General features: G+C 41.6%; 2 protein-coding genes across 5 annotated transcripts in view; both read right to left on the bottom strand.

The window, feature by feature from the left end:
• Positions 1-3,653, bottom strand: part of LOC138833779 (steroid transmembrane transporter SLC22A24-like) — a 20,072-nt gene extending 16,419 nt beyond the window's left edge. For both annotated transcript variants that reach the window (XM_070032075.1, XM_070032076.1), the window contains exons 1-2: positions 3,111-3,653; positions 1,505-1,608 (exon numbers count right to left, since the gene is read on the bottom strand). In XM_070032075.1, the coding sequence (XP_069888176.1) occupies positions 1,505-1,608; positions 3,111-3,512 (506 nt within the window). In that variant the 5' untranslated portion in view covers positions 3,513-3,653. The remainder of the gene's footprint in view (positions 1-1,504; positions 1,609-3,110) is intronic.
• Positions 3,654-33,753: 30,100 nt separating this feature from the next.
• Positions 33,754-69,798, bottom strand: LOC138833778 (steroid transmembrane transporter SLC22A24-like). Of its 3 annotated transcripts, none has more exons than XM_070032071.1 (10): positions 69,245-69,794; positions 64,211-64,314; positions 52,984-53,138; positions 52,705-52,867; positions 50,793-50,916; positions 47,664-47,782; positions 43,127-43,341; positions 41,215-41,326; positions 37,896-38,099; positions 33,754-35,982 (listed from the first exon to the last, which is right to left on the bottom strand). In XM_070032071.1, exons 1-10 carry the CDS (start codon positions 69,644-69,646, stop codon positions 35,922-35,924), a joined length of 1,659 nt encoding a protein of 552 aa, XP_069888172.1. In that variant the 5' UTR covers positions 69,647-69,794; the 3' UTR covers positions 33,754-35,921. The 3 variants fall into 3 exon arrangements, with proteins under 3 accessions (XP_069888172.1, XP_069888173.1, XP_069888175.1); XM_070032072.1 differs by having other exon boundaries at positions 52,705-52,861; XM_070032074.1 differs by lacking the exon at positions 37,896-38,099 and having other exon boundaries at positions 69,245-69,798.
• Positions 69,799-71,574: the final 1,776 nt, after the last annotated feature.

Below are 71,574 nucleotides of genomic sequence, written 5' to 3'. Positions count from 1 at the left end.
CAATAAACTAAAACTAGAACTACCATGTAATCTAGTGATACCACTCTTGTACATTCATTCAAAAAGATGTAAGTCAGACTATTATAGAGGTCCCTGTATTCTCATATTCTTGGCAGCACTCTTCACAATGGTCAAGCCTTCAGTTCTACTCCAGGCCATGAATAGATCAAGAAAATGTGTGTGTATCATAAACGTTACTCAGCCATAAAGAAGAATGAAATTGCCGGGCGCTGGTGGCTCATGCCTGTAATCCTAGCTATTCAAGAAGTTGAGATCTGAGGATCATGGTTCAAAGCCAGCCTGGGCAGGAAAGTCTGTGAGACTCTTATCTCCAATAAACCATTCAGAAAATGGGAAATGGCGCAATGGCTCAAGTGGTAGAGCACTAGCCTTGAGCTGAAGAGCTGAGGGACATCATTCAGGCCCAGAGTTCAAGCTCCATGACCAAAAAAAAAAAAAAAAAAAGAAAGAAAAAATAAGAATGAAATTAGATCATTTCAGTGAAATTGATTGATGGGACTGGAGATCATCATATGAAATGAAGTTTTCTCTCCTATGTGTATTCTGGATCTAAAATTAGTATATGTGTATATATGTATATGTCTATTCACACACATATACAATAACACACACATATATATATGATAATTACATTTATATAATCATATAATTATGTATTATGAAATATAGCTCTTCAGCTCAAGGCAAGCACTGTACTGCTTGAGCCACAGTGCCACTTTCTGTTTTCTCATGGTTTGTTGGAGATAAGAGTCTCCCAGAGTTTCCTGCCCCAGCTGGCTTTAAATTGTGATCCTCAGATCTCAGCCTCCTGAGTAGCTAAGGCTACAGGTATGAGCCACTGGCACCCAGCCTCTCTTTTCTCTTTTTTCGCTTCCCTTTCCTTTCCTTCCATAACCTTTCTTTCTTTCTTTTTTTCTTTCTTTTTCTTCCTGGTACCTGGCTTGAACCAGAGTCTGGATGCTGTCCTTTAGCTGTTTTGCTCAAGGATGGCACTTTACCATTTCAGCCACAGCTTCACATCCAGCCTTTTACTGGTTCATCAGAGGTAAGTATCTATGGACTTTTCTTCCCAGGTTGGTTGACAACTTTGATCCTAAGATCTTAGTCTCTTGAGTAGCTAGGAGTGTGAGTCACCATACCTGGCTTTCAATGTCTTTCTTTTAGTTTTTATAGCTTTTATAACTTCCTTGGTCAAGTGAATGAAATTGTTCTCCTGGATTTTTCTTAGACTGTTTGTTGCTGATATATAGAAAAGATACTTATATTTTGTATGTTGATTGTGTATATATCAGTTTAGCACTGATCTCTGTAAGTTTGTACAATACAAATTAAAATAAAATTTCTTTTAAGTGTTTTCTAAACACTGCCAAGTGCTGGAGTATTTATGAAAAATGCAAAGTTAGAGCTCAGCTGAGATTTCTTAACTACAGAAAAGACTATACCATTTGATCAACATCCATAGAGAAAGTGAAATGACACCTACCTGTCTGAAAGATGGCCAAATATCAGACCTCCCAGCAGTGACCCAATCATAAATACTACTTGAGCTATAGATTTGGATGACTGGTACTCACATACTAGGTCCCACTGGAAGAGAAAGGAAGAGAGAACGGTGTCAGGAGAGTTGAAGCCTTCAGTGGAAACAGATAGTAAATGCCTCCCCCCACCCCCCATGGAAAATGTGCTGTGGTATGTGGATCCCGCTTCCTGTCCTGTTTCCTCTGCAGCCAGTCTCCTCTACCAGTCCACACACTACAAATACTCAGCTCCTTTCAACTCTTTACCTGCTGTTTCTGTCTTGTAACCTTTACAGCCTCATCTCTATATTCTTCCTTCAGATCACCAACTCTATCTATTGTATGCATTAGCTTCTACATACCTTCTCTGTCTGTCTGTCTGCCTGTCTGTCTCTATCTCTGTCTCTTTCTGTGTGTGTGTGTGTGTCTGTCTGCCTGTCTGTCTCTATCTCTGTCTCTTTGTGTGTGTGTGTGTGTGTGTGTGTGTGTGTGTGTGTGTGTGTGTGTGTGTGTGTGTGTGTGTGTGTGTGTGTGTGTGTGTGTGTGTGTGTATCCTAGAACGTGAACTCAGGGCCTTGAATGTTTTCCTGACTTTTTTGTTTGCATTTTTCTCCTCAAGACTAGCTCTTTACCACTTGAGCCACACATTGTCAGCTTTTTTCTGAGTAGTTTATTGGAGGTTAGAGTCTCATGGAATTTCCTGCCATGCTAGCTTTGAACCATGATCCTCAGAATCCAGCATAGATAGGATAGCCACCAGCCCCTGGCTCTACACATTCTTTTATAAAAATTTTATTTCTTGTATGTATACATGTATTTATCTTGGCTTGTGGGGCCTGGGCTCTACTTTGAGACACAGCACCAATTCCAGTCTTCTGGTGGTTAATTGGAGATCAGAGTCTCACAGGTTTTCCTGCCTTGGAATCTGGATCCTCAGATCTCAGTCTGCTGAGTAGCTAGGACTACAGGAGTAATCCACCAGCACACACATTCTTTAGTTACCATAATTTATAGCATAGAAAGGTATAATACCAAAATGGAGAGTATATAATAAACTTTTTTCTAGGAGGAAAGGTTTGCTTTCTAGGGTGACTAATATATAGTCTCTTACTTCTCTTAGCAGTTAATTATTCAACTGACACAATAAGTCTCATTTGGGCACACATTGATTCAATTAAAAAGTATCAAAATGCTGAGGCCTAAATTTATGGCCCAGAGGTTGTGACTGACTTGCTTTGGGCAATAATTTGTAATAAGTATTGAGAGCAACTGATCTAGTATAATATTTATCTTCATGGTATTTCAATTACTCTTTAAAATGACAACTTTCTTATTATATCAAATAATTTAATAACAGGTGTCTGTTTAGATTATTTTATTCATGACCTCAGCACTAGCTACTCATCATCATGATAGTATAGATGAGCAGTTGCTACTTGCTGAAGGAATAGGGGAAAAAATGGCTGACTATAATATACCCCTGGGAATTGAATATATAAGGCAAATCTATTCTCTGTGTTACTGCAAAAACCTTAGAGCAGACACACAGAAGGTTTAAATGGGGCCTCTTACCTCAGTGACAATAGTGGAGTGGAAGTAGCTTTTGTCATACACCCAGCCGTCCACACAGGGCTCTGTTTCTGCCTCACTCAGGTTCCAGAAGGTGCTGTTCAGGTGGAGGAGCTGCCATTGGGGATGGACAAAGCGCCGGCACTTCTCTGGCCTGAGGTTGGAGTCGAGTGGGATGGAGATTCTCAGGAGGTCCTCCTGGCTGAGGAGCCCAGTGCCATTGTCAGAGAGCGTGCCATTGTCGAGGATGCGCACCCAGCAGCGGTGCTCAGGCACCGCTGCTGTGAAGTTCTCTAATAGAACATGAGGATATGCTATAAGAATAATGATGTAAAAGCAAAGTAGCTGAAGGATCTGGAATCTTCCTAGGTCTCCAACATGCTCCAGTAGGACCTCAAAACCCATTAGGACTGAACAGGAAGTCTCCCCCAAGGGGAATATGAATCTGCTGCTATGCAGATATATTGAGAGGGGAACACGTTTCCCTCCACTAAGCCCAGCAGTGCTGCACTTGTCCAACTCACTGTCTTCTCATTGGGGACTGTCTCACCACTCTATGCCTGGGGAAGGAATTTCCTGGTCCTATGGGTTTGGGCAGCTAGATGGCTTTAATAGTTACTAGAAGAGATTTTCAGTTGTTAGTTTCAAGGAATGACTGTGATCTTTGCACTTCATGAGGAGCTGACTGGTTTCTTAACCTAAAGGCATGTGTAAAATTGCCTTTTTTGGTCTTCTTCAGAAGAGGAACATTGAACACTCAGAAATTAACTACTTTATTATGTTTTTGTGAAAAGAACAGAGCAGGGCTTTATCTGGGTAGAGTTGAATTTTCCCTCAAGTTAATGAGAGAAGTATTTAATTAAAAGTAAAGCAGAGTAGAATGCTGAATGTCAATGCTGACTTTTGGTAAGTGTTTAAATTGTACTGGTGATGGTGATTTTATGACTTTTCAAATAGGGAGGTAAGGATAGGGAAAGGGAGGAAGGAAGTGATGTATGTCTGTGTGCTGATGCTTGGCTTGAACTCAAGGCTGGGTTCTATCCCTGAGCTTCTTTTTTGCTCAAGGCTAACATTCTACCCCTTGAACCACAACTCCATTTTTGGCTTTTCAGTTGGTGATTGGAGATAAGAATATCACAGACTTTCCTGTTGGAATTGTATTGAGCTCTGATCCTCAGATCTCAGCCTCCTGAGTAGCTAGGATTATAGCACTGGTACGTGACCTCTCCCCCCCCCCCCACCTTTGGTCATTGGGCTTGAACTCAGGGCCTGGGCACTGTCCCTGAGTGTTTTTGCTCAAAGCTAGCACTTTACCACTTGGAGCCACAGTGCCACTTCTGCTTTTCTGGGGGTTAATTGTAGATAAAAGAGCCATAGACTTTCCTGCCAGGGATGGCTTTGAACTGTGATCCTAAGATCTCAGCCTCCTGAGTAGCTAGGTTTGTAGGTGTGAGCCACTGGCGCCCAGCTGAGTGACTTTTTTCTTTTCTTTCCTTTTTTTTTTTTTTGCGTTTCACTATATGCCTTAAGCTGGATTCAAACTTGTGACCCCTTCTGCCTCAGAAGTGCACATTTGTTGCAGTCTGTGGTGTTTCTATTGCATAGCTGCTTAGGGCCCAGCCAGTTACCAGGCAGTAACCATATACCACTATCTACAGTTCTCTGGGAGCAGGGCAGAGGAAAGAATGAAGTAGGTCCCTGTGGGGAGAACTGTTCTCTGAACTCTAGCCAAAGAAACATGAAGCAGGTAACTATTTAATCGCCCTGAGCCCTGAGGCTGCAGGCCTGACCAGAACAAAAAATGCAGTCTTCTTTGCAGCCTGACACTGTTTCTTAAAACCTTTGATGTTTATGCTAGGGATGAAGTTGACGTGCACCTAACACAGAGTTCCTCTTTAGATCTGATTTTCTTCTCTGGGTCTGGCATAACCACAGAGCTCTACCAAATAGTTGCTGGGAGGTGGCAAGGGACTTCATTGAGGGCAGCAGTCTTCTGATGGGTTGTAGGTAATCCCTAATGCACTCATTTTCTCATCAAGCTAGAGTCATTTGTGTCATTCTTTGACCTACAGTTGCCATTCCAATTTGTCTGTTGAGAAATTCACACCACAGTTAAATAAATGGAGAGAAAATGGATAGGAGAAAAGGGAAACAAATGTGAGGAGGAGTAGGAGGAGGAAGAGGAGAAGACGAAGATGAAGAAGAAGAAGAAGAAGAAGAAGAAGAAGAAGAAGAAGAACAAATATGAGATAAAAGTTCAGTTATGGAACAAATATAAACAAAAACAAAATTAGGTAAATCCAAGAGATGAGATTTAAAAAAAAAACCAGAGTGAGGTCGCTCACACCCATAATCCTAACTGCTCAGGAGGAGGAAATGGAGAGGATGATGGTTCAAGGCTGGTCTAGGCAAAAAGTTCATGAGATCTCACCTTCAGCAGTAAGAGTTGGGTGTGGTGGTCTGTGTGTGCCTGTCTTCCCAGACTTAAGACCTTTGAAGAGCGAGACTGAGACCGTCCCTCAACGCACAGTTAAAGGCCGACAAAAGAAGTTTATTTACACTAGTTATACCAGAAAGGAGTCCTGCGACTACCTTGTCCTGGGCTTGATACTCAGAACCAGGAGCAGCCTCAACCACCAAACCTCCAAGTCTCCAATAGGTAGCCCTGACCCCCTGACCTTTATTAGTTGGTCTGCAAACCACCAAATTAGTCTTGTCTGGAAATCCCTAAACCTCAGACCTCCAAAGATCCAAAGGGGAAGGCTTTCCTCTTTCTTCTCTTCCTCCGCCTCTGCAGGACTCTCCACTCTCCACAGGCCTGCTCTGCTCCCGGAGGTGCCTCTCCACAGGCCTTTCTAGAGGAAGGTCCCATATGGCCTCCGGAGGAGGCCCCAAATGGCCTCTCGAGGTTTGTCCTGCCTTCCTCATGCCCTCAGGATTCTAGTGTTTCAGGACTCCTGTTTTTCCCCTACTTCCCCCTGGGCCTGGGAACACGCAGCTTATATATACCCAGGTAGGCTGCAACCCCCACCTCCAGTAATGGTTTCAAATCACCATTCATGCTCTTCCCCCAAGCTGTCCCCTGTCCAATCCCAGTAGGCAGCTCAGCATATGGGGCCCAACGCCCCCCTCTCCAGCATGCCTCACCCCTTTTGGGGGCATGGCCCCTTTGGCTGCACGGCCCCGTGGCAGTGACATCAGCCTCAACGCCCCCCCCCCCCCAGTGGCCCTATCCTGGGAGTGGTGAAGCTCCCTCCTGATGCCCCGCCCCCTCCAGTGGCCCTATCCTGGGAGTGGTGAAGCTCCCTCCTGATGCCCCGCCCCCCCCAGTGGCCCTATCCTGGGAGTGGTGAAGCTCCCTCCTGATGTCCCGCCCCCCCCAGTGGCCCTATCCTGGGAGTGGTGAAGCTCCCTCCTGATGCCCCGCCCCCTCCAGTGGGCTGGGCCTTGGGGCCACGCTGATTATCAGCCCCACTAGTTATTACACAAACTAGGAGGGAGCGTCCATGTGAGGATGGTGGTCTCTATCACAAAAATAATGAAGGCAAACTGACCGGAGATGTGGCTCAAGTGGTAGAGCACCGGCCTAGCAGCATGTGTCACTCAGTTCAAACTCCAGTATCACCAAAAGGAAAGTAGAATAGCAATAAACACGAAGGGTGGGGGGAGATGGTGGCTTGGAGACAACGTACATTGTCCTGTGCCTTTAACAGTCTGAAACAGTGGAGGGACCTCAAGATGGTGTCAAAACCATAGGGAATCAATCACCCAGCCAAATAGTAGAGAATCCCAACATGCAACCCCCAAGAGACTGACAACACGAAAAACGGAACAGCAGAGAACCGCAGGCACCGGAGGAGAAAAGAGAAACAGTTCATAAACTGCTCTCACAAAGGGAAACCCATGCAGACCCCTCCCGGACCCCCGCTAGAGCCCGGCTTGGCCGCCACAAGCCGGGGCGGCTCCCCGGGCTGCAGGAAACCCCCGCAGCACCCCGGCCAGCCCCGCACCAGTCCCAGGATCAGTGAGCATCCTGCCGGGGACCTCCCCATGGGAGACCCACGCAGGCCGTGACCCACGGGGCTTGAACTGGACCCTTCCCCTGCGCAAGAAGGATCACCACACCTCAAAGGGACCCAGGAGGACAGCCCCCCCCCCAACATCCACAGGGACTCCTACTTGACGGGCGCTAGGAGCCAGGCCTGCCCCCAGTGCTGACTTCCTGAACTGCGCCCATGGGGCAGCAGCTGGAGGTGTGCGGGGTTGGGCAGGGGCTAACAGCCGGAGGACAGTCCCCTCCCCCCCATCCGCCCAGCTGGGGAACCGAGGTGTGCCCACATCTGCAGCGATCACTGGCTAGAGTACCATCCTACCACCGACCGAATCTGCCATGCTGGGGAACGGACAGCAACCAGCGGCCGGAGGACTGGCCCTCCCCGCAGAGGATCTGCCACAGGACACGTGACAACGCAGCCCGCACACCCCCATTGGGGGGCGCTGGCCCCTGGAAGGAGCCACTGAAATCCCTGCCCGGTCTAGAAACGTGATTTGTGTGATTGAGCTGACAGTGAGCGCAACAGGCACAGGTGCATAAGAGGAGGCAGCCCAAGCAGCGGACCAAGCACAGGCCAGTGGAGAGGAGAGCAACCAAAGTAACCTGAGGCTAAGGCGCGCATGCACACGGATGGACACACACACACAAACACAAACACAATCGAAAACAAACCCAGTGCACCCATCGGAAGCCCAACCCTCTGAAACCAACGACCGCCTCAGGAACCTGAACTCAACCTGCTCATTCCCTGCTGCAGACCAGACAGAATTCCTTTTCAGCCAGCCCCAGGCTGAGCACACACCCACTGCCAATCGACTGGGAATCAGCCCAGAACCAAGCAAAGGCTGCCACCTATCGACCAACACCAGTCAGAGCTCGGGATTTGATTGTGATAATCCCTGAACCCTGATGTGCAATCACAGCGAAGAATCACAAGATTCACTAACAGTCAAGACAGCAAAACAACCCCCAAATCCACAGCCACCCAGGATAGAACTCCAGTGAGGGCGAAGAAGAAATGGAGGACAAACCATCAATTAAAGAGTTGATGAAAGAATTGGCCAAAGGAATAAAGCGAGAGATAAATCAGCAATTTCAAGAATACATATCTTAAGGGAACTACAAGAAGGATATCTCCTGTATTTGCTGTTAGCTGACCATTCATCATTTTTCCTGAGTCTGTCCTGCTTCATTTGTATAATCTGGATATGGTATCTTCTTTTTCTATTAATAAGTTTTTTTTTTATTGTGAAAATACTGTACACAGGGGTGGCTAATGGTATCTTTATCCATTGCTTAGCTGGTCAAGATTTTCTCCCAATCTGCCTTGTCTCTTGTGTGTTGTAAACATAGTGTGTAAGGTGTCTGGTGTTTTGTTTTGTTTGTGATAATTGGATTTTGAAATCATTTCCTCATACTTGCCTTGCAAGCACCTTACCACATAAACCACACTCCTAGATATTTTTATTTATTTTTCAAATACGGTCTCACATTTATGCTGCAGCCAGCTAAAACCCCAGTTCTTTTATGTCTTCTCACTTTTCTTGGATGACACCGTGCACAACCATGCTTATCTTTTGGTAGTTATCATGAGGTCTCACCAACCTTTTGCTTGGGCTGACCTCACTCAGTCTTTGCACTGGTTACTATAGTGAGTGCACTAGTCTACAGTCCCACTAATAGTACAGGAGAGTTCCTCTCCCTCCCCGTCCTCATCAGCATTGGCTGTTTCAACCCTACTGGGAGTGAGACGGAATCTTTATTTTGGTCTATTTGGCTCAACTTTCTGGAATTCCTTAAAAATGTGTTATTTTCATGGAAGTATCTTCCTTTTTTACTTTTCTTGAACCAGTTGTGCCATGAAGAAAAAAACAAACAAACAAAAAGAAAATCAAAAGATAAAGATTTCACACAAGTCCTGCATGCCTGAGGAAAAGCAGATGCTCTGCCTGGTACTTTTGCCACCTAAGACTCTAGGGCTTGACACTGACTTTGGCACCTGAGCATGCTGGGAGAAATGGCACTGTTTCTTCTTGTACCACTGTCACTTTAGACATTAGTGTTTGGAAAAAATCAGAAAATTTAAGGAATTGAAAACTTTTCTTCATTTTAAACTGGGGGGGGGGGGGCGGGCACAAGCACGCCAGTTCTGGGGCTTGAACTCAGGGCCTTGGTTGGCACTGTCACTGAACTTCTGTGCTCAGATACTGCTCTACCACTTGTGCCACATGTCCACTTCTGTTTGTTGTGGAGTGAATAGTCTCATGGATTTTCCTGCCCAGGCTGGCTTCCAACCATGATGATCTCAGATTTCAGCCTCCTAAGTGACTAGGATTACAGGTATGAGCCATAACTGATCAGCTTATTTTCTAAATTCTTTTTCCTCAAAATTTCCATTGCCTGTGGCAGCAATTTTGGTTAAATCTTATATAATCCAATTATTAGTAACTTGTTCATCTTTACAAAGATGAGGTTTGTTTGTTTGTTTGACTGGTTTTAGTTCCACAATTCTTCTTTGCCTGAAGAAATAACCAGGACTGCATCTATGTGATAAACTCACACTTTTCCTCATAATATATTGAGCACTCACTGGGCTGATGGGTAATAAAACTAGGGATGTAACAAAAGACATTTAAGTCTCAGCTTATTTATGAAAAAATATAAACAATGTGTTTCTTTTTTTCTTTTTTCTTTTTTTTTGGGTCAGTTGTGAGGCTTGAACTCTGGGCCTGGGCGCTGTCCTGAGCTCTTTTGCTCAAGGCTAGCCCTCTACTGCCTTGAGCCATAACTCCACTTCCAGTTTTTGAGTGGTTAATTGGAGATAAGAGTCTTATGGGGACTTTTCTTCCCAGGCTCTCTTTGAACCACCATCCTTAGCTCTCAGCCTCCTGAATTGAGCCACCACTACCTGGCAAATGTGTATTTTTTTACAAAGGCACAGACTATATGATATTTATACATTGGACTAAATTTGACCTTTCTACCACTAAACTTCCTGGTGAAAGACAACCTGTGTAAACTTGATGAAACTGATGTGTGAAGAGGAAAAGGAGGAGAGAGTGATGGATTCTGATAACAATGTATCCTTGTACAAGGAATGGATGTTATTTTAAAAAAAACACAAAAGGCAGCCTGTGTGATCTAGAGGCCTCAGAGGAGTGTGTAAACTCAAGAATGCAATGATATCCTGCAAAATTAGGAAGAGTGAGGGAAGGGGTGGGTAAGGAAGGGATGGGTGAGAATGCTGAAAGGGGTGACATTGGTGAAGTTTCATCATATCATAAACTACCTTGTTAAATGGCAACTCCTTTGTAGAACTACTTAAGGAGGAGAATAACAATAATAAAACAATTGTGTGGCTAGGGATGAGGTTGCCATTGAATAAGGGACTTGTATAGGAACAGAACAGCCCTGGTCTGAGCCTAGGTGGGGAGAGAGCTTGACATAGTAATTTTGTTTCCATCACAGATACAGGACACAGTCCCTCCCTAGGCAGGTGCCCACTGGAGTGTTTACTTACTCATTTTCCACATGCTGGATAGTGTTAAGGAGAGGCCCATTTCTGGTTTCTGGAAGGTAGAGGACTGCAGGGACAGAAAGGATGGGGAAGAAGGCTCCATAGAGAATCCAGGGCAGGTGGGGAGAATACACTGCTAAGGTCATAAAGAGAGGCGCTATCACTGCCCCTCCTCTGCGGAAAAATTCACGGACTCCTCCAATTGTTGACCTTATGTTGCAAACAAAATAATAAAGAAAATATTTAAGAACTTTACAAGCACATTCTCCTTTTCTTTCTTCCTTTCTCTCTTGTTTGTCAGTCATCGGGCTTGAACTCTGGGCCTGGGAGCTGTCCTTCAACTCTTCAGCTCAAGGCTAGCGCTCTACCACATGAACTATATCACCACTTCTGGTTTTCTGGTGGTTTATTGGAGATAATAGTCTCATGGACTTTCCTGCCTGGGCTGGATTTGAACCTCAATCCTCAGATCTCAGCCTGCTGAGTAACTAGGATTACAGGGTTGAGCCACCAGTGCTCGGCTCCTTTTCATTTTTAAAGCCTGGATCTTTCTATGTAAAGAAAGATGAGATTGTCCTGACTTGGTCTCCCAAGTGCTAGGATTTCAGGTATCTGACATCATGCCTGGATCATGTAAAGTTTTATTTATTATCTTCATTTCATTTTGGAAGCAACACAATAGAGTTATTAAACATATAGGTTTTGGCAGCAAGTTGTGAATTGTCACACTTACTGCTACTGTTTTATAACCCTTAGTTTCATCATTTTTAAAATAGGGATACCTACATCACTAAACGAATTTTTTAGGAGGAGCATCTCTCTCAACATAATACAGGATATATACTCGCTTTACAAACTCTTATTAAAATTAATTTTTTTGTTTCAGTGCTAAGGCTTGAATTCAGGATCTGGGCACTTTCCCTGAGCTTCTTCTCTGAAGGCTAGTCCTCTGTCACTTAAGCCACAGCTCCAGTTCTGGCTTTCTGTTATTAATTGGAGATTAGACTCTCATGGACTCTCTTGCCTGGGCTAGTTTCAAACTATGATCCTCACAGTAGCTAGGATTACAGGCATGAGCACTGACAGTCAGCTTTCAATTAATTTTTATGTCTAGCAATGTGCCATGTCCTTTAATGAATTCATACTCTTTCCTTTTTTTATTTGTATTTTAAAAAGGAATTTGTATTGTGGTATTTCTTACATTATGTTATATATGCACAATCTATTTTAATTTAAATTACCCTGTTTTATTCTTATCTTTCTTCTCTCCTTTTTAAAACAATTTTGACACATTTCACTATTTTGTTTCCACACACACATAAAGTATTTCAACCATAATCACCTCATCTCCTCATTTTACGCTTCCTATGTTTGCTCATTAATTATTATTAATAAATTAATTGGATTGTTTGTTCTTTAACCCTTTATCTGATTAACAGTTTGAAATACATTCTTCCATTTTGTTATCTCTCTGCTCACCCGGTAATCATTTTTTTCACAGTTCAGACATTTTTGTTCTCTTTTGTTGATGGTATTTGCTGAGCAATTCCACTCTTATTCAGAAAGCTATCACCTATGAGCACATCTTTGGTCCTTTGCCTGTGATTTCCTCAATGAGTTTCACAGTTTCAAGCCATACATTAAGATGTTGATCCATTTTGAATTGAATTGATTTTTATAGGAAGTGAGCGATAGTAACCTACTTTGATTTGCATTGAAAGACCCCAGACTTCTGGGATACTTTCGTCAACGGGAGGGCGCCCCAGAAACCAAGACTCCAAACCAGTAGATGCAACAAGCAAGAGGAGTTTATTTGACGTTTGTGCAAACCGTCTCTCTGCCCCGGCAAGGGAGGGAGCCCTGAACCGAGGCTACAGGCATTCTTAAAGGCAAAAACCACAAGATTAGCATATAACACCAGGTGTCCCCGGGATTGGCCCATTTAAAAGTCACTGTGTACCCCAGCAATCATTTTTACTATGCGGGGAAGTTTATAACACTCTTTGTAAAACAGTTGACTCAGGGCAAGTCTAGGGGGAGCAGTCACCCTGGAGGGGAGTTTACATAGCTACAGGCTTGTGATTGATTAACATTTGGCCTAGTTTGCTGAACTTGCCAGGTGGTCCTTATCTTGGGTCCTTATCTTGGGTCCCATTCTTGAGTCCCATTCTTGGGTCCCATTCTTGGGTCCCATTTGACCACTTGGGGAATTTACTTGTTTGTTCTTTATTTATGACCACAGACCTTGTCCCCGGGCCAGCATCTGGGCTCCAAGACTCTTTACTCAATTCCTTATTTCCAGAAAATGGGTTAGTGCTAGGGCGAGCAAGTTTACAAAAGCAAAATCAGCAGTTAGCAATTGTAAAATATAACTCTAATTTTTAATCTTTCAGCATTTATTTATATATTGTGTTTTTCCAACTATTTGTTAAAGAGGCCATCCCCTTTTTGAATCTAAGTTTTTCCCTTTTGTTAAAGATTAGATGGCTAGAAGTTGTGTGTTTTTCCCTGTCTTCTTTTCCATCAGTCTAGATGTCTGGTTTTTGTGTTGGTACCATGAGGTTTTTGTTACTCTGTCTATAGTGTGTTTTGATGTTGGGAAGTATGACATCTCTAGCAGTGTCCTGTTAGTTCAGGATTGCTTTGGCTAGTTAAGATCTTGTGTAATCTTGTGTAATCTCATGAACTTTAGGACTGACTTTTTCTATTTGCATAAAATGACATTGGAATTTTGGAACAGCTTGTATTGAAACTAGATTCCCTTCAGTAGTTCACCACATTATTTTCACATTATTAATGAAAGATTAAAAATTAGAGTTATATTTTACAATTGCTAACTGCTGATTTTGCTTTTGTAAACTTGCTCGCCCTAGCACTAACCCCCCATTTTCTGGAAATAAGGAATTGATTCAATTAATTCTACTGATCCATCAACATGGGAGATCCTTTCTTTCTTTCTTTCTTTCTTTCTTTCTTTCTTTCTTTCTTTCTTTCTTTCTTTCTTTTTAATCTTTATTGGCATCTTAAAAAAAAAAAAAAGCACCACCCAAGAGCAGAAGCAGCCCAGGGAAGCACTCAGACCCTGAGATCAAGTCCCAGGACCAGCACCACAAATAAAAGTGATATGGGTCATCTATGAAAAAATAATGGCTTCTTTCTTAACATGTATCATTTTTATTGTAGAAGCTTTTCATTCCCTGCGTTGGCTTTACTCCAGGTATTTAATTTTTGAGGCTATCGCAAGAGCAACACTTTTCTTTCTGACCCTCATTGTTATTGGTAATGGAGAAACAACTGATTTTTCCTCCTTCCTTTTTTTTTTTTTTTTGTTGTTGGTTTTGGGGCTTAAGCTCAAGGTCTCTATTCCTCAAGGCTACTGCTGTACCACTTTGAGGCACAGTTCCTCTTCCAGTCTTTCTGGTGAATAATTGCAGATAAGAGCCTTACAGACTGTCTTACCCAGGCTGGCTTTGAATTTCAATAGTAGCCACCTGAGTAGCTAGGATGACAGGCTTGAACCACTAGCTCCTGGCAACAACTGGTTTTTGTATGTTGATTTTCTTTGCTGCTAAACACACAGAAGTGTTTATCAAATATAAACATGTTGGTAGACTTTTCAGGGTTCCTTTTAGTACAGGATTGTACCATCTAAATATGGATAATTTGATTTGTTCTTTTCCTATTTATATACATTTTTATTTCTTGCTCATTTTATTATTCTGGCTAGGAATTCAAGTACCACATTGAATAAGAGTGGACAGCTTTAACTGATTCTTGACTTTACAGGAAATGCCTTTAATTTTTTCCTTCTTAGTACAATGTTGCCTATCATTTTAACATATAGTCTCTATTTTGTAGAGATAGACTCTTAACTATCTCATTTAAGTATTTAAATACTTTATTAAAAAAATTTTTACACTTAAGAAGCTTTTGTTTTGTCCCTACAACGCATGTCACTAGTTCAGAAAATCCTCTCTGTAAACAAAACAGGTTTTGTTTTGTATTTTTTAGGTATTATGTAGGCCAGGATGTCTTAAACTTGAGACAGTGCCTCACTACAGTGGGGATGGAGCTCAATGCTGTGATTTGAATAGGCTGTGAGGCCAGGGGTAACAGCACCAATTCCCAAAGTTGCTAAAATCATGCGCAGGGTCTGCTGTGTTTCTGTAGAGAGGAAGACACATCAGAGGCAGGAACGCCTGACTAGAGAAATCTGTCTACCCCAAACAATTATGAGAAGTTCTATTGGAGGGATTTTCAGGCAGGAGACATGTGGTAAACTGCAAGGGCCTCACAGAAACTGTGGAATGGATGAGCAGACTCTAGAATGTTTGGGCTTAAGCACTAGAATGGAAAGCATTTGCTTCATTTCTCCCTGCCCATTTGAGTTTTATTAGTCATGGCAGTTGTAGAGAAAGTCAGGAAATGCTCATTTTGATTGTTGTACCTAATACTTTCAGGGCACCTTCTGCAGGATCTTGAAGGAGTTCATGGATAAAATCTGAGGAGTTAATGACTCCTGCCTCAGACATGTAGAACTAAGAACAGGGGAATAAATTCTTGACACAGGGCAGGTATTCTACCAGACATACCAACAAGAGAACTGGATTCATTTGGGGGTGAACTGTATGAAGAAATGCAGGATCTAGGTAACAAGACAGGATTAAAAAATCTTAACATTAGGACTCCTATGTGCAAGTCAGTAATATGTTGGGAACCACCGACAGAGAAAACGGAAAAAGGTATTTTGAAACCTACTTAGAAAAATCTAAAATATGATTTGAAAATAATGTACTTCCAGAAGACAGTAGACTGGCAGCAGGATATAGAAGGGGGTCTACAAGCCGGGCGCTGGTGGCTCACACTACCTGGCTACTCAGGAGGCTGAGATCTGAGGATCTCTGTTCAAAGCCAGCCCGGGCAGGAGAGACCGTGAGACTCCTATCTCCAATAACCACCAGAAAACCGGAAGTGGCGCTGTAGCTCAAGTGGTAGAGCACTCGCCTTGAGCTGAAGAGCTGAGGGACAGCGCCCAGGCCCAGAATTCAAGCCCCACGACCAACAAATAAAAAAAAAGAAGAAGGGGTCTACAAGTCTAGCAGCCTTCAAATACATTCCTGCCCTGGGAACATGGTGAAGGAGGGGACCACTGAAATTCCCACAATCATCCCTAAAGTCCGTCAATTAATTTACTAAAATCTACTAGATTGGCTTCTTCATATTATTTCCTAGTTAGATATAGATTATAAAACAAAAACTGGAATAGAGTGAGGGAAGGGATGACAAAAAGAAATGTCCTTTCTACCTGATTTATGCAAGGATAACCCTTCTGAACATCATCTTTATAACAAAAATTTGTTTTCTTTTTTTTTTTTGAGGGGGTGGGGCCTGGTCGTGGGGCCTGAACTCTGGGCCTGGGCGTTGTCCCTCAGCTCTTCAGCTCAAGGCTAGCGCTCTACCACTTGAGCCACAGCGCCACTTCCAGCTTTTTTCTTTTTGCTTATGTGGTACTGAGGAATCGAACCCAGGACCTCATGCATGCAAGGCAAGCACTCTACCACTGAGCCACCTTCCCAGCCCTATAACAAAAAATTTTAAAAACATACTTAGGTTAGACTTGTGCCATCCACTTATTGTATTCTTTGTCTCTGCTTGAAGGCATGGGTATTTTGATTTTTGGTTTTATTTTTCCAAATTTCATCCCAGTCACCTGGTGTTCCTGGCTCATTCATGCCTGTAATCCTAGCTACACAGGAGGCTGTGAGATCTGAGGATGGCAGTTCAAAGCCAGTCTGGGTAGGAAAATCCATTAGACTATTATCTCCAGTTAACCACCAGAAAACTGAAAGTGATGCTATGGCTCAAAGCAGTAGAGTGGTAGTCTTGAGCCAGAGTTCAGAGACAGCAACCAGGCCCTGAATTCAAGCTCCATGAATGAACCCCGCCCCCCCCCCCAAAAAAAAAAAAAAAAAGCAAAAACAGAAAACCTTCATTCAAGTCAATGAGCTTCTTTTTAAAAGCTGTTGCATGTAGAGTGTAACAGATGAGAGAATGACCATGATAAAAACTTGATAAACTGGAAAAAAAATACCAGGGAGCAGATTGTGTATTTTTCTGGGGATACAATTTCAAGATCTTTGAAAACACAATGCATACAATTAGCTTTAAAGAAATTGTTAGGTATCATAGGCATTGATGTTCAGATTTGATAAGAACAGCCTTGGATTTATAGCACTCTTTAAGAACAGTAAGAGCCCAAGTTTTGCCAACAACTGCTGTAGGGACAGCTTCTAAGCCTTCACATTAACTTCATGGGATCCTCCGGTTATCCATGGTGATGCCATTCTTTTGGCCCAAATGAGTAAACCAAAGAAATTTCTGGAAGATAGGAGACATTACTTACTTTTCCCCAACTCATTTCTCACCTGGGGACAAAAAGGTGCTGACCAGAATCGAAAGTCCTGTCAGGAACATGAATAGTATCTGACTTTGTTTTCGGCCCAGATAATTCAATACCAAGAAGGGAATGAATCTGCTGATGAGTGTGACAAGGCCAAAAAGAATCTGGAACAGAAAGATGTTGCTCCCCAGGTGCTGCAGGTTGAGTATCAGGCCGAAGAAGTGTATGGCCAGTGCCATTCTGAAGTTAAAAGAATAAAAACACATTTAAAATGATAGAGCAAATTAATTTAAGATACAAAGGAAAAAAAGATGAGTGAATTCCTTGCTTTCCCTGGGGAAATAACACAAGGTTCCCTGTAGGTGCACACAAATGTATCATTGGAAATTAGATTTAGGTTCAAATCTTAGCGAATCATACTTTCTGGCCTGTGCCGAATTTTAATAATAGTTCTTCATGAACTTCAAATTACTATGTTTCTTCATCATTACTGATGAGATGAAGAAATAAGATTAATCTCTGTTAAGTGACTTGCTCTGTATCTCAGCACTGGTATGGAAACAGGGAGCTCAACAGGACTGATTCCCAACTTTTCCTCTTCCACTCAACCTCTGTAATGTCCATTCCAAGTACTGTATGCTTTTTGTCAAAGAAGATATGAGATATTTAACAAATTTAGTCATTGATGTCTTCAACATACATGTATTCAAAATGTATACACCATTAAAAATATATCTTATATCTTACATATAAGGTATAAGTTATATATTATCTATAAGATATATTACATATATCGTATGTATTTAAAATATATCTTGGAAATAAAAAATATGTATAACTGAGTTTCAAGTTTAAACACATACAATGGAATCATGTGCATTTTCACAAGCAGCCAGAGTGTTTTGTTTGTTTTTTGTTTGTTTGCCAGTCCTGGGGCTTGAGCAATGGCCTAAGCACTGTCTCTGAGCTTCTGTGCTCAAGGCTATTATTCTTCCACTTGAGCCACAGTGCCACTCTGGCTTTTTCTGAGATTATTGGAGATAAGAGGTTTATAGACTTTCTGGTGGGGCTCTCTCAAACAATGACTGTCAGATCTCAGCCTCCTGAGTAGGTAGGTTCACAGGCATGAGCCACTGATGCCAGGTCGTGTGCACTTTTCATTTAATTTAATCAATGCAAAATGCATCATACTGGTTAGTGTCTCATGCCAGAACTCCGATGGGCCTTAGGAAAGTGAATCCAAGCCAAAAAATTTCAGTAAATCTTTCCAGTGCTTTCTCTCTAATAATAGAAATTCATGGTCTTTTAGATTTTCTCTTGTTTTCTTCCCCTTCTCCAAGTATCTCAATGCCACTATAATATAATAAAGAGAAGAGAGTGTTTTATTTCTATACAAGGATTGTGACTACTTGCTCTAAAATGATATACTCACTTGCAATTAAAAGAAACACGTTTAATAATACTTAGTGTTTAAGAAGCATTGACTGGGATTTTTTCCTTGCATGTATGCTAAAATTCATGACAATATTGGCCTAGGGAACTTTTAGTTGCTCAATGTACAGATGGAAAACTAGTGTCACACACCAATTAATAGCATCTCTGAGCAATAGACTGTTGGAGAGCACTCTCCTTTGTTATTTAAAAAAATTTAATTGTTGTTACAAAGATGATGTACAGAGGTGTTAGAATTCCATAAGTCAGGGAAAGAGTTTATTTCTGTCTCTCTCGTTTGGAGAGTGGGAAGTCACTAAAATTTCAATAATCAACAGACAAACCATATCAAAATAGAGATATGGGAAATCCTGGTGGGGAACCAGCGGTCTCTCTGTCCTGCTTCAGTAGGACAAAGAAATCAGGGTGGGTCAATGAACTCCCTGAAGGTACTAAGTTCGAGTGTAGCCAAGGTAAGAACACAGTTATTCATTGAACAGAAGGATTCAAGATCCAAGGGTCAGCAGATTAGAAGCTCCTTGTGTGCAAGGGGAAAGGCAACATGCTAAGGAAAGAAAGAGAAGAAGAGCATTAGGAATCATGAAAAAGGAAAGGACAGCTGAACACCTGGAGGTGCAGAAAGGCCATGGAGAGAAAAGAAGAAAACATCCATAGGTGTGGGAGGTTATGCCAAAGCCACTACCACAAGGGCTGCCAGGCAAGTTGGGGGACCACAGAGTAGACATCCTGGACATGGGGACAAACATGAAACCCAGTGTGGATGTGGGATTTGGTGTGATAGTGACTCTTGTTGGGCAGTCTAGAACTGGAGCACAAAGGAATTCTGTCACTCTCCATAGCTCAGAGTGTACATATATTGGGTGAGTGTCAGTGACTCACGCCTGTAAGCCTAGCTACTTAAGAGGCTGAGATCTGAGGTTTAAGTTTCAAAGCCAGCCTGTGCAGAAAAGTCTGTGAGACACTCACCTCCAAATAATCAGCCAAACCTGAGTGAAACTGTAACTCACTGGTAAATTGAGCAAACAAGCTAAGGGACCATTGCCCAGGCCCCAATTTCCAGCCCTAGGATCAGCGAACACACACCAATATATACATAGAGCATTTTTTCATTCATGTGAAATTCAAGAACTAGCAAAAAGTTTAAAAAACAAACAAAATCTCAGAAAGAGAACGATAAGTATGGTTGCTATTTTTCTTTTTCTTTTTTTTTTTTTTTTGGGTCCGGTTGTGGGGCCTAAACTCTGGGCCTGGGCGCTGTCCCTCAGCTCTTCAGCTCAAGGCTAGCACTCTACCACTTGAGCCACAGTGCCACTTCCGGCTTTTTTCTTTTTGCTTATGTGGTGCTGAGGAATCGAACCCAGGGCCTCATGCATGTAAGGCAAGCACTCTACCACTGAGCCACCTTCCCAGCCCTGGTTGCTATTTTTCTTAATGGGGGAAAGGTAGAAGAGAAATGATTCAAGGACTGAAAATGTGCTTGTTTGGTTGACTAATACATGGGCCTATCAATGCATAAAATGGATCTAGATGAACACAGAATTTGTGCCTTTTTCTTTTTTGAAAGTAATGGTGTTTTAGCTCATGCCTGGGAGCATGGACTTAATCACTTGAGTCACTTCCCATATGGTTTTTGCTTTTGTTATTTTCCAAATTCAGTCTTCCTTTTTTCCTGGGCCAGCCAGGAACCAAGTCCGCCTATTTATGCCTCTGCATAGCTGTGATGACACCACCCCTTTCTTCTGATTGGTTGAGATGGGGTCTTGTGAACTTTTTGCCTGCACTGGCCTTGAACTGTGATCCTCCCAACCTCAGCCCTTAGAACAGCCTCTGTGCCTGGCTGCAATTTTCTTTATGTAAGTTCTATTTCAATAAAAACTGAAAAGATAAAATGTTCACATATGTTTCACAGTAGACTACTTCATATGCTAATATGCAGTGCTGAACTTCATTCTGGAATGTGATTTTCATTTTTTCTTTTTTCTTTTTTTTGGCGGTTATGGGGCTTGAACTCTGGGCCTGGGTGCTGCCCTCAGCTCTTCAACTCAAGGCTAGTGCTGTACCACTTGAGCCACAACACCACTTCTGGTTTTCTGGTGATTAATTGGAGATAAGAATCTCACGATTTTCCCACCCTGGGCTGGCTTTGAACCACATCCTTAGATCTCAGCCTCCTGAGTAGCTAGGATTACAGGCGTGAGCCATCTGTAGTTCAGTCTCACTGAGAGGTCTCATAAGGGAACCTTAAAAAACAAGGTGGTAATTGAACATAAACCTTTTAACATCATTTTTCTTCTCTTATGTATTGATCTATTGTATATAATGCTACCACTGTTTTTTTTGTTTTTTGTTTTTGATAGTCCTGGGGCTTGAACTCAGGGCCTGAGCCTCTTGGTGCTCAAGGCACTCTACTGCTGGAGTCACAGCGCCACTTCTAGTATTTTCTTTTTCTTTTTTAAATTAGTTTATTTTATTGTAAAGGTGATATACAGAGGGTTTACATTTATGTAAGTAATGTAGTGAGTACATTTCTTTTTTTTTTTAATTGTGAAAATACCGTATAGAGGGGTTACAATTACATGAGCAAGATAATGAGTACATTTCTTATCAAGTATTGTTGTCTCCTTTGTTTCCCCTTACCATCCCTTCCCAGCCCCTTTTCAGTGATTTTATACACAATAAAATTCTACACACTGGAAACTGGTGCTCAGACTTCTAATTATAGCTACTCAGGAAGCTGAGATCTGAGGATCACAGTTTGAAGCCAGTCTGGGCAGCAAAGTCCATGAAAATTTTATTCCACAGAATGATCAAAAACCAGAAGGAGGGGCTGGGAAGGTGGCTCAGAGGTAGAGTGCTTGCCTTGCATGCATGAGGCCCTGGGTTCGATTCCTCAGCACCACATAAGCAAAAAGAAAAAAAAGAAAAAAAAAACAGAAGGAAAGTTGTTGGCTCAAGTCGTAGAGTTTGCTCATTTTATCACTTTTGTTCAAAACTTAAAAAGCACAAAGCATTAAGGATTGAAGAAGATAACAAAAGATGGAAAGGCTTCTCATGCTTATATACTACTGAAACTTTCTACTGATTCAGTGCAGCCCCCATCAGAATTCTAGTGACATGCCTTGTGTAAATAGAAAAGGTAATCTTAAAACTGATAGAGAAGTGCAACAGACTCTGCTGAGTCAAAGCATTCCTGGACAACAAAAGCAATGCTGGAGGTATCACAATATTGTGCTACAAAGCCAGAGTAATGAATCATCATGGTAATGGAAGGAAAAAAAAGATACGTATTCCAATGGAATAGAATATAAGCCCTAGAAATAATCCACAGAGTGGCATATTATTACTCAAAAAGAAGAACAAAATTATGTTGTTTATAGCAAAATGGATGGAACTGGAGATCATTGTGTTAACTAAAAAAAGCCAAACTCTGAAAGACATATATCATATGCTCTTATCTGCAAATCTGGATCTAAATATATATTCTTACAGAATATTACACATATAAGTCATGAATGTAAAAGGGGCCCATTTGTAGGGGAGCCATAGGGACAGGAGAGTCAGTTAATGTGGGTGGAATGTAAATATAACTTCATTCTGTGAAAAAACGGCACAGCTAAGCCTGTTAAACCATTTAAAATTATTTTTTGAACAAGGAGGGGAAGATGGCATAAGAAAGGCCAAGAGAAGATGTGAATATGTTCAAAGTACTTTATTTAAATGTGTGGAAATAATACCATGAAACCTCTCTTATTCCAAGCAACATATGCTTAATAAAAGATTCCAAAATAATTTTGTGGCTAAGATAGAAATGTGCTAACTCCACAGCTGCAGTGTTCTATTCTCCTTTGTCCTCATAGCACAATGGTTACTATGGGTGAGTGTGATTTAGGATTGTCCAGAGATTACACAGATCCCAAGTGTCAGAACCTCCTTTATGTCCCACTTTCCCCTTTCATTAGAGTTAAAGGCCATGTAGTTTGTCCATACCTTGAGAACATGCAGTAGACCAACAGATGTATGGATAATATCAGCTGCAGTGTGATCCAGCTGCGAAAGAAAAAAGCCAGTCCTTCCAGGAGCATCTGCCCAGTACTGTAGGAAGCCAACATTGCTAACATAGCTTGGGATTGAGGTCTTCTCCACTCTAAAACTGGAAGAAAACACAGTTGTAATTATAGTTTTATAGTTGTAATTATTTTTTCTTTCTTTTTTTGGAGGGGAGGGGGTTTGGTCGTGGGGCCTGAACTCTGGGCCTGGGCGCTGTCCCTCAGCTCTTCAGCTCAAGGCTAGCGCTCTACCACTTGAGCCACAGAGCCACTTCCAGCTTTTTTCTTTTTGCTAATGTGGTGCTGAAGAATCGAACCCGGGGCTTCATGCATGCAAGGCAAGCGCTCTACCACTGAGCCACCTTCCCAGCCCCTTTTCTTTCTTTTTTGTTTCTGTTTTTTTTTCCCTGCGTGGGTCTTGAACTCTGGACCTGGGCACTATCCCTCAGCTCTTCAGCTCAAGGCTAATGCTCTAACACTTCAGCCACTGTGCCACTTACATTTTTCTGCTGGTTTATTGGAGATAAGAGTCTCATGGACTTTTCTGCCCAGGCTGGCTTTGAACTGCGATCCTCAGATCTCAGCCTCCTGAGTAGCTAGGATTACAGGCGTGAGCCTCCAGCACCTGGCTATAATTATTTTTTCTAAAGAATGTTTTCAAGGTCAGTTCAAGTCATGAAGGAAGTCAAAGAATCAAATGACTGACTTACTAAAAACAAAAGGGCTTCCCAACACAGGCATGGCAGATAACCCAGCTAAGAATCACAGAGAAGAGTAGATAAAGAAGGTGGGAGCAAAGGCTACACAGGTGTCACTGATGGCCATTTAGAGTAAACACCACCTGAAGACGGTTTTCCGCCCAAACCTAAGAAATACTGGACTATGTGAGATTACTCAAGAACAAAAACAATCTCACTAAAAATACCCAAAGGCAGTATATTATGTAACTTAAGGTAGTTATTGAATCCATCTTCTATAAATATTAAGTATCATCAATTTGAAATACATATTCTTTAAATAAATATTAAATAGTAACCAATGTTACATATTTATTATTTCAACATTATACTTGAGATTTGTTGGAATTTCTATATTAGCAACAGCTGAAATGGAAGAAGCCTAGGAATTTGCCAATGAATGTGATGTCCACAGTCTCTCAGTGAGGACACGCAAGGTCACCATAAGGACTCTGGTGTCATGTCAAGCCATATAAAAAAGGTGACATATGAGACTTTGTCAGAAGTGTTCACTAGGAGACACACATATTTGGGATGACCGTTTGTGTGTTGTGCTTAGAATCCTGAGAAGTGAGACAGAATGGGAAGACAATCCATCAAAGTTTCAGATAGATCATCTAACAGCCTCTCTCAGCTGTGTCTGGCTTCTTGTGCCTTAGAAAGCTGTTTCATCTTGAACAGTAAACAACTCAGAAACCTCCTCTCCCTTTAGGAGTGGATGGAAAGTTCACACAAGAGAGAATAAGAAGATTTAAACCAACTAAATAGACCCATATCAAGCAATGAAAAAGAAATGGCAATAAGAGACCTCCCATACAAGAAAAGCCCAGGACCAGATGGATTCACAGTTGAATTCTATAAGGCCTTCAAAGCAGAACTCACACTAATATTCCTCAATCTCTTCAATGAAATTGAAAGGAAACATTCACTACTAAATTCATTTTATGAAGCCAGCATAACCCTCAATCCGAAACCAGACAGGGACTCATCAAAAAAAGAGAACTATAGACCCATTTCATTGATGAATATCAGTGCAAAACTTCTCAACAAAATTCTGGCAACTTCAACAATTCATAAAAAAAATACACTATGATCAAATAGGATTCATTCCAGGGATGCAAAACTGGTTCAATATACATAAGTAATATACATAATTCAATATACATACAATAGGAATAAGGACAAGAACCACATGGCGCTGTCAATAGATATAGGAACCTCAAAAAAACCCCAAACTTCCAGAAATCAACAGTGCATTAATAAATGTGCAAATGAACTGATCAGAGACTTCTCAAAAAGAGTACAAATTAGTGAGGCTCTGGTGGCTCCCCTTTGTAGTCCCACCTCCTCAGGACACTAATATATGAGTATCATGGTTCAAAGTCAGCAAGGTCAGAAAAGTACAGGAGATTCTTAAATCCAATTAACCCCCTGAAAAAGGAAGTGGCACTGTGGCTCAAAGTAGTAAAGTGCTACCCATGAGAGAATTCAGGGACAGCACTAGGCCCTGAATTCAAGGTTCGTTATTGACCACAAAAAGTGGGGGAAGAGGGCTGGGTAGGTGGTTCGGTGGTAGAGCGCTTGCCTTGCATGCATGAGGCCCTGGGTTCGATTCCTCAGAACCACATAAGCAGGAAAAAAAAATAGCTGGGTGTGGTGCTGTGGCTCAAGTGTGTGTGTGTGTGTGTGTGTGTGTGTGTGTGTGTGTGTGTGTGTGTGTGTGTGTGTGTGTGTGTGTGTGTGTGTGTGTGTGTGTGTGTGTGTGTGTGTGTGTGTGTGTGTGTGTGTGTGTGTGTGTGTCCATCCTGGAACTTGAACTCAGGGTAGTGCCTGGGTGCTGTCCCTGAGTTTTTGGTTCTCTTTTTCTCAAGTCTACTGCTTTACCACTTGAGCCGCACACTTTTCTGCTTTTCCTTTGGTATTTCCTGCTCTAGCAGTTTTTGAATCAGGATGCACAGATCTCAAAATCATGTGTAGATAGTATTACAGGCATAAGCCACCAGCACCTAGATCTATACATTCTTTTGTAGAATTTTATTTCCTCAGTATTTATTTATTTATTTGGTATGTATGTATGTATCTATGTATATATTTATATTGCTAGATGTGTGGGGCCAGGGAGCTCTCCCAGACCTCTTTTCCTCCATGCTAGCACTCTACTACTTTGAGCCACAATACCACTTCTGGTCTTCTGGTTATGAAATGAAGATAAGAGTCTCACAGACGTTCCTGCTAGGGCTGGATTCCAACCATGATCCTCAGATCTAATAAGCCTTCTGAGTAGCTAGGATTACAGTTTTGAGCCATGAGCATAACATTCTTTAGCTACCATAAGTTATAGCATAGAAAGGAGTATTTTAAAAAAAATTTACTTACTATAATGGAGAGTACATGACAAACTTTTTTTCCAAGAAGAAAGGTTTCCTTTATAGTGTGACTAATGGAAAGTCTCTTTGACTTCTCTTACAACTCAATAATTCAACTGACACAGTAACTCTCATCTTTGGACAAACATTGGTTCAATAAAAAGTGTCAGAATTCTGGGGCCTAGATTTATGTCCCAGAGGATCTGATTAACTTGCTCTGGGTGATATTTTATAATAAGTATTGAGAGTCACTAACTGAGCATAATATTTATCTTCATGATTTGTCAGTTGTACTTTAAAATGCCAATTGCCTTTCTCATTAGATCAAATTATTTAATAACAGGTGTCTGTTTAGATTGTTTCATTCATGACCTCAGTACTAGTAACTCATCATCGTGGTAGTATAGATGAGCAGTTGCTACTTGCTGAAGGAATAGGGGAAAAAATGGCTGACTATAATATACCATGTGATTTAATATATAAGGCAAATCTATTCTCTGTGTTACTGCAAAAATCTTTGAGCAGACACACAGAAGGTTTAAATGGGGCCTCTTACCTCAGTGACAATAGTGGAGTGGAAGTAGCTTTTGTCATACACCCAGCCGTCCACACAGGGCTCTGTTTCTGCCTCACTCAGGTTCCATAAGGTGCTGTTCAGGTGGAGGAGCTGCCATTGGGGATGGACAAAGCGCCGGCACTTCTCTGGCCTGAGGTTGGAGTCGAGTGGGATGGAGATTCTCAGGAGGTCCTCCTGGCTGAGGAGCCCAGTGCCATTGTCAGAGAGCTTGCCATTGTCGAGGATGCACACCCAGCAGCGGTGCTCAGGCACAGCTGCCGTGAAGTTCTCTAATAGACCATGAGTATATGCTATAAAGCCAGTGATGTAAAAGAAAAGTAGCTGAAGGATCTGGAATCTTCCTAGTACTCCAACATGCTCCAGTAGGACCTCAAAACCCATTGGGACTGAACAGGAAGTCTCCCCCAAGGGGAATGTGAGTGCTGCTATGAGATATATTGAGAGGGGAACACGTTTCCCTCCACTAGCCCAGCAGTGCTGCACTTGTCCCAACTCACTGTCTTCTCATTGGGCCCTGTCTCACCACTCTATGCCTGGGGAAGGAATTTCCTGGTCCTGTGGGTTTGGGCAGCTAGATGGCTTTAATAGTTGCTAGAAGAGACTTTTTGTTGTTGGTTTCAAGGAATGACTGTGATCTTTGCACTTCTTGAGGAGCTGAGTGATTTTATAATCTAAAGGCATGTCCCTCTTCAGAAGAGGGACATTGGACACCCAGAAATTAACTGGTTTATTATATTTCTGTGCAAAAAACGGAGCAGAGTGGAATTTTCCCTCAGTTAATGAAAGATGTGGTTAGTTAGATGTAAAGCAAAGTGGAATGGTGAATATTAATGCTGACTTTTGGTTAGTGTTTAAATTCTTCTAGTCATGGTGCTTTTATAACATTTGAAATAGGGAAAAAAGAATAGAGAAAGGGAGGAAGCAAATAATGTACTTGTGTGTATGCTGGTCCTGGTGCTTGAACTCAAGGCCTGGGAGCTCTCCTTGAGCTTCTTTTGTTCGAGGCCAGCATTCTACTACTTGGGCCACAGCTCCATTTTTTGCATTTCAATGGTTAGTTGCATATTAGAATGCCACAGATTGGGCTGGGAAAGTGGCTCAGTGGTAGAGTGCTTGCCTTGCATGCATGAGGCCCTGGGTTTGATTCTTCAGCACCACATAAGGAGAAAAGGCCAGAAGTGGTCCTGTGGCTCAAGTGGTAGAGTGCTCACCTTGAGCTAAGAGGTGAGGGACATCGCCCCGGCGCAATGTTCAGGCCCCATGACCAAGAAAAAAAAAAAGAAAAGAAAAGAAAAGAAAAAATACCACAGATATTCCTGATGGAGTCGGCAGTGAAGTCAGATAACATCCCCTGACCAGCTAGGATTACAAGCATGAGCCAGTGATGCTTGACACCACTTCTCCTCCTCCTCCTCTGCTCTCCCTTCTGTTTCTCCTCCTCTTCTTCCTCTTCCTCTTCTTCCTCTTCCTCTTCTTCCTCCTCCTCCTTCTCTTCTTCCTCTTCCTCTTCTTCCTCCTCCTGCTCTTCCTCCTTCTGTTCCCCCTACTCCTCCTGCCCCTCTTTTCCTTTTTCTTTTTTTTTTCTGCTGCTGAGTGGCTTTAATTTTTTTTTAATACAACATCTGGGGAAGTTTATTTGTATTTCTCTAAATGGTACACTTTTCTTTGGAAAACAAGCCCTGGGAGTTCCATCAAGTTGTGTCATCCTAACACATATTTCTAGAGGACTAGCACATGCAGCATTAACTACAAGGGAAGGAAAACTAATTGGACCCTCTCTGATGAAACTCAAGCCATTTGAACAAAAACATTTCTTTAAACATCAAGGTAATGTGTCAGAACACATTAATGACAAAAGATTTGGTCTGCTAAGGAATCTGGCTTAATAGCTAAACACTTCAGACCATAAACAGGTCACGTTAGAGCTTACAACAAACATCTTCACCTGTCCAAACCAAGGTGAAACTAGAAAAAAGCGTTACTAATCTGCTTCACCTACTGTGTCACAGTATCACTTCCAAGTAGAAAGAAATCTTATCCTCCCCTTTAAGTAGTTGTCATGCCATACAGACTTTTTAAATGTTAACAAAAATAAACAAAATCCTGGGGATATTATCAGAGGGAATGAAGGTGAGGTGTGGAGCTCGCTGGGCCTAGTCCACTTCCTCCATGCATGATGTATCGTCATCTCCTTCCAGGGGCGGCATCTCTTCTGCCCCGGCCGCACTGGAGTCGTCGCTGCTCCTCTTTTCCTTCTTCCTCCTCCTCCTTTTCTTCCTCCTCATCCTCTTCCTCTTCCTCTGTCTTCTTCCCTTTTTTATGGGTCATGGGGCTTGAGCTTGAACTCAGCACCTAGGAATGTATATGATAAAATGTCCAGTCATGAAATAATATAAATAAATATAATTAAGTAAATCTAAGAGGTAAGATTAAAAAAATAAAAGCATCCCAGTGTCTCACACCCATAATCCTAACTACTGAGGATGGGGAGATGGAGAGGATGATGGTTCAAGACTAGTCTAGGCAAAGCTCATGAGATCTCACCATGAGTAGTAAGAGTTGGTTGGGCGGTGTGTACCTATCCTCCCAGCTAGGTGGGAACACATATGTGAGCATCATGGTCCACAGGAGGCCCCATTAGACAAATTTATGAAGGCAAAATGTCTGGAGATGAGGCTCAAGCAGTACAACACCTGACAGTTCAAACTCTAATATCATCAAAAGAAAAGTAGAATAGAAATAAACACAAAGGGTGGGGGGAAATGGTGGTTTGGAGACATCCTACATTGCCCTGAATCTTTAAAAATCTGAAACAAATCAGATGAGGACAGTAGTTAGTGTACAGAAACTAGATGAATCCAGAATTAAGAATTTTAGTTTCATGAAAGTGTCAATGGAACCTAACATAGGACTCTAGGCAAAATTGTAGAGAAAGGGGTAAAAGTACCTCCCTGGTGTGTGTGTGTGTGTGTGTGTGTGTGTGTGTGTGTGTGTGTGTGTGTGTGTGTGTGTGTGTGTGTGTGTGTGTGTGTGTGTGTGTGTGTGTGTGTGTGTGTGTGTGTGTTTGCACACATTATCACACATACTCCAGTGCTGTGGCTAGGGTCCTGGGCCAGTATGCTTTCCTTTAGCTATCTGCCTCAAGGCTGATCCTCTACTGCTTGAATCATAGCTGCACTTGCAAGTGTGTTGTTTTTTTTTTGAATTTGGTTAAGAGCCCTTTTTTTTTTCTTTTTTTTTTTTATTGTAAAGATACTATACAGAGGGTTACAGTTACATGAGTGAGGTAATGAGTATACTTCCTCTTGAACATTGTTACCCCCTCCATTGTTTTCCCCCTACCATCCCCTTCCTCCCTCCCTTCCCTGAGGTTCTTTTTTTTTTTTTTTGATTGTGATTAAGTGATTACATAATTTCCAGAAATTCACAGTATTGTGGAATAATGATGCTCATTTAAAGTCACAAGTTCATTCTAACTTTCCTGGAGCAAATTGTCTATCACAGTCTGTAATATATAACGGTGCTCACATGTTATATACCATATATGTGATCAGCAGCATGGGGATATTTAGTAGTGGTTCACCCAGATGAGTGGGAGTTCTTTGTTTCTTAAGTCCTGTTAGTTTTGTCATATCACCTAACATTTTGGATTTAGCATCCACTTATCAGGGAGACCATGTACCATTTGTCTCTTCGTTCTTGGCTTACCTCGCTCAACATGATTCCTTCTAGCTCCATCCATTTCCCTGCAAATGCCATTATGCAAGTGTGTTTTTGAGTAAGACTCTCACAGAATTTTCTGCCTGTGCTGGTTTTAAGCCATGATCCTCAGACTTGAGCATCCTGAGTAGCTGATGAGAGAAAAACTCTCTTTTCTATCGAAGTGTATGGCTTATAAATAAGCAATTCCTGCCTTGGTGTGGTGGCTTGGCTTCTGTTAAGGAAAAGAAGAACTGATCTGGGATGAGAAAGGACTGTTGAAATGTAAGGTTCTGTCTTTAAACAGTTCTTTTTTCTTTTCAAGATGGAATTATGCCACACTCCAGACTATTCAAGATATAGCAGAGGGTGTGGACATACTTTATGATTACTTGTGTACTGTTAATCTTATTTCTAATGAAAGACCCCAGACTTCTGGGATACTTTCTTCAATGGGAGGGTGCCCCAGAAGCCAAGACTCCAAACCAGTAGATGCAACAAGCAAGAGGAGTTTATTTGACGTTTGCCCAAACGGACTCTCTGTTCTGAGCAGACAGGGAGCCCCGAGCAGCGGTTACAGGCATTTTTAAAGGCAGAAACCCCAAAGTTGACACATAACACAAGGCGTCTGGGGAATTAGAGGTCACAATACACTCTAGCAATCATTTTTTACTACACGGGGAAGTTTATAACACTCTTTGTAATAAAACAATTAGCGCGGATCATCAAATGGAGGTAGTCACTCTGGGAGATAAGGATTAGGGAGTTTACAGAGTTACAGGCTTGAGATTGATTAACATTTGGCCTAGTTTGCTGGACTATCCAGGTGGTCCTTATCTTGGGTCCCTATCTTGGGTCCCATTTAGCCACTTAGGGAATTTTCAAACAGGAACCAGAAAAACATACCTGTTTGTTCTTTATCTATGACCACAAACCTTGTCCCAGGGGCGGGCATCTGGGCTCTGAGACTTTTTACTCAATTCCTTATTTCCAGAAGGGAGGGGGGTTAGTGCTAGGGCAAGAAAGTTTACAAGAGCAAATCAGCAGTTAGCAATTGTAAAAATGTAATTCTAATTTTTAATCTTTCATTTTTTTAATCTTTCACTAAGTCACCTTATATAAATACACTGTACACTATCAAACTAGCCAGTAGGGAGGAGATTATGTTCCTGAACTCAGCTATTCTGAGCAGAGAGGCAGGACCTCTGCAGTAGGAGTAAACATCAGAGCAGCCTGCCTGCTCTGTGTGCTTGCTTGCCTGATTTTGGCCAGTGGCTCACCCTTCCACACAGAAGTAAATTTTGCCTTGTGGAGAAGTTCTTTATTTTTGTGCTTATCCTTGTGACCCCTGTGGCTCTTAGAGAGCATATTTATTACACTATGATTGCAGGTGTGAGACACTGGGACCCAGTTTCATGGGCTTTTCTGTCTTTGCTAGTTTCAAAATACAGGTTATTTTTCTTGCTGTTATTGTTGTTGTTTGTTTCTTTTTGCCAGTCTTGGTCTTAAACGCTGGGGCTGAGTGGTGTCTTTAGGCTCTTTTAGCTCAAGACTAGCACTCTACCCTTTGAGCCTTAGCGCCACTTTTGGCTTTTTCTGTAATTAATTGGAGGTAAGAGTCTCATGGACTTTCCTGCCCTTCCTAGGCTGGCTTCAAACTCTCATGCTCAGATCTCAGCCTGGTGAGTAGCTAGGATTACAGGCACAAGCCACCAGCACCTGGCCTGAACTAGTCTTACAGATCTCAACCTCCTGACTCGTGTGTGTGTGTGTGTGTGTGTGTGTGTGTGTGTGTGTGTGTGTGTGTGTGTGTGTAGTATGTGTGTGTGTAGTATGTGTATGAGAGAAAGATACAGAAATAACAAAACCCGTATGGACATTTATCAGAAAGATAAGAAATGTGGATAGAGGAGAGGAAGACAAGAAAAAAAATGGTGGTAGGTGTTAGGTTTTAAAAGAGGATTCTGAGTAAGAACAACACCACGCATTTCCTATTCAGGTAAGGGGTAGGTTTATTCATTGTTCTGGCTGGCACCAGGCCATGTTGGCACTTCTCACGGCTGGCTAGTGTGAATTGCAGATGTCTGGCTAAATGGATAGAACTAGTAGGGCCTTGCTTGGGGAATGTGTAGATACACTGTGTTGTTTAGCCCCAGGGGAGCCCTCTTCCTTGTGCTGTGTTTATGTATAATGCTTTTCTAAGGCCTTGTGTCCACTGTAACAGAGCTTGGTGCAAGTTCTGTACTGGGTAACAGGTCTTTGTAACAATTGGCCACCTGCAGACCTCTAGAGCTCCAATAAAGATTCCAAAACTTAACCTCTCTATTTTGTTATGACTGGATTTATATCTGAATTAAGGTAAAATATTACAAACTCCATAAATTTCAATTTCCTTGTGACTAAGTAATATTCCATAATATGTTTCTACAATTTATATTACTTAATCTATTAAGTACCTCAGCGGATTGGGAATTAGGATAATTTAAGGAAACTGAGGCATGGTGAAGGCAACTGAGATGTGGTATTTAGAAACATAGAAGTGCCATCTTTGCTTCAAAGAGGGACAATGGGATGTTATTCTTTCCTTGAAGGATGCATTCCTCACCCCAAGAATGAACTCTTGTCTGACTGGACTATTCCTTCCTGAGAAAAACTGCTTCCCCAAACGTAAGCTCCTTCCTACCCCAAATGCTGATAGTGGGGCAGCTCCTTGTGCCAAGGATAGAGACCTGTTTTATGGCAGGTAGCATTTTACCTGGAAACTCAGAAAGTAACAACAGGTGTGATTAGAGCAAAGACAAATCACTATCTTTACATAACTTTGAAGCCAGATCCCCTGCCTTTACCCTATAAATACCCCAACAGCCCAAGGAGCTGGGTATTTCTCTGTGTGTCTCCTTCTGTATGTGTGTGCTCTCCCTCTGGTCTGTGTCTCTCTACAGGTTTATCTATGTGTGTGTCTCTATAACACTGTAAAAAGAAGCATACTCTGCTAGAGTGTGGTCTTGTCCTTCTGTTTGTTTTTTGTCTGTCAGTCTGTATGCCTGTTTGTTTATTTATTCAATAAAGTTGTGCCAAGTTTTCTAACTGTTAGTGAAATGAGCTTCCTTCCCACAGCTTAGTCCACTCCTTGGATTCTCACAGCTTAGCATGCTTCCTTCCCAGGCAACACTAGGCCCATATAGTAAAGGCAGGAAATAATCAACTTCCAACCGCCTTTACCTTGGGATGGAGTTCTTTGGGGCATCTACCACCATCGAAGGCAACAAGAGCCCCTTAGAGTGACTTCAGGTGAGGGCAGCTGCAGGACCCTTCATCTAATATTTGGATAGCAGCCATAAATCCTAGTCTGCCATGATGAAGCCCCTGGCTTTCACATCCACACCAGGGTCTCTGCCTCCTAGCCCCTTCTAGTCCCTCCTAAACCTCTTAGGTTATATAGGTCACCTGAGACAATAGCCAGTGCTTCTTCTCACTTCTCTCTGTGAGAAGGAGTCTTGATAGCCCCCTTTCCTGGCAATAAACCTTTTTTATTCTCTGTACTTGGATGTGTGCATGGTTCTCTGGCAAAGTCTAGTAACCTTTTAGATAAACTTTCATTCACCATTCTGACTTGTCCAGAAATTCTAATTCTGCGATCAAAGTCAAGGACCCTAAGTGAAGAGTTCCTACATTAAAAGGGAAGCTTCATCAAACCTCATCTCCGACTACTGAGAATTCCAGTTTGGCTTTGTGAGCATAATAATCCTTCACAAGCCCCCCTGAGGACCATGAGGACTCAAGCAGGCACAGTAGAAAGATGGTTATAAGGTTTATTAGAGGGACCATATTTCCTAAGAGAGGGGGCAGAGGACATCTGCCCCTATGCAAGGGGGAGGCGTGTGTGTGTGTGTGTGTGTGTGTGTGTGTGTGTGTGTGTGTGTGTGTGTGTGTGCGCGCGTGCGCGCGTGCAGGTGGGTCTGGGTGGAGAAAGGGAGTGGCCAGCTGTCTGGCACGAAATCTAGGTCAGGGAGGAGTTCAAGACTGGTTAGAGCTGAGGACCCGAGGAGGGGATAATACTAACAGCTACAATAAACATGGATATATATACACAGGTATCTCTTGTATATTCATTTGCAGGTCTTTGTATATATGCCCTAGAATAGTTAGCATGTTCATAAGATCCATTTATAGTTTGTTGGGGAATCTCTGCACTGATTTCCATAGCGATCACACTTGTTTACAGTCCCACTAACAGCATAGGCGAGTTTGCCCTCCTCCCCATCCTCATCGGCAATGGTTGTCTGTCTTCTTGATGATTTCAACCCCACTGGAGTGAGACAGAATCTTGGTGTAATTTTTGAATTGCATTTCTTTTCTGACTGAGGACTTTGAAACGTACATTATTCTGAAAATTATTTGTTCAGTTTACTTGTTCATTTATAAATTACATTATTTGTTCCTTTACTTTATATATTTCTGAGTTCTTTGTGTCACCAGAGGGAGGTCAGGGTTAGTGAAGTTTCCCTTTCAATGTAGGAATGCTTCACTTAGGACCTTTGATCTTGATTGCAGAATAAAAATTTCTGGACAAGTCACCAAGAAAGCTTGGCACAGCTTTACTGAGTAATTATGGAATCAGGCAAGCAGGCAAACAGACAAAAAGCAGACAGACAGACAAACAGAAAGGCAAGGGCACATTCTGCTAGACTGTACATGCTCTCACAGGGAGAGAATGAGACAAACATGGAGAGAAAGAGCCAGAGACAGACACAGAGAGACAAGGACATGCAGAGAGACACACAGAGACACACCCACGTAGAGAGAGACACACAGCTCCTTGGGCTGTTGGGCCATTTATACGGTAAAGGCAGAGTCTGGCTTCAAAGTTATGGTTTTACTTTGTGAGTTTGCAGGTAAGACTGCATCCCGAGTTAAGGAGGTCCTTGCTATCTGCATTTTGAGGCAGGGGGTGGCTTACATTTGGAGAAGCACTTTTCTCAGGAGGGCATAAATCCTGTCAGACAAGTGTTCTTTCTTGGGGTAAGGAATGCATCCCTCAAGGAAGGGAGGTATTTCCCTCTGATGCAAAGATGGTACTTCTGTGTTTTAAAATTCCATATTTCTTAGTTGCCTTCACCAGGACTCAGTTTCCTTAACTTATCCTTTCTCATTTTCCCCTAAATGGCTTTATTCCCTTAATTTTAAGGGAATTACATGAAGGAATATCTCCTGTATTTGCTGTTAGCTGACCATCATTTTTCCTGAGTCAATTCGGCTTCATTTGTATAATCTGGATATGGTATCTTTATCTATTGGATAGTTGGTCAAGACTTTCTCCCATTCTGTCAGTTGTCTCTTGTGTGTTGTAAACACAATGTGCAAGGTGTTTGATGCTTTGGTTTTTGGTGGGCTTTTGTTAAAAATTAATTTTGTTTATTTATTTTTAGTCTTTCGTGGTGCTTGAACTCTGGGCTTGGGCACTTTCCCTGTGCTCTTCAGCTCAAGGCGAGCACTCTACCATTTGAGCCACAGCGCCACTTCCTTGTTGGGCTTTTATTGTAGTGCCTTTTGAAATCATGACCTCATACTTGCCATGGAAGCTCTCTACCACATGAACTACACTCCTAGATAATTTTCTTTCTTTATTTTCTAAATAAGGTCTCACATTTATGCCCCAGCTAGCTTAAACCCCAGTCGTTTTAATACTTCCCTTCTTCCTGGATGACAGCATATGACAGCATGCACAACTATGCCTGTCTTTTGGTAGTTATGATGAGGTCTTTACACACTTTTGCTTGGGCTGACCTCAATGTCTGCACTGATTTCCATAGTGAGTGCACTAGTCTACAGTCCCACTAATAGTACAGGAGAGTTCCTCTCCCTCCCCATCCTCATCAGCATTGGTTGGTTTTCTTCTGGATGATTTCATCCCTACTGGAGTGAGCCCTATTTTGGGCTTGTTTGGATCAACTCTCCGGAATTCCTTAAAATTGTGTGATTTTCACGGCAATATCTTCCTTCTTTACTTTTCTTGAAGCAGTTTTGCTGTGAAGTAAAAAAATCGAAACAAAAACAAAATCAGAAGACAAAGAAGATGTAGATTAAGCACATAATTCCTGCATGCCTGAGGACAGTCTCTGCCTGGCACCTTTGTGCCCCAATATTAGAGGGCTTCACACTGGCCTTGACACCAACCCATGCTGGGGGAGATGGTACTGACTGTTTCTTCTTGTAACACTGTCATTTAGACATTGGTGTTTGGAAAAAAATCAAAGGGAGAACACAAAATTTAAGGAATCATAAATTTTTCCTCATTTTAAATTGTGTGTGTGTGTGTGTGTGTGTGTGTGTGTGTGTGTGTGTGTGTGTGTGTGTGTGTGTGTGTGTGTGTGTGTGTGTATCCTGGGGCATGAACTCAGGGCCTTGGTACTGTACCTGAGCTGCCGTGCTGAAAGCTACTGCTCTACCACTTGGGCCACATATCCATTTTGATTTGTGGTGGTTAAGTGGAGAGAATAGGTCTCTTGGATTTTCCTGCCCAGGCTGGCTTCCAACCATGATGATCCTCAGATTTCAGCCTCCTGAGTGACTACGACTATAGGTGTGAGCCATAGGTGTGCACCTTATATGTTGGTTTCATATTTCTTAAATTCTTCTTCCTCAAAATTTCCATTGCCTTTGGCAGAAACTTTGGTTAAATCTTATACGATCCAATTATTGAGGAACTTGTTCAACTATGCAAGAAGAGGATTTGTTTGTTTTTTTGCCTGGTTTTAATTCCACAATTCTCCTTTGCCTGAAGAAATACCCAGGATTGTGTCTATGTGATAAACTCACACCTTTGCCCATAATATATTGAGCACTCATTGTGCTGATGGGTAATAAAACCAGGGATCTGAGAAGAAGACATTTAATTTTCATTTCATTTCTGAGAAAATATAAGGAATGTATATTTCTTTCTTTTTTAAATATTCTTGGGTCAGTTGTGGGGCTTGAACTCAGAGCCTGGGTTCTGTCCTGATCTCTCTTTTTCTTTTTTGGTTGGGGGGGGGTTGGGAATTATGTTCTGGTCGTGAACTCTGGGCCTGGGCACTGTCCCTCAGCTCTTTAGCTCAAAGCTAGTGTTCTACCACTTGAGCCACAGCACCACTTCCGGTTTTTTTCTTTTTGCTTATGTGGTGCTGAGGAATCGAACCCAGGGCCTAAGGCATGCAAGACAAGTGCTCTACCAATGAGCTACCTTCCCAGCCACTGTCCTGATCTCTTTTGCTCAAGGTTAGCCCTCTACCATCTTGAGTCACAGCTCCACTTCCTGTGTTTTTAGTGGTTAATTAGAGACAAGAGCCTTATTATGGGGACATTTCTGCTTGGGCTGGCTTTGAACTGCGATACTCAGATCCTCAGATCCTCAGATCTCAGCCTCCTGAATTGCTACCTGGCAAATGTGTATTTCTCGTAAAAGCACAGACTATATGACATGTATAAGTTTGACTAAATTGGACCTTTCTACCACTAAACTTACTGGTGTAAGACAGCCTGTGTCAACCTGATGAGATTGATTTGGGAAGAGAAAAGAGGAGGAGGAAGAGTGGAGGAAGGTGACTCTGATCACTGTGCATCATTGTATAACAAATCGATGTTAATAAAAAATCAAAAACCAACAGACAGCCTACAATGCCACCCTACAAAATTAAGAAGAGTGAGGGGAGGGGTTGGTGAGAATGCTGAAAGGGATAACATTGATGAAGGTTCATCATATCACAAAATACCTTGATAAATGGCAACTCCTTTGTAGAACTACTTAAAAAGAGTAAGAACAATAACAATAACAAACAGTTTTGTGGATAGGGATGAGGTTGATAATGAATAAGTGACTTGTATACACACAGAATATCCCTGGTCACAGATACAGGACACAGTCCCTGCCTAGTCAGGTGCCCACTGGAGTGTTTACTTACTCATTTTCCACATCCTGGATAGTGTTAGGGAGAGGTCGATTTCTTGTTTCTGGAAGGCAGAGGACTGCAAGGACAGAAAGGATGGGGAAGGCTCCATAGAGAATCCAGGGCAGGTGGGGAGAATACACTGCTAAGGTCATAAAGAGAGGCGCCATCACTGCCCCTACTCTGCCGAAAAGTTCACGGATTCCTCCAATGGTTGACCTTAGATTGCAAACCAGATAATAAAGAAAATGTTTAAGAACTTTACATGTATATTTTCTTTTTCTTTTTTACATTTTTTTTTTTTTGGATATGGGTCTTGAACTCTGGGCCTGGGACGGACATGTCCCTCAGCTCTTCAGCCTAAGGTTAGCGCTCTACCACTTGAGCCACAGTGCCACTTCCTCCTTTTCTTTTTTTAAAGCCTTGATCTTCCTATGTAGACAAGGAGGAGACTGTCCTGACTTGCTCTCACAACTTCTTGGATTTCAGGTATCTGACATCATGCCTGCATCAAGTAAATTTTATTTATTGTCTTCATTTCATTTTGGAAGCAACACAATAAAGTTATTAAACACATAGGCTCTGGCAGCCAGTTGTCAATTGTCACACTTACTGCTAATGATTTAGAACCCTTAGTTTCATTATTCTTCAAATAAGGATACCTACAACACTAAATGAATGATTTAGATGGAGCATCTCTCTCAATATAATAAAGGATATATACTCAACTTATAACCCACAGTTTAACTTTTTCTTCAACACTAAATGAATGATTTAGATGAAGAATCTCTCTCAATATAATAAATGATATATACTCAACTTATAACCCACAGTTTAACTTTTTCTTCTACTCCTAGGGCTTGAACTCAGGGTGTGGGTACTGTCCCTGAGCTTTTCTCTGAAGGCCAGTCCTCTACTACTTGAGCCACAGCTCCAGTACTGTCTTTCTTTGGTTAATTGGAGATTAGACTTTTATGAACTCTTGCCTGAGCTGGTTTCAAACTGTGATCTTCAGATTTCAGCCTCCTAAGCAGCTAGGATTACAGGCATGAGCACTGACAGTAAGCTTTCACTTAATTTTTATTTATTTTAGTTTTTTCATTTTTTCTTTTTTGGGTCCGGTTGTGGGGCCTGAATTCTGGGCCTGTGTGCTGTCTCTGAGCTCTTCAGCTCAAGGCTACTGCTCTACCACTTGAGCCACAGTGCTTTTTCGGGCTTTTTTCATTTTGCTTATGTAGTGCTGAGGAATCAAAACCAGGGCCTCCCTCATGCATGCAAGGAAAGCACTCTACCACGGAGCCATCTTCCCAGCACCTCATTTAATTTTTATGTCTAGCAATGTGCCATGTCCTTCAATGAAATCATAGTCTTCCCTTTTTTATTCATGTTTTTTGTAAAAAGGAATTATTATTGTGATAATTCTCACATTATGAGATATATCCACACTCTACCTTAATCTTAATTACCCTGTTTTATTCTTTCTTATCTTCCCTCTCTCCTTTTTGAAACAATTTTAACACGTTTCACCATTTTTTTTCATTATACACTCAAAGTATTTCAGTCATAATCACCCCATCTCCTTCTCATTATCGCTTCCAATATTTGCTGGTTAATTAATGATTATTAATGAGTGAATGATTAACTGGATTGTTTTTTGCTGTGTAATTCTTTGAGATCTTCCTATGCACAGTATATTAATCCTTTATCTGATTAACAGTTTAATTGCATTTTTTATCCATTCTGTTGTCTCTCTGGTCATCTGGTAATCATTTCTTTCACAATTCAGAAGTCTTGCCTCAATTCTTTTTTTTTTTTTGGGTCTGGTCTTGGGCCTGAACTCTGGGTCTAGGCACTGTCCCTTAGCTCTTGGGCTCAAGGCTAGCGCTCTACCACTTGAGCCACAGCGTCACTTCCAGCTTTTAACTTTTTGCTTATGTGGTGCTGAGGAATCGAACCAGGGCCTCAGGCATGCAAGGCAAGCACTCTACCACTGAGCCACCTTCCTAGTCCCTTGTCTCAATTCTTGATTCTACTTGCTGAACAATTAGAGTGTTATTCAGAAAGCTATCACCTATGAAAACATCTTTGGTTCTTTGCCTGTGCTTTCCTCAATCAGTTTCATAGTTTCAGGCCATAATTAATATCTTGATCCATTTTGTATTGAATTGATTTTTGTAGGGAGTGAGAGATAGTAATGTACTTTGAATTGCTTATATTCATTTATATATTGTGTTTCTCCAACTATTTGTTAAAGAGGCTATCCTTTTGAATGTAAGTTTTTCCCCTTTGTTTAAGATCAGATGGCCAGAAGTTTTGTGTTTTTTTCCTGTGTCTTCTCTTCTCTTCTATCATCTAGCTGTCTACTTTTTGTGTTGGTATGATGTGTTTTTTTTTTTTTTACTGTGTCTCAATAGTGTATTTTGATGTTGGGAAGTATGACATCTCTAGCAGTGTCCTGTTAGTTCCGGATTGCTTTGGCTAGTTAAAATCTTGTGTAATCTTGTGTAATCTCATGAACCTCAGGATTGATTTTTTTCTATTTGTATAAAATGATATTGGAATTTTGGAACAGCTTGTATTGAAACTAGATTCCCTTCAGTAGTTCACCACCTTATTTATTCTCCTGATTCATGAACATGGGAGATCCATTTTCTTTTTAACTTTATTGGCTTCTTTAAAAAAAAAAAAATTAGAACCACCCAAGCATAAGCAGCCAGAGACAGTAGTTAGGCCCTGAGATCAAGTCCCAGCATCAGCAACACAAATAAAAGTGATATGGGTCATCTATGAAAAAAATCATGGCTTCTTTCTTAAAATGTATCATTTTTATTGTAGAAGCCTTTCATCTCCTGCGTTGGCTTTACTTGCAGGTGTTTAATTTGTGAGGCTATTGCAAGTGCAACTCTTTTCTTTCTGACCTCATTATTATTGGTAAATAGAAAAACAACTGATTTTTCCTCTTTCCTGGTTGTTGTTGTTGTTTGGTTGTTGGTGGTGGTTTGGGGGCTTGAGCTCAAGGCCTCTATTCCTCAAGTCTACTACTGTAAGGCACAGTTCCACTTCTGATCCTTGACTTTACAGGAAATAACTTTATTTTTTCCTTCTTAGTACAGTGTTGCCTATCAGTTTAAACATATAGCCTTTATTATGCAGAGATATGGTCCTTCTAAATATTTAAGTGTTTTATTATTTTTTTGAAAGTTGAGATGTTTTAATTTTGTCCCCACAATAAATGTTATTAGTTCAGAAAATCTTCTCTGGAAACAGATCAGGTTTGTTTTGTAATTTTTAATTGTTATGTAGCCCAGGATATCTTAAACTTGAGAGACAGTACCTCACTACAGTTGGGATGAGCTCCAACGAGTGAATTGAATAGGCTATGAGGCCAGAGGTATCAGCACCAATTCCCAGAGTTGCTAAAACCATGCGCAGGGTCTGCTGAGTTTCTGTAGAGAGGAAGACACATCAGAGGCAGGCATACTTGACTGGAGAAATCTATCTACCCCAAACAATTATGAGAAGTTCTATTGGAGGGATTTGCTAGCAAGAAACATGTGATAAACAAACAGAACCTAGGAGAAACTATGTAACAGATGAGCTAGTGAAAGCAGACTCTAGTAAGTTTGGGCTTAAGCACTGAATGAAGGAATGGAAAACATTTGCTGCAATTCTCCCTGCCCATTTGAGTTTTATCAGTCATGGCAGAGGCAGGGAAAGTCAGGAAATGCTCTTTTTGTTTTTGTTGTTGTTGTTGTTCAGGATGTGGTAGGAATACATGTATAAAAATCCGAGGGGTTAATGACTCATGCCTTCAACAGTTTAGAACTAACAACAGGAGATTATTTCTTTACATAGGACCGGTATTCCAGCAGATGTATTGACTAGAGAACTGGATTCCGTTGGGAGTGAACTTTGTGAAGAAAGCAGGATCTAGATAACAAGCCAGGATTTTAAAATCTTAACATTAGGACTCTTATGAGAAAGCTAGTGCTGTGTTTGGAATCACTGACACAGAAAATGAAAAAAGTTTTGAAGCCTAATAAAAGTAGTCAAAGATATGATTAAAAACTAAGGTACTTTCAGAGGAGAGCCGGCCGGCAGCAGGATATAGAAGGGAGTATACAGTTCTAGCTTCTTCAAATACATTCCTGCCGTGAGAACATGATGGAAGGGACCATTGTAGTCCCTACAATCATCACTTAACGCCATGCAATTAATATAGTAAATTGTGCTGGGTGAGTTTCTTCATCTATTTGCTATTTAGGAATATATTATAAAACAAAAACTGGATTATACTGACTGAAGGGGTGACAAAAAGAAATGTACTCTTACCTGACTGACACAATCATAACCCCTCTTATATCTCTTTTATAAGAAAAAAATTAAAAACCATACTTAGGTTAGTGTCTTTTCTTTTTCCTATTGTATTCTTTCTCTCTACATGAGGCACGGGATTTTGTTGTTGTTGTTTATTTTTTGGTTTTTGTTTTTGTTTTGCTAAATCTTATTCCAGTGGCCTGGTGTTCCTGGTACATGCCTGAAATTCTAGCTATTTAGAAGGCTGAGATCTGAGGATGGCAGTTCAAAGCCAGCCTGGGCTGGAAAATTCATTAGACCCTTATTACTGATTAACCACCACAACACTGTAAGTGATGCTACTGCTCAAAGTGGTAGAGTGGTAGTCAAGCCAAAGAGTTTAGAGACAGCAACCAGGCCCTGAGTTCAAGCTCCAGGACTGAATCCCTGCCCCCAACCCCCCAAATCAACAACAACAAAACCCTTCATTCAAATCAATGAGCCTCTTTTTTTAAACTGTTGCATTTAGAGTGTAACAAAGGAGAGAATGACCAAGATAGAAAGACTTGATAAATGGGAAAAAATAATTCCAGGGAGAGGATTGTGTGTCTTCCTGGGTTTACAATTGCAAGATCTTTGATAACACAATGCATGCAATTAGTTCTAAAGAAATTGTTAGGTATCAGTGGCACTGATGTTCAGATTTATCGTAGATTTGATAAGGACAGCCTTGGGTCCTGAAGAACATTGACTCCTTAAGAACTTTGGCTCAGTAAGAGCCTAAGTTTTGCCAACAACTGCTGTAGGGACAGCTTCTAAGCCTTCACATTAACTTCATGGGATCCTCCGGTTATCCATGGTGATGCCATTCTTTTGGCCCAAATGAGTAAACCAAAGAAATTTCTGGAAGATAGGAGACATTACTTACTTTTCCCCAACTCATTTCTCACCTGGGGACAAAAAGGTGCTGACCAGAATCGAAAGTCCTGTGAGGAACATGAATAGTATCTGACTTTGTTTTCGGCCCAGATAATTCAATACCAAGAAGGGAACGAATCTGCTGATGAGTGTGACAAGGCCAAAGAGAATCTGGAACAGAAAGATGTTGCTCCCCAGGTGCTGCAGGTTGAGTATCAGGCCGTAGAAGGGTATGGCCAGTGCCATTCTGAAGTTAAAAGAATAAGAACACATTTAAAATGATAGAGCAAATTAATTTCAGATACAAAGGAAAAGAAGATCAGTGAAGCCGGGCGCCGGTGGCTCACGCCTGTAATCCTAGCTACTCAGGAGGCTGAGATGTGAGGATCCGGTTCAAGTCTGTGAGACTCTTATGAAAACCGGAAGTGGCACTGTGGCTCAAGCTGTAGAGCATTCACCTTGAGCTGAAGAGCTCAGGGACAGCGCCCAGGCCCAGAGTTTAAGCCTCAGGACCAACCAAAAAAAAAAAAAAAGATCACTGAATTCCTTGCTTTCCCTGGGGAAATAGTACAAGATTTACAGCAGGTGCACACAAATGTATCAGTAGACATTAGATTTAGGTCCAAATCATTGTGACTCATACTTTCTTGCCTATAATGTATTTTGGTAAAAATTCTTCATGAATTTCAAATTTCTCTGTTTCTTCATCACTACTGACTAGTTTCTTCAACATCACATAAGCAGAAAAAGCTGGAAGTGGCTCTGTGGCCCAAGAGGTAGATTGCTAGCCTTGAGCTAAAGAGCTGAGGTACAGTGTCAAGGGGCAGAGTTAGGCCCCATGACCAACAAAAAGAAAAAGAGAGAAAGAGAGAGGGGGGTGGCTGAGATCTGAGGTTTAAGTTTCAAAGCTAGCCTGTGCAGAAAGTGTGTGGGACTCAGGCCAAGTAGAGGTATGCCTCAACTGGAAAAGTGTTGGCCTTGAACAAACAAGCTAAGGGACAATGCCAAGGTCCCAAGTTCCAGCCCCAGGATCAGCAAACACACACCAATATACAAGCAGGGCTTTTTTTTTTTTTTTTTTTTTAATTGGAATTTGTTGGGGGAAGCCAAAACTAACTCCTTTTTTTTAATATACCAGGAGTTTCCCCTACTCCTGAAAATCAAAATACTGGTTTCTCAGTAGCCCCCAGGGTCAGGAAATATGAAGTTTATTGAGACCCCAGGAAATGTGGAAAGCCCTGCTGATTGTTGTGGTAAGGTTGTGAGATCTGCAGCCCTGTTTGCTTATCAGTAACCCAGATAAGATCAGCCCCGTTTGGTTAACAATAGTAGAACAGCCCAGCCATCCATCCCTATCCTGCCCCCAGGAGAAAGAATACCTGCTTGCTTTGTGTGGGCCCCCCAATTTCACTCGCCTAATCAAACCAGAATGATAGGTTAGTTAGAACAGATAGTATAAGATGGACTCTAACTCCACTAGCCACTGACATAAATATGCAGCCTTTATGTGGGTGTTATAAACTTTTTGGCCACCTGCCTGTGGCCAGGGTTGACCACATGGATTTTGCCTTTAAAAACCCTAGCTTGTGGGCCATTCAGGGTCAGAGTTTTCATGTGTGCTGCTGCATCCCTGGCCGGTCAGCTTTCCTCATCTTTTTCTTGAAGCTATCTCTGAGTGGTGGACTCTTTTCCCCATAACAGAACTCAAGGGCTAACAAAAGCTTTTTTTTTTTTTTTTTTTTTTTTTAAGAAGCAAAATAATCTCAGAAAGAGAGCGATAAGTATGGTTATTTGCAGGGAGCCGGGGCGAACGCCATTACAAGGCGCCGCCCACTCCCTTGCAGCTTTGAGGTCCATATTAGACAGTGCTTGGCGGGATGGTGGGTCCTGGGCTTTGCGCATGCGGAGCCACGTAGAGTCCCCAGCCAATCCCGTGGCACCTGGTGACGCTGAAAGGCAGACGACCAATCAAAGAACTACCCGTGTTCCTATTCTCTATATAAGCGGCCATGTTTTGGGAGCACGCTCTCTCGAGCTCAAGCTCTCCTACAAGTAAAAAGGCTCTCCAATAAAGCGTGATCTGAGAAGACTCCTGGTGTGGTGGTCGTTCTTCCTCGCTGGTCGAGAAGGCGTTCGCCGCAGTTATTATTTTTCTTAATGGGATAAAGGTAGAAGAGAAATGATTCAAGGAATGAAAATGTGCTCATTTGGTTGGCTAACTTATGCCCCTAAGGATTTATAAAATGGATCTCCATGAACACAGAATTTGTGCCTTTTTCTTTTTTGTAAGTAATGGTGTTTTATGTCAGGCATGAGAACATGGATTCTGTTACTTGAGCCACAACCCCAGCTCTTTTTGCTTTTTGTTATTTTTCAAAGAGAGCCTTACTTTTTGCCAGGGCCAACCAGGACGGAAACCTGCCTATTTATGCCCTTGCATAGCTGTGATGACACCACCCCTTTCTTCTGATTGGTTGAGATGGAGTCTTGTGAACTTTTTGGCTGAGCTGGCCTTGAACTGAGATCCTCCCAACATCAGCACTTAGAACACTTAGAATCATGTTGTGAGCCTCTGAGCCTGGCTGCAATTTTTTTTATGTAAGTTCTATTTCAATAAAAACTAAAAAGATAAAATGTTCAAGTATGTTTCACAGTGGACTACTCCATATGCTAATATGCAGTGCTGAACTTTGTTCTGGAATGTGATTTCCATATTTCTGTAGTTCAGTCTTACTGAGAGATCTCATAAGGTGAAAGACCCCAGACTTCTGGGATACTTTCGTCAATGGGAGGGCGCGCCCCAGAAAACTCAGACTCCAGGCCGGGAGATGCAATAAGCAAGAGGAGTTTATTTGACGTTTGCGCAAATGGTCTCTCTGCCCCGGCAAGGGAGGGAGGCCCGAACTGAGGTTACAGGCATTTTTAAAGGCAAAAACCACAAGATTAGCATATAACACCAGGTGTTCCCGGGATTGGCCCATTTAAAAGTCACTATGTACCCCAGCAATCATTTTTACTATACGGGGGAAATTTAGAACACTCTTTGTAATAAAACAATTGGCGCAGATGCTCAAATGGAGATAGTCACTCTGGGAGATAAGGGTCAGGGAGTTTACATAATTACAGGTTTTGTGATTGATTAACATTTGGCCTAGTTTGCTGGGCTCACCTGATGGTCCTTATCTTGAGCCCCCCTATACCGAGAATTTTTACACACAGGGATGCAGAGGAACATACTCTTTGTTCTTTATCTTGGGTCCCTATCTTGGGTCCCTATCCTGGGTTCCATTTGGCCACTTTGGGAATTTACTTGTTTACTCTTTATTTATGACCACAGACCTTGTCCCGGGCCGGCATCTGGACTCCAAGACTCTTTAGGCATCTGGACTCCAAGACTCTTTACTCAATTCCTTATTTCCAGAAAATGGGGGGTTAGTGCTAGGCGAGCAAGTTTACAAAAGCAAAACCAGCAGTTAGCAATTGTAAAATATAACTCTAATTTTTTAATCTTTCAAAGGTAACCTTAAAAGGTGGTAATTAAACATAAACCCTTTAACATCATTTTTCTTCTCTTATGTATTGATCTGTTGTATATAATGCTGCCACTGTTTTGTTTTGTTTTGTTTTTTGTTTTTGAGAGTCCTGGGGCCTGAACTCAGGGCCTGCATGTAGTCCCTGAGCCTCTTGGTGGTCAAGGCTAGCACTGTACTACTGAAGCCACAGCACCACTTTCTGGTATTTTCTAAGTCATATAATGGAGATAAGCATCTCATAGACTTTCCTACCTTGGGCTGGCTTTGAACTCTGATACTCAGATCACAGCATTTTGAGTAGCTAGGATTACAGTCGTGAGCCACCAGTGAAAGACCTGACCAGTAATTTACCTGAGACCTCATTTTATTCTGGAATTTAGCCTCTGACCTACTGCAGTGCTAAAGCCAGAAAATTCCACAGAAAACTAAGTAGAAACAGTCCTTGGAAAACTGCAGATGATGCTTACCTAAGATAAGCCAAATTGCCTGAGATTCCAGACAGCACCCCACCTAGGAGTAGTGACCAATATCTAACCAGAAAGTCCTGCAGTTCTGTATGTACTCCATCGCACCACCCTTGTGACTTTAACCAATCATTTTAAAGCACATCAACCTCTTGATCTGACCAATAACTCTTTCTAAATTCCTTCATGCCATTGGAACCTCGAACCATGTATTAGAGATGTTTTATGATTTTCCCGTGGTATGTGTTGAGTTGTCAAGGAATGATATGATGAGTGCAAAGTCCCAGCCTTCCCCAAAGAATGTATAAAAGGGCTGCAAACCCCAGGCTCGGGCCTCTCAGCGTCACCAGTTGTTTGTTGTGTGCGCAGAGGACTGAGCTAGCTTGCAATAAATACCTCGTGGTGATTACATCCATTGTGGTCTCTCGTGGTCTTTTTGGGGGTCCGGAACTCAAGCATTATACCAGTCCCTGGCCTGCTGTTGCTATTGATTTTGAAAGAATAAATGTAGTTCCTCTCTAATAAGATATTGGAGGTAAAATATATTGATAAGTTTATTTAAAGGAACATACCTGATAAAACTCAGGCAGCAGCTTCTCACACACAGCCTGGGTGCATGGAACAACTGAAAAATGGATATTTTTGCCTTGGCGTTGTCCTCAAAATCCTCCTGCAGGTTGGATTTCACAACCTTGGACAACAAAAGTCATAAGCATTCATGAGATGTCAATAATGTGCCAATTATATTGCTAAATACTAAAAGATGAAACACATATGGTGTGTTGAATCCTCAAGGAAAAATACAGAGTAGGGACTTGGGCATTAAATCCATCTCAGGTGGGAAGAACCAGGAAAGATACAGGAAGAGGGGAATTAGATAAGATTAAAGCCTGTTTTAATACTGAGGCAAGGACAAGTAAAGAACCTTGACATTTGAGAGAGAGAGAGAGAGAGAGAGAGAGAGAGAGAGAGAGAGAGAGAGAGAGAGAGAGAGAGAGAGTTTGTGTGTGTGTGTTGGTCCTATGGCTTGAAGTCAGGGCCTGGGTGCTATCCCTGAGCTGCTTTTGCTCAAGGCTAGCACGCTACCACTTGACCATAGCAACCCTTTTGCCTTCCTCTGTTTTTTTTTCTTTTTAAATTTTTTTTTGGGGGTCTCGTTTTGGGGCCTGAACTCTGGTCCTGGGCGCTGTCTCTCAGCTCTTCAGCTCAAGGTTAGAGCTCTACCACTTGAGCCACAGCATCACTTCCGGCTTTTTTTCTTTTTGCTTATGTAGTGCTGAGGAATCGAACCCAGGGCTTCATGCATGCAAGGCAAAGGCTCTACCACTGAGCTACCTTCCCAGCCCTCTTTGCCTTCTTCTGTGTAATCTTTTGGAGATAAGAACCTCAAGCAGCCTTTGAGTCTTGATCCCAAGTTCTCAGCTTCCTGAGTAGCTAGGATTACAGGGGTAAGGCAGATGTGCCTGGCTTGTGTTTATTATTTTTATAACAGTTTATTCATTTTCTATATGAGGACTGTGGAGAGTTAATACTGGATATGACAGACTGTTCTATCAGCGAGTTAGTATTTTAGATTTTCCAAGTAAAGACACAAAATACAAAATGAGGAAGTGTCGCTGAAATGTTCCTTGGGACACTATTTAGGAATACTGTTTATTTGAAATGTTATCTATTATTAATGACAGATGTGAAGAATTCAGAGCTCTGATTGAAAGGCAAGAGTTTGTTGCTGAGGACCAGTCTGCTAGAATTTTCCAAGCCTTCAAAACTACAATAGGAATTTCTAGCCTTTGCCTAGCTGGATTCAGCTAGGCTCTGGATTCCTTTGTATGTTACCTCTCCCTTTTGAACAAAAACAATACAGTATTTCCACAGTGTTCATATAATCATTGCATTTTGGATGATTTTGGGACAGGTGGACTTTTTTTTTTACTCTGTAGTTTCACAGATTTATATACAAAGATTCTATAATCAGAGAACAATGCTTAAGTAGTCCCATGCACATTTACACCTCATTAAAATGTTAAGATTCTGTGGGCTAGAGGTGGAAATCATTTTCGTAGCATGTAAGAGGCCCTTAATTTAGTACCAGCACTAGGAAAAATAGATTCTGAACTTTGAGCATATGTTGGTTGTGATGAAAGGAAACTTTTGGAGACACTGCTATTTCATACAGCAGAGGGATGACATTACTTTGATTGTGAATGTACAATCTTTGTGTCTTCCTTGGTTAGCATTTTCTTACGTGGCATTTGCTGTCTTTCAGAGCAGCCTGTGGACACGTTTCTCCGCAGTGCCACTGCCGCCCAGTTTGGTGATGTGTCAAAGGCCTCCTCCAGCTCTTATCACCTTAGTCCTTTCTAGACCATAAATGCTGGCTGAACACTTTTTGGTTTTCTCACCAATGCCTGGCACATAGACTGGATTAGCACCGATTTTGTATTAGACTGTCTCTCAATTTTTCTGCCCTAATTTAAAATGTTTCTTGCAGACAATTGCTATGAAGTTAATTCCGTCAGTTATATCCAACACTGTGCTGACACACTTTATGTATTCAAAAGTATTTATTTAATTCTTTCTTTACTTAAGCTGCTACTGGGACTTCAAATCAGGGGCTAGGCATTGCCCTTGAGCTTTTGTGTTCATGGCTGCCACTGTGCCACTTGAGTCATAACACCACTTCCAGCTTTTGGGTGGTTAAGTGGAGATATGGGCCTCACAAACGTTCCTTCCTGGGCTAGCTTTGAGGCTCGATCCTCAGAGCTCAGCCTCCTGAGTAGGTAGGATTATAGGCATGAGTCACTAGGGCCCAGATACAAAGATTTAATAATGACTGAGTAAAATGTATCTATGAGTGAGCCAGCCATATTAGGACCTAGGTTCTAGAAATATGGAGAAAAACAAATAAGAGAAACATCAACAAACCCCACAACAAGAAAAGAAATGCAAAAAAAAAAAAGATTTTCAAAGAGCTTTTCTACATAGGCAACATCTTAGTACTCTCTGATATTGACAGTGTAAATGTCAGAGAAAGAAGGACTTTTATATAATTACTGCCAAAGCACTTGGATTAGAGCAAGAGTTCCTATTTGTTGCCTACTAAGCATTTAATTTTTGAAAGAAATGCATGGAAGTTAAAATGATGTTTAATGCTTTCCCTAAAGTGAACCATGATTTATTGAACTAGTGAGAAAGGGTTACTGCTTCCTTGCCCATATGTGTGTCGTGTGTGGGAAATTGGTCTTTTATTCAAACAATGATATGATTTCTGACAAAAGACAGACAAATTTTTCATTTGGTTCCTCTTTCTCTACACAATAATAAGACTGTGGGGGAACTAATTCGGTGATGTGCAAGTGTCACTTAGAAGCAGCGTGCTCAGGAGGCTGAGAACAGAAGATCCCAGTTCAATGCCAGCCTTGGCAGGAAAGTTCCCAAGACTCATATCTCTAATCAGTCAACAGAAAACCGGATGTAGCATGGTGGCTCAAAGTGATAGAGTGGTTGCCTTGGTCGAAAAAGCTCAGGGTCAGTATCCAGGCGGTGACTTCAAGCCCCATGACCGAAAAAAACAAAATACAAAAACAAAGAAACTTCTCACTTAGAAAATTCTAATTTGGGATATGCCTAAAGGACCCAGAATAGTAGGATTGTGAGTTCAAATCATCCATTCCCAGTAATCAGCCCCCTTCTCAGATCACCTCAATGCTCAGGGTCTCCCCAGCATTCTTCTTTCCATTTATACGTGCAACTCTTCTAAGTTCCTCTAAGCCCTTTTCTAGCTGATTGCTAAAAACCAGCCACCGAGCAGACTCTACCAGCATCCTGAAAAAGAAGACAGCAGAGCTATAGTAAACATCTAACTGCTTATTTTACACATAACTTTAATCTGAAATATCTTTTCCTCTCCATTTCATGTAGAGTTTGTACATCATAGTAGAGTCATTTCTGATTAAATCTGCCTTCTCTGGTGGACTTACAGGAAGGGTATCTAAGTGTTTGTTTGTTGAAAGTAATTATAGACAACAAGGAGGAATGTACAAATAGTCTGAGTATCCATTGACATCCCAATGGTTAATATCCCTATATGATCTATATGCCATAGAATTAATCTCTGTAGATGTTTTTTTCAGTGATTTTATACACAGTAAAATTCTTTACACTGGGAACAGGTGCTCACACTTCTAATTATAACTACTCAGGAGGCTGAGATCTGGGGATCACACTTTCAAGCCAGTCAGGGGAACAAAGTCCAAGAAAATTATATTCCACAGTATGATCAAAAACTGGTAGGAAAGTTGCTGGCTAAAGTCTTAGAGTTTGCTCATTTATAGCTACTCAGGAGGCTGAGATCTGGGGATCACACTTTCAAGCCAGTCAGGGGAACAAAGTCCAAGAAAATTATATTCCACAGTATGATCAAAAACCGGTAGGAAAGTTGCTGGCTAAAGTCTTAGAGTTTGCTCATTTTATCACTTTTGATGAAAACGTAAAAAGTACAAAGCATTAAGTAATTAAAGAAGATAGCAAAAGATGGAAAGACCTCGCATGCTTATATACTACTGAAACTTTCTACAGATTCAATGCAGCCCCCATCAGAATTCTACTGACATGCATTGTGTAAATAGAAAAGGCAATCTTCAAACTGATAGCAAAGTGCAACAGACTTTGCAGAGTCAAAGCATTCCTGGACAAAAAAAGCAATGCTGGAGGTATCACAATATTCGGCTTCAAATTGTGCTACAAAGCCAGAGTAATGAATCATCATGGTAATGGTAGGAAAAAAAGATACGTATTCCAATGGAATAGAATATAAGTCCTAGAAATAATCCACAGAGTGGCATATTATTACTCAAAAAGATAAACAAATTTATGTTGTTTATAGCAAAATGGATGGAACTGGAGATCAAGTTAAGTGAAAAAAACCAGACTCTGAAAGACACATATCATATACTCTTGTCTGCAAATCTGGACTTAAATATATTTTATATGATATGGCACTTGTATGTTATGAGTGTAAAAGGGGCCCTAATGCTGGGGAGCCATAGGAACACAGGGAGATTGAAGTCAGTAGTTGATGGGGGTGGAGTGCAAATATAACTGCATTCTGTAAAAAACAGCAGAGTTAAGCCTGTTAAAGGAGTTAAAAGTATATTTTAAAAAGGAGGGGAAGATGGCATAGGAAAAGCGATTAGAAGGTGTGAATATGGTCAAAGTACATTATTTACATGCTAATAGAAGGTGTGAATATGGTCAAATTACATTATTTACATGCTAATAGAAGGTGTGAATATGGTCAAAGTACATTATTTATATGTGTGGAAATAGCTCCATCAGACCCCTCTTATTCCAAGGAATATATGCTTTAAAAGGAGAGAAAAAAAAAAGATTCCATAATAATTCTGTGGTCAAGATAGAAAAGTGCTCACTCCACAGCTGCAGCCTCCTCGCAGAGTACATTCTGTTCTCCTTTGTATCTCAGTAGCACAGTGGTGACTGTGGGTGAGGTGACAGGATCATTCAGAGATTACACAGATCCCAAGTGTCAGGTCCTCCCTCTACGCCTCTATTTCCCCTTTCCTTAGAGTTAAAGGCCACACATATTGTCCATACCTTGATAACACGCAGCAGACCAACAGAGGTATGGATAATATCAGCTGCAGGGTGATCCAGCTGCGAAAGAGAAAAGCCAGTCCTCCCAGCAGCATCTGCCCAGTACTGTAGGAAGTAAACATTGCTACCATAGCTTGGGATTGAGGTCTTGTCCACTCTATAACTGGAGGAAAACATACTTGTAATTATAGTTGTGTGGTAATAATTATTTTTTCCAAGTCATGTTTTCAAGATATTTCTAGTCAAGAAGGAAATGAAAGGATCAAATGACTTACTTACTGAGAACAAAAGAGTTCGTTAGAACAGGCATAATAGATAACCCAGCTAAGAATCGCAGGGAACAGTAAACAATGAAGGTGGGAGCAAAGGCTGCACAGGTCTCACCGATGGCCATTTGGAATAAACACCACCTGAAGATGGTTTTCCGCCCAAACCTAAGAAATATTGGACTATGTGAGATTATTCAAGAATAAAAACAATAACACTAAAAACAGCCAAAGATATCACATCATGAAATGTAAGGTAGATACTGACTCTTTCTACAAAGATTAGGTATCATTGATTTGATATATGCTATTCTTTAAATTAAATATTAATCAATGCTAAATATTATTTCTACATTATAATTGAGATTTGTTGCAATTTCTATATTAGCCAACAGCTGAAATGGAAGAAGCTGAGAAATTTGCCAATGAATGTAATGTCCACAGCCTCTCAGTGAGGACACGCAAAGTCACCATAAGAACTCTGGTGCCATGTCAAGCCATATAAAAAAGAAAATAACATATGGGAGTTTGACAGAAGTGTTCATTAGTAGACACATATTTGGGATGACAGGTTTGTGTGTTATGCTTAGAGTCCTGAGGAGTGAAATCAAGAAAGTTCTGCTATCTTTATTAGTGTCTGTGCACTGTGAAGGTGGATGTCCAACTTGTTTGACAGACAGAATGGGAAGACAATCCATCAACGTTTCAGATAGATAGCTTAACAACCTTTCTCTGCTGTGTATGGCTTCTTATCCCTTGGAAAGTCTGTTTCAGCATGAACAGTAGACAACTCAGAAACCTCCTCTCCCTTCAGGAGTGGATAGAAAGTTCACAGAAGAGAGAATAAGGCTCAAAGAAGATTTAAACCATCTAAATAGACCCATATCAAGCAATGAAACAATAAGAGATCTCCCATACAAGCAAAGCCCATGACCAGATGGATTCACAGTCGAATTCTATAAGGCCTTCAAAGCAGAACTGACACCAGTATTCCTCAAACTTTTCTATGAAATTGAAAGCAAATGTTCACTCCTAAACTCATTGTACGAAGCCAGCATAACCCTCAATCTCAAAAGCAAACAAGGACTTATCAGAAAAAGGGAGAGAGAGAGAGAGAACTATAAATCTATTTTTGATGAACATCGATGCAGAACTTCTCAAAAAAATTCTGGCCAATCACTTTAACAACTCATCAAAAAACATACAGTGAGCAAACAGTATTTACTGCAGGGATGCAAAACTGGTTCAATATTTCCAAGTCAATTGTTATATTCATCACATCAATAGGAATAAGGTCAAGAACCACATGATCATTTCAATAGATGCAGGAACCTCAAAAAAATAGAACCCAAACTTCCAAGAATGAAAAATGATTTAATAAATGGCCAAAAGAACTGAACAGAGACTTCCCAAAAGGAGTACAAAATAGCCATGTGCTGGTGGCTGTAGTCCTACCTACTCAGTACGCTGATATATGAGGATCATGGGCAGAAAAGATCGGGAGACTTTGATATCTAATTAAACATCTGTTCCACCCCCCCCCCCCAAAAAAAAACCCAGGAAGTAGATTTGTGGCTCAAAGTGGTAGAGTGCTACCCATGAGCAGAAGAACTCAGGGACAGCACTAAGGTCCTAGGTTCAAAGTCCATGATTGACAACCCCTCCCCCCCAAAACAGAAGAACTACAAATGGCCAATCAATACATAAAGAAACACGGACTATCTCTAGTGACAAAGAAATGGTCATTGAAACAATAGTTGAATTCACCTCACTCTAGGCAGAATAGTCATCATCAAAAATGTAAGCAAGTAATGGAGGCAAGGATTTTGGGGGAAATCACACTTTTTTTATATACTACTTTTGGACAATAAACAAATGTGAGCACTGAATAAACCAGTATAGATGTTCTTTAACAAACTGCAAAAAAAAAACTACCATGCAATCTAGTGCTACCACTCTTGGACATTTATTCAAAAGGATGTGTATGAGACTATTATGGAGGTCCCTATATGCTCATATTCATGGAAGCACTATTCACAAGGGTCAAGCTATCAATACTACTCCCAGGCCATGAATGGATCAAGAAAATGTGTGTATCATGAATGTTATTAAGCTAAGAAAAAGAATGAAATTATATCATTTCAGAGAAATTTATTGGACTGGAGATCATCATATGAAATGAAATAAGCCAGGTTTAAGAGTACAAAGTTCACATGTTTTCTCTCATATGTACATGCTAGACCTAAAATAAGCATATATAAACACATATAAGATACACATGTTATATATAGTAATTCTATTTATCGAAATTATATAAGTATAAGATTGTATTATTATATATTACAGTATTTAATACTAATGTATATTATATACTACAGTACTATAATATATAATGTTATCTAATAATATAATCATACATATAATATAACATTTTATCGTGTATATATAAAATCATTAAACTGTGGTGATGGATATATAAAATCCCATGGTGAAGCCCCTTTAACAATTAAAAAGCATTTCAATAAAAGGGAGTATTAGAAGATGGAACATGACTGTCTGGGGTGTGGGCACTCGTAGGAAGAAACTGAACAGAGGTTAAAGGATGGTGAATAGGATCAAAATACTTTCTATACAGAGGTGGAATGGAACAATCAATATAGGTTGTTGCAAGTGCTTTAGAGAGGGAGAGAGGGAGGGATGAAGAGTGATACATGGAGTTATTCTAATCAAGATACATCATATGCATAAATGGACATGTCAAAATGAAATCTAGTACGAGTAAGAGATGTTACTAAGAGGCTACTAGGAGATGTAAGAATGCATAAATAAGGAGATAGAGGCAAGATGGCAGATTGCTGAGAGGAAAGTCAGTGTCTCTCCTCACTGACAGAAGGTCCAGAGCTCAAGTAGGAAAAGCAAGCTGAAGTAGGGACACCACGCATAGTCCAGTAGAAATAAATACTATGGAATCTTAAGCCTGTGAAATTGAGGTGGGGTAGTGGGGGAGAGAAAACCTGACTTAAAGGAATCCAAGAGCCCTGTGGCGGGGGTTCAGGCCTGTATTCCTAGAAGCTCAGGAGACTATGCCAACCCAGCCTCTATGAGTCTATGAGATTCTCATCTCCAATGTTGGGAGTGGAAGTGTGACTCAAGTAGTAGAATGCCTACCTTGAGTGAAGAAAACTAAGAGAAGGGACGGTGCCCTTCCCTTGAACATTTTCAAGTCCCAGTACTGGCACACACATGCATGCACTCCCCCACCCCAAACAGAAAAATAAAAACCAGTCTCAGAAAGACAAATATCACATGCTTGGTTCTCCTTCCTTCCCTCCCTCCTTTTCCTCCTCCCTCTCTCTTCCCTTCTTTTCACACCCTTCCCTTCCTTTCCTTTCTTGCCAGCATTGGGCTTGAACTCAGAGACTGATTAATCTCCCTTAGCTGTTTGCTCAAAGCTAGCACCCTATCATTTGAGCCACAGCTTCACACCAGCTTTTTACAGGTTCATTGGAGGTAAGTGTCTATGGACTTTCCTTCCCAGGCTGGGGTACAGCTTTGATCCTCAGATCTCAGTCTCTTGAGTAGCTAGGAGTATGAGTCACCATACCTGGCTTTCAATGTCTTTCTTTTAGGTTTTATAGCTTTCATTGTAGAGGTCTTTAACTTCTTTGGTCAAGTTTAATCCTAAATATTTTAGTTTGAGAAAGCCATTGAGAATGAAATTGGTCTTTTGGCTTTTTTCGTAGATGGCTTATTGTTGTTATATAGAAAAGATACTCAGTTTTTATTTTGTTGATTGTGAATACATCAGTTCATCAGATCCCACTATTGTCTAAGTTTGTACAATACAAATTAAAATTTCTCTAAATGTCTTCTTTTTTTTGTGTTTCTTTTTAATTGTGAAAGTACTGTACAGAGGGGTTACAATTACATGGGCAAGATAATGAGCACATTTCTTATCAAGCATTGTAGCCTCCTCCTTTGTTTCCCCTTCCCATCTCTTCGTATCCTCCCTTCCCCCTCCCTGTTCCCCCCACCAAAGTTGTAAAGTTGGTTTTGCTACATAATGACTTGGACATCTCATTGTTGCAATGGGCCCTCCTGTATCCCTGTTGGAACAATTTATTTTTTACTTTCCTCTCCACATATACCAACATCATATATAGTCAAAGCAGGGGTTATACCATGAGTGAGGGACATACAAGGCAACAAAGACTTAATCTTATAAATATGATAGAAACAATTGCATGAAAGATCTCTCTCTCTCTCTCCGTCTGTGTCTCTCTCTCTCTCTCTTTTTTTTTTGGTCAGTCATGGGGCTTGAGCTCTAGACCTGGGAGCTGTCCCTGAACAATTCAGCTCAAGGCTCATGCTCTACCACTTGAGCCACAGCACCACTTCTAGTTTTCTGGTGTTTTTTTTAATTTGTAATTAAGTAATTACATAATTTCCCAAATTTCACAGTATTGTGGGATAATGATGCTCATTTAAAGGCAAAAACTCATTCTAACTTTCCTGGAGCAAATTGTCTATCACGGTCTATAACATATAACGGTGTACACATATACACCATACATGTGATCAGCAGCTTGGGGTTATTTAGTAGTGGTTTGACCAGATGAATGGAAGTTCTTTGTTTCTTAAGTCCTGTTAATTTTGGTGTATCACCTAACATTTTGGATTTAACATCCAGTTATCAGGGAGACCATGTACTGTTTGTGTCTTTGCTCTTGGCTTACCTCTCTCAACATGATTTCTTCCAGCTCTATCCATTTCCCTGCAAATGCCATTATTTTGTCATTTCTAAAGGCTGCATATTCCATTGTGTATAGATACCACAATTTTTGGTTCCATTCATCTGTGGTGGGGCATCTGGGTTGTTTCCATATCCTAGCTATTGTGAACAGTGCTGCAATAAACATGGAGGTGCATGTGTCCTTGTATATTGGTTCCTGTTGTTCAGGGTAGATGCCTAGAAGTGGTATGACTTGTTCATATGGGAGGTGAATCTTTAGCTTTCTGAGGACCCTCCAGACTGCTTTCCAAAGTGGTTGTATAAGTGTACATTCCCACCAGCAGTGTAATAGGGTTTGTCTTTCTCCACATCCCCTCCTGCATTTGTCGTTGGCTGACTTGTGGATGTGGGACATTCTGACTGGGGTAAGGTGGTATCTCAGGGTTGTCTATATTTGCATTTCCTTCACAACCAGGGATGGTGAACATTTCCTCATGTGTTTCTATGCCATTTTATTTCTTTATCTGAGAAGTCCCTCTTTAGTTCCCTTGCCCATTTAGTAATTGGTTTGTTAGGTTTGGGAGGGATTAGTTTCTTGAGTTCTCTGTATATACTGGATGTTATCCCCTTGTCTGATATATTGCTGGTAAACATTTTTTCCCAATCAGTTGGTTGTTTTTCTAGCTTGATTGCAATAGATTTAGCTGTGCAGATGATTTTATTTTAGGGTAGTCCCATTTGTCAAGTCTCTCTCCAATTTGTTATGACCCTGGGACTCTGTTCAGGAAGTTCCTTCCTGTGCCTGTAAGTTCAAGTGTATCTCCTACTGTGTCCTGCAGTAGTTTCAGAGATTCATGTTTAATGTTAAGGTCTTTACTCCATTTTGAGTTGATTTTGATGCATGGTGATAGGCTGGGGTCCACTTTTAGTTTTCTGCATGTGGTTGCCCAGTTTTCCCAGCACCAGTAGTTGAAGAGGCTGTGTTTCTTCCATTGTATGTCTTTGGCTCCTTTGTCAAATATCAGCTGACTGTAAGCCTATGGATTTATTTCTGGATCTTCTATTCTGTTCCATTGATCTTCAGTTCTGTTTTTGTGTCAGTACCATGCTGTCTTTGTTATTATAGCTCTATAGTAGAGTTTGAAGTTCGGCATGGATATCCCTCCCATGTTGTCTTTATTCCCTAAAATTGTTTTGGCTATCCTAGGTCTTTTGTTGTTCCATATGAATTTTTGGACTGTTTTCTGTATTTCAGTGATGTACGTCATTGGGATTTTAATAGGAATTGCATTGAATTTGTATATTAATTTTAGCAGTATTACCATTTTCACTACATTAAGTCTGCCTATCCAAGAGCATGGGAGGTCTTTCCATTTCCTAGTGTCTTCTGCAATTTCTTTCTTTACCTTTTTATAGTTTTCATTAAATAGTTCTTTTACATCTTTGGTTAGGTTAATTTCTAAATATTTTATTTTTTGGGAGGTTATTGTGAATGGGGTTGCTCCCTTTGTTTCCTTCTCTTCTTGTACATTGTCAGTGTACAGGAAGGCAACTGATTTTTGTGGTTTGATTTTGTGTCCTGCTACTTTGCTGAAGTGATTTATGATTTCTAAGAGTTTGGGGATGGAGTTTTTGGGATGGTGAAGGTATAGTACCATGTCATCTGCAAAAAGGGATAGTTTAACTTCTTCTTTCCCTATGTGGATCCTTTTAATGTCTTTTTCTTGCCTTATTGCCCTGGCTAAGGTTTGGGGGACTATATTGAAGAGGAGTGGAGAAAGTGGGCATCCTTGCCTTGTTCCTGATTTTAGGAGAATTGGTTGTAGCTTTTCCCCATTAAGTATAATATTGGCTATTGGTCTGTCATAAATGGCTTTTATTGTTTTAAGAAATGTTCCTTCTATTCCTATTTTCTCCAGAGCTTTTAGCATGAATGAGTGTTGAATGTTGTCAAAGGCCTTTTTTGCATCTGTGGTGATAATTATGTGATTCTTCACCTCAGTTCTGTTGATGTGTTGGATTACATTTATTGACTTAAGCATGTTAAACCATCCCTGCATTTCTGGGATGAAGCCTACCTGGTCATAGTGTATGATTTCTTTTATGTGTTTCTGGATTCTGTTAGTTAGAACCTTGTTAAGGATCTTTGCATCTGTGTTCATTAAGGAAATTGGCCTGTAATTCTCTTTTTTGGTTGGGTCTTTGCCTGGTTTGGGGATGAGTGTGATATTGGCTTTGTAGAATGAGTTTGGGATAGCTCCCTCCTTCTCTGTTTCTCTGAAGAGCTTGAGGGGTCTAGGTATTAGTTCTTCTTTAAAGGTCTTACAGAATTCTGCTGTGAATGCATCTGGTCCTGGGCTTTTGTTTGTTGGAAGACTTTTGATAGGTTCCTGTATCTCCTTGTAGGATATTGGCTTGTTTAATTAATTTACTTCTTCTTTGCTCAGTTTGGGCAACTGGTATTTCTCTAAAAATGCATCCATTTTTGCCAGGTTTTCTTCCTTTAGAGAGTATAACTTTTGAAAGTAGTCTGTTAAGATTGTTTGGATATCTTGGGGCTGGGAAGGTGGCTCAGTGGTAGAGTGCGTGCCTTGCATGCATGAGGCCCTGGGTTCAGCACCACAAGAGCAAAAAGAAGAAAGCCGGAAGTGGCGCTGTGGCTCAAGTGGTAGAGTGTTAGCCTTGAGCTGAAGAGCTGAGGGACAGCGCCCAGGCCCAGAGTTCAGGCCCCACAAAGGGACCAAAAAAAAAAAAAAAAAAAAGATTGTTTGGATATCTTGGATAAGTGTTGTGCTTTTATCGGTGGCATCCCTAATCCTGTTAATATGGGTTTCCTCTCTTCTTTTTTTAATTAATCTTGCCAACAGTCCATCAATTTTATTTATTTTTTCAAAGAACCAGCTTTTTGTTTGTTTAATTTTGGCTATAGTTTTCTGATTTTCTAATTGATTAATCTCTGCTCTTAATTTGGTTATGTGGCTCCATCTAGTAACTTTAGGTTCCATTTTTTCATGTTTTTTCTAGCTGTTTTAATTGCAACATGAGATTATTTACTTGGTCTGTCTCTATTTTCTTCATATGGGCCCTAAAGGCAATAAATTTGCCCGTCTGGACTGCTTTAGCTGTTTCCCACAAGTTTCCTTGCAAGGAGTTTTCATTTCATTGAGTTGTAGGAAATTTTTTATTTCTTCTTTGATCTCTTCCATTACCCAGGCATTGCTAAGGAGTTTGCTGTTCAATTTCCATGTATTAGAGACATTTCTGCGATATGGTTTGTTATTGAGAACTAGCTTGATTCCACTGTGGTCAGTTAGGATACAGGGGATTATGTCGATCCCTTTTTATCTGCTTAAGTTCCTTGCATGAACTATAATATGATCTATTTTGGAGAAAGTTCCATGAGCTGCTGAGAAGAATGTGTACTGTGTTGTTTTTGGGTGAAATACTTCGTAGATGTCAGTTAATTCCGCTTGAAGTATGGCCTCACTTAATTCGGGAGCTTCTTTGCCAATCCTCTGGTTGGTAGACCTGTTCTTTGGTGAGAGTGGGGTGTTAAAGTCTCCTAGTATTATCGTATTGGGATATATTTTGATCTGTAAATTTGAGAGTATTTTCTTAACATATCTGGGTGCACCAATGTTTGGGGAATATAAGTTGATGATGGTAATATCCTCCTTTTGGATTGTTCCCTGTATTAATATGTAGTGTCCGTCCTTGTCTTTCTGTACTGATTTTAATGAAAAGTTTATTTCGTCAGATATCAGGATAGCTACACCTGCTTTCTTACTGGGAGCATTTGATTGGTAGATCCTTTTCCAACCCTTTACTCTGAGTGTGTTTGTATGTTTGGCTGAGAGGTGGGTCTCCTGTAGGCAACGGATGGATGGGTCATGTTTTCTGATCCAGTCTGCAGTTCTTTTTCTTTTGATTGGCGAATTAAGCCCATTAATATTAAGAGATAGTATAGAGAGATGAGATGCATTGTGGTCCCTGTCATTCCCTGTTTTCCTCCGTTTTTCTTCTTTCCTTTCCTCCTGTGCTTGCTCAGTTAGACTTTGATTAATGCCTGTCTGGGTGCAGGTCCCAGTTCCTGGTTGCTTTCTTCAGGTTGTGTCCCTCCTCTTAGTATTCTTTGTAATGCTGGCTTAATGTTTATGTATTCATTTAGTTTTTCTTTGCTATTAAAATTTTCAGTTCTCCATGGAATGTGAATGCTAGCTTTGCCGGGTATATCAGTCTGGGGTGGCAGTTATTGGCTCTCAGGGCTCGAGTGGTACTTTCCCAGGCCTTTCTTTCATTCAGTGTTTGTGTGGAGAGATCTGCAGTGATTCTGATTTTTTTCCCATTGTAGTATAGCTCCTTCTTCATTTTTGCTGCATGCAAGATTGTTCCCTTATTATTCAGATCTATCATTTTTACTATAATGTGTCAAGAAGTGTTTCTCCTGGGATCTTGCTTGTAAGGTGTTGTATATGCTTCTGTTATGTAGGTAAGATGTCCTTTTTTTAAGATGGGGAAAATTTTCACCAATATCTTGTTGAATAGGTGTTGTATTCCCTTGCTATAATGTTCCTCACCTTCATCCACTCTATTTCTTGGCACTATATGCTTGCTCTTGAATTTCCCTTCGTCATAATTTGAGTGAATTTTCCATATCTATCATTTTTTGGTCCAGTGGGTGTATTCTGTCTTCTGTATCTGACACTCTACATTCTATTTTGTTCACTCTCTTAACTGTGGCTTCCATTATGATTTGCATGGAGGAAATGGACTCCTTTATGGATTCGATGTTGGTTCTCAAAGTACTGATCTCACCTCTTAATGAGGTATGTACTGCCTCTATTTTGGCACCTATCTCACTTCTTAGTGAAGTGTGTGTAGCCTCTTTATTTGCATGCATCTCCTGTTTGATATCCTGCATCTCTTTTGATAGTTCAACCCTGTGCTTTTTCAATTTCTGGTCTATTTCTCGCTCTATTTCTTGAGTCATTGCCTCTAGCATCGCTTGGATGTAGGTTTTGTCTTCCATTCCTGCTTTGCTCCCACTGTGGCTCTCCTCTGCGTGGCTGCTGGCTATTAGGGATAGCTTGCTATCCTGGGTGTTGATAAACCTTGTAATTTTTCTCTGTGATTTTCACATGGGGGTTCAGGGATTATTGGAGACTAATCTGAAATTTTGTTTTGGTGTGTCTGTCTTTGCTTGGTTGCTGTTTCTGTACTGGTAGAGAGTCTGTACCTGATCTGGGTTCTGTTGGGGGCCTACCTCCAGCTGCTGGTTTGACCTACATAGGATTCTCGGCTCTCTGCTGTAGATCACTGGCAATTCCTACCTTTGGAAGGGTTGAGCAGCCTAGACTGCTTGTGTTTGCTCCTACGCGTGCTCTTGGCAAGATCGGATGTTCTGGATGCACTCTCCCAGATGCTGGAGTCTGCTATGGGCTCCTAATGGTTTTTTTTTTTGGCGGGTTGTGGGCTTGAACTCTGAGCTTGGGTGCTGTCCCTCAGCTCTTCAGCTCAGGGCTGGCACCCTACCATTTGAGCCACAGCACCACTTCTGGCCCTTTCTGCTTATGTGGTGCTGAGGAATCAGATCCAGGGCCTTATGCACCCAAGACTAGCACTCTACTGCTGAGCCACCTTACCAGCCTGAGCTCCTGCCTATCATCAGGTGCTGGTGGCCAGTGTTGTCCAATTCCCAGCCTAGAATATATGGATCGGGTTCTGGTGGGGTTTGGGCTTCTCTTGTCCTGAGCCCCCAGGTCTTTTGTTGTCACAGACGTGCTTCGCAGGGGTGCAGTTCCCTGTTTTTCTGCCCACTTTCGAGGCATATGCTGAGCTTTTTTTTTTTTTTTTTTTTTTTTTGTCGTTCATGGGGCATGAACTCTGGGCCTGGGCACTGTCCCTCAGCTCTTCAGCTCTAGGCAAGCGCTCTGCCACCTGAGCTACAGCGCCACTTCCGGTTTTCTGGTGGTTTATTGGAGATAGGAGCCTCAAGGTCTCTCCTGCCCTGGCTGGCTTTGAATTGCAATCCTCAGATCTCAGCCTCCTGAGTAGCTAGGATTACAGGTGTGAGCCACCAGCGCCCGGCGGTGCCCCCTGTCTCTGTGCCCCCTGGCCGCGGCTTGGTGCACTGCCTTGTAGCCAGCACAAATCGGGGCAGGGGTCTTCGTTCTTCTCTGTTCTGCAATTCTTCTTTTTCTCTCTTTCTTGTTATTTTCCACCTCCCGTTTTTTTCTAGGTGTTCGTCTTTTTGTTGTTTTTGGTGTCTTGGGGAGATTAAGCGTTGGAACTCAAAATGTCTTTTGGTTGTGGAGAGCTGTGGAATTTCCCTACTGCCCCGTCGCCATCTTGGTACCCTCCTTTCTACATGTCTTCTAAAAGATACTTTTCTGCTGAGTGCTGGACTACTATTTAGAGCACTAAGTTAGAGCTCAGCTGAGATTTCTTGACTACAGAAAAGACTATACCATCTGATCAACATCCACAGAGAAAGTGCAATGACACCTACCTGTCTGAAAGATGGCCAAATATCAGACCTCCCAGCAGTGACCCAATCATAAATACTACTTGAACTATCGATTTGGATGACTGGTACTCACATACTAGGTCCCACTGGAAGAGAAAGGAAGAGAGAGCGGTGTCAGGAGAGTTGAAGCCTTCAGTGGAAACAGACTGTAAGCGCCTTCCCGTGAGGGAAAATGTGCTGTGGTATGTGGATCCTGCTTCCTGTCCATTTCCTCTGCAGCCACTCTCCTCTGCCAGGCCACACACCTTCAAATACTCAGCTCCTTTCAACTCTTCAGGTTCTGTCTCTGTCTTCAGAGTTTCCATGGCTCTCTGCTCTTTTCTAGCTCTTTCTCAGCTCTTTCCTTCTCTTCTCTTTCCCAGCTCTCTTCTCTTTCCTAGCTCTCTCTTTCCACCTTTCCCAGATGCTCTCTCTTCTAGCTCTCTCTTCTCGTTTCTAGCTCTTTTCTCTCTTTTCTAGCTCTCGCTTTTTCCCAGCTCTCTCTCTTTCCCAGCTCTTTCTCTTTTCCATCTCTCTCTTTTCCCATCAATTTCATAGGTCTTTCCCAGGCCTTTTCCAACCACATGGAGGACCAAGATGGCCTGGTGCCAGCCAGAACGATGAATAAACCTACCCCTCATCGGAATACCACGTGTGTGGTGCTGTTATTACTTGGCTACCTCTTTTTAAAAACTTAACATAAGGGGCTAGGAAGGTGGCTCAGTGGTAGAGCTCTTGCCTTTCATGCCTGAGTCCCTGGGTTCGATTCCTCAACACCACATAAGCAAAAAGAAAAAAGCTAGAAGTGGCACTGTGGCTCAAGTGGTAGAGTGCTAGCCTTGAGCTGAAGAGCTGAGGAACAGAGCCCAGGCCCAGAGTTCAGGCCCCATGACCGGACCCAAAAAACAAAATAGACTAATAAAAAAAAATACAAAAAAAAATAACAGAAATGGTGCCGGATTCACAGGGCACCACCAGGATACGTAGGATTCTTCTCTGTTTTTTTATTTTTCTTTTTTTCCTTTTTTTCTTTTCTTTTTTCTTCCCTTTTTGCCCTGAGTAATACCCACAGTTCTAATGGCCTTTTTGCGAACTGGTCTGTGTGCTGCGGACACAGCGCATCGATACCATTGCTGGCCTTCACATCCACGTCCACACCACTTCTATACTCTGGTGAGTGAAACTACTCTCTATGGCTCTCTTTCACTCAGTCTCTGTCCAGACTTTGCACCACGCCAGTGAGTTCCTCCAGCCTTTAGCTGAAAGGCCTGTCACCTCTGAAGCCGAAGAATCTTGGCTTTGGGAGCTTGGCCATTTCTCTCTAGAGGGCTCTGGGGAAGTCGGGACGCTGCTTCTGCCTCGTCAGCTCTCCTTCACTCACCAGATTGACTCTCCTACACGTTTAATGGGGTGCTGCGAATCACGCCTGAGCCGTGGAACCCCTTTGAAATGCCTCCTGTGCTCTCTGGAAGGCCAGAGCGCCTCATTTTTATGCAATTCTCAGATGTAGACAGTTTCTGCCAGTGCAATGGTAAATGGTCAGAAGTCTGTTTTCTTTCAGGCTCTCTTTGCTCTCTCTCTGCCATTCATTTCCAACTTTCCCTATCTCTTCCTTTCTCTTTTCTATATTTTTGCTTGTGCCCTGAAGAGTGCGACGCAGGCTGAGTCCCCAGGACCTCCCTTTTGGAAGCCTCTCTAAGGCTAGCCACTGTAGGCTTGATCTATTTGTTCAGGGTTTCTTTGCATTTTTTCAGAAATTCGCCATCTTGAGTTCGCCATCTTGGCCACATGGTGGGTTAAGGGTTTGGCCCCATCTGGCCCTTAACCTTCCACCAAGCTTACTAATCTATCCAGCTATTCTAAGGTGCCTTGCTAACAAGTTGCTCTTTTCACAGGCCCTGGTAACTGAGACCCAACCATTTGATGTGCTTTGTTAGCAAAGATGTCTAAACATTGTTGTCAAAATTTTAGGTTTTGAGTTTTGCCTTTTTTGTTTTGTGATGTGTATTCTACTGACTACATGGTTCTAAAATACTGGGCATATCTGTGCTAAAATTCTCATCACATCTCATGAGTTTTGTCATTTCAGAATATTTGTTGGCAATTCTTAATAAGGACCAGGTAAGCTCTACATATTCTATTTGATCTCCTTGTTGCTTTAATTGGAAATAATAAAGGGCATTTGTGGCAAAGATTTCAGTTCAAAGCCAACCTGGGCTGAAAAATCCCTAAGACTCCATCTCCCAACTAACCTGCAGAGAGCCAGGCTGGAAGCATGGCTCAAGACTCTTATCTCTAACCAGCCAAACACTGGAAGTGCTATTGTAACTCAACGTGGTAGAGCACTAGCCTTGAGCAGAAGAGCTCAGGGACAATGCCAAGGCCTTGAGTTCAATCCTCCTTGAATACCAACTGGGATAAGCCATCCCAGCAATGAGCACCTAGACTCAGCCAGTCTGGGGAACAAGAGAACATGGAGAGGAGTAAGAGGAGATGATGTCACATTAGCTACTTGGTGCCTGCCCTTTCAAAATTAACCAGAGCCGGGAGGTCAGTAGAAGTAAGAAGCCTGCCCATTCAATGTCTATACCTGTCTACCTATTAACTGAACAGGAATTTATATTCTTGCCTTTGTCACCTGAGTTCTCTACCTAGTTGCCAGATGTCAGAAGTAGCTAGGGACATTTCTATCAACATTTTCAGCCCCAAGACCTTCCTCTTGCCACTTACTTGCTCTCTAGTATTTTTTTTTCCAGCCCCTCAATGCTCATGAGACTTCTCCAGACTTCATCTAAAGACTCATGCCACCAAGGGACAGCTGCTACTCACTGCCTTCTGTGGGAGGAGACCAAATTCCAGCCTTTACCCCTATTGTTTATGCCACTTGTCAGCAGGAAGTAGCCAGAGAGAAGCCTTGCTGTATTTCAAGATTATTAACAGGCTGGAATGTAAGGTCGGCTCCTGGATGGCTAGCAGACTCCACCCTCCTCACAGCAAAGTCTCCACCCAGTACCTGCATTACATAGGCAACTGGGACACCTGGAAGGGGTCACATCTGCATCTGCTGAGGTCACATCTGAATTTAATATGGCCACACCTTTTTCCACCCATACCCTAGATAAGGCCTAGCCCAGGCCCAGATGGCCTCTCTCTGTTCCTTTCTATCTTTCTCAGCTCTTTCCTTCTCTTCTCTTTCCCAGCTCCCTTCTCTTTCCTAGCTCTCTCTTTCCCACCTTTCCCAGACGCTCTCTTTTCTAGCTCTTTTCTCTCTTTTCTAGCTCTTGCTCTTTCCCAGCTCTCTCTCTTTCCCACCTCTCTTTTCCCAGGTCTTTCCCAGTCCTTTCCCAACCGCATGGAGGGCCAAGATGGCCTGGTGTCAGCCAGAACGATGAATAAATCTACAACCCCTTACCTGAAGCAAGAAAAAAAAAGGTTTCCCTGGCCGTATCTTTCTATTCTCCTCAGATGACCAACTCCATCTGTTGCATACATTAGCTTCTACACACATTCTGTGTGTGTGTGTGTGTGTGTGTGTGTGTGTGTGTGTGTGTGTGTGTGTGTGTGTGTCCATCCTGGAACTTGAAGTCAGGGTGGGGCCAGAGTGCTGTCCCTGAGTCTTTTAGTTCTCTTTTTTCAAGTCTACTGCTTTTCACTTGAACCACATGCTTTTCAGGTTTTCTTATGGAATTTCCTGGCTTGGATGTCTTTGAACCAGGATGCACAGATCTTAGAATCCTGTGTAGTCAGGATTATAGGCATAAGCTACCAACACCTGGTTCTACACACTCCTTTTTCAAAATGTTATTTCCTCAGCATTTATGTATGCATGTATGTATCTATATATGTATATATGTATGTATGTATGTATCTGTTTATCTTGTTGTTCTTGGGGGGCTGGGGCACTCTCCGTGACCTCTTTTGCTCAAGGGTAGCACTCTACAGCTTTGAGTCACAACAGCACTTCTGGTCTTCTAGTGGTTAAATGAGGATAAGAGTCTCATAGACTTTCCTGATGAACCATGATCCTCAGATCTCAGCCTCCTGAGTAGCTAGGATTACAGTGCTGAGCCACCAGCACACATATTCTTTAGTTACTATAATTTATAGCATAGAAAGGAATATTTTAAAGACAATTGAGTTATCATAATGGAGAGTACATGACAAAAACTCTTCTTTGTCTCCCCCACGGTATAACCCCTGCTTTCACTATATTTGATCTTGGTACAGTATGTGGAGGGGAAGGGCAAAAACAAATCATATAACTAGGGATACAGGTGGACCCATTGCAACAATGAGATGTACAAGTTGTTAGGTTGAAAAACGACCTTTACAACTTTGGTGGGGGGGGGGAATCAGGTGGGGGGTGGTAGGAGCTGTATGGGAAGGGATGGGAAGGGGAAACAAAGAGGAGGCAACAATGCTTGATAGGAGTTGTACTCGTTATCTTGCCAATATAATTGTAACGCCTCTGTATGATATTCTCACAATGAAAAAAAAATTATTTTTTTCCCTAGGAAGAAAGGTTTCCTTTATACTTGGACTAATACACAGTCTGTTTGATTTCTTTTACCACTCAATAATTCATCTGACATAATAACTCTCATCTTTGGATATACCCATCGATTCAGTTAAAAAGTATACAAATGCTGGGGACTAGATTTATGCCCCAAAGGTTCTGACTAACTTGCTCTGGGTAATAATTCATAATAAGTATTGAGAGCCACTGACCTAGTATAATATATTACTTCATGGTATGTCCATTGCTCTTTAAAATTACAACTGTCTTTCTCATTAGATCAAATTATTTAAAGCAGTTGTCTGTGTAGATTGTTTCATTCATGACCTCAGTACTAGTAACTCATCATCGTGGTACTATAGATGAGCAGTTGGTACTTGCTGAAGGAATAGGAAATACAAATTGCTGACTCATATACTCTGGGAAGAGAAGGGGATTGAATATATAAAGCAAGTCTGTGCTTTGTATTGCTGCAAAAACCTTTGAGCACACACCCAGAAGATTTAAATGGGGCCTCTTACCTCAGTGACAATAGTGGAGTGGAAGTAGCTTTTGTCATACACCCAGCCGTCCACACAGGGCTCTGTTTCTGCCTCACTCAGGTTCCATAAGGTGCTGTTCGGGTGGAGGAGCTGCCATTGGGGATGGACAAAGCGCCGGCACTTCTCTGGCCTGAGGTTGGAGTCGAGTGGGATGGAGATTCTCAGGAGGTCCTCCTGGCTGAGGAGCCCAGTGCCATTGTCAGAGAGCGTGCCATTGTCGAGGATGCGCACCCAGCAGCGGTGCTCAGGCACGGCTGCCGTGAAGTTCTCCAATAGAATATGAGGATATGCTATAAGAGTAATAATGTAAAAGAAAAGTAGCTGAAGGATCTGGAATCTTCCTAGTACTCCAACATGCTCCAGTAGGACCTCGAAACCCATTGGGACTGAACAGGAAGTCTCCCCCAACGGGAATGTGAGTGCTGCTATGAGATATATTGAGAGGGGAACACGTTTCCCTCCACTAGCCCAGCAGTGCTGCACTTGTCCCAACTGACTGTCTTCTCATTGGGCCCTGTCTCACCACTCTATGCCTGGGGAAGGAATTTCCTGGTCCTGTGGGTTTTGGCAGCTAGATGGCTTTAATAGTTACTAGAAGAGACTTTTTGTTGTTGGTTTCCAGGAATGACTGTGATCTTTGCACTTCTTGAGGAGCTGAGTGATTTTATAATCTAAAGGCATGTGTAAAATGTTGTTTTCTTTTTTTTCCCTCTTCTTCAGAAGAGGGACATTGGACACCCAGAAATTAACTGGTTTATTATATTTCTGTGCACCAAAATGGAGCAGGGTAGAATTTAATGAAAGATGTGGTTAATTAGATGTAAAACAAAGTGGAATGGTGAATATTAATGCTGACTTTTGGTTAGTGTTTAAATTCTTCTAGTCATGGTGCTTTTATAACATTTGAAATAGGGAAAAAAGAATAGAGAAAGGGAGGAAGCAAATAATGTATTTGTGTGTATGCTGGTCCTGGGGCTTGAACTCAAGGCCTTTGGAGCTCTCCTTGAGCTTCTTTTGTTCAAGGCCAGCATTCTACCACTTGGGCCACAGCTCCATTGCTTGCGTTTCAATGGTTAGTTGCAGGTAAGAATGCCACAGATTGGGCTGGGAAAGTGGCTCAGTGGTAGAGTGCTTGCCTTGCATGCATGAGGCCCTGGTGAGTTCAGGCACAGAGTTCAGGCCTCATGACCAAAAAAAAAAAAAGAATACAGCAGATATTCCTGATGGAGCTGGCAGTGAAGTCAGATAACATCCCCTGACCAGCTAGGATTACAAGCATGAGCCAGTGATGCTTGACACCACTTCTCCTCTTCCTCTTCCTCCTCTCCCCTCCTTTCTGTTTCTCCTCCTCTTCCTACTCTTCCTCTTCTTCCTCTTCCTCTTCTTCCTCCTCCTATACTTCCTCCTCCTGTTCCTCCTCCTCCTCCTGCTCCTTTTTTTTCTTAATCCTCCTCTGTTTCCTCTTCCTCCTTTTTTTCTTCTGCCTCCTCCTCTTTTTCCTCCTCCTCCTCTTCCTCTTCCTTTTCCTGTCTTCTTCCCTTTTTTTGTGGGTCATGGGGCTTGAACCCATCACCTATGCATATATATGATAAAATGTCCAGTCATGAAATAATATAAATAAATATAATTAAGTAAATCTAAGAGGTGAGATGAAAAAAATAAAAGCATCCGAGTGTGGTTTCTCGCACCCATAATTCTAACTACTGAGGATGGGGAGATGGAGAGGATGATGGTTCAAGGCTAGCCTAGGCAAAGCTCATGAGATCTCACCATGAGTAGTAAGAGTTGGTTGGGCGGTGTGTGCCTATCCTCCCAGCTAGGTGGGAACACATATGTGAGCATCATGGTCCACAGGAGGCCCCATTAGACAAATTTATGAAGGCAAAATGTCTGGAGATGAGGCTCAAGCAGTACAACACCTGACAGTTCAAACTCTAATATCACCAAAAGAAAAGCAGAATAGAAATAAACACAAAGGGTGGGGGGAGATGGTGGTTTGGAGACATCCTACATTGCCCTGCATCTTTAAAAATCTGAAACAAATCAGATGAGGACAGTTAAAGTTAGTGTACAGAAACTAGATGAATCCAGAATTAAGAATTTTAGTTTCATGAAAGTATCAATGGAACCTAACATAGGACTCTAGGCAAAATTGTAGAGAAAGGGGTAAAAGTACCTCCCTGGGGTGTGTGTGTGTGTGTGTGTGTGTGTGTGTGTGTTTGTGTGTGTGTGTGTGTGTGTGTGTGTGTGTGTGTGTGTGTTTACATATGTGTGTGTGTTTGCCCACATGGTCACACATACTCCAGTGC

The sequence above is a fragment of the Dipodomys merriami genome, unplaced genomic scaffold (genome assembly GCF_024711535.1).
Source record: "Dipodomys merriami isolate MVZ:Mamm:240054 unplaced genomic scaffold, mDipMer1.0.p SCAF_21, whole genome shotgun sequence".
Classification (NCBI taxonomy): Eukaryota; Metazoa; Chordata; class Mammalia; order Rodentia; family Heteromyidae; genus Dipodomys; species Dipodomys merriami.
Note: the sequence above shows the minus strand (reverse complement) of the source record. Positions and strands in the feature narration are given on the sequence as shown.

Coding starts and splice junctions, on each gene's coding strand:
- LOC138833778 (XM_070032071.1), bottom strand. CDS start 69,646: ATGGGTTTCGAGGTCCTACTGGAGCATGTTGGAGTACTAGGAAGATTC. Junction 64,315..69,244: donor ACTCCACTATTGTCACTGAG/GTAAGAGGCCCC, acceptor TTTCTCTTCCAG/TGGGACCTAGTATGTGAGTA. Junction 47,783..50,792: donor GGGAGACCCTGAGCATTGAG/GTGATCTGAGAA, acceptor TTGTTGTCCAAG/GTTGTGAAATCCAACCTGCA.